We start from the raw sequence: 72,089 nt of genomic DNA on the forward strand, positions 1-72,089 counted from the left end.
TTCAGACTTTCAGGCTATATTTACAAATTTTAAACTGCATTTGGCCTACTAGTTTGGTTGGGCCTACTAACGGTGTCTGCCGCTTTTTGGTGTTCTCCTCTACTGAACAAAGCTGAGCTTCAATCTTCAGGCTTTTGGCCTATATCAGATATTTAACTGCATTTGGCCTACTAGTTTGGTTGGGGCCTATGAACGGTGTCTGCCGCTCTTTGGTGTTCTCCTCCACTGAACAAAGCAGTGCCGCCTGTTTACTCCTGTTACCAATTTTGAACTTCATTTGGCCCACTTTATTATTTGGGCCTACTAACTGTGTCAGCCTCTCATTACAGTTGTCCTTCACTGAACAAAGCAATGCCGCCTTGTTAGTCCTGTTACCAATTTTGAACTGCATTTAGCCTAGTTACTAATTTGGGCCTACTCACTGTGTCAGCCTCTCATTACAGTTGTCCTCCACTGAGCAAAGCAATGCCGCCTGGTTAGTCCTGTTACCAATTTTGAACTGTATTTAGCCTAGTTACTTATTTGGGCCTACTCACTGTGTCAGCCTCTCATTACAGTTGTCCTCCACTGAGCAAAGCAATGCCGCCTGGTTAGTCCTGTTACCAATTTTGAACTGCATTTAGCCCACTTTATTATTTGGGCCTATATCTGTGTTTCCTCCACATCCTGCCCATTGCCCAGCCAGTGCTAGATGAGTCTGCTGGTCCATTGACCCAGACCACTACATTCCCCTTGCACGGTACACAGCCAGAATCTGACCCTGCTGAAAGTCAGGTTCCCCTTCCCACATACTATATCACCTTACACGGGGACAAAGAGGAAGGTGCAGATGAAAGTGCAGGTTCCTTCATCAGGTGGGGGGCATACTCATTGGCGACGTCACTGGCACAGGGCCCCTCATAATACGCAAAAGTGTCGCTGCCGGTGGGAGGCGCCCCCGCCGTGCAAACACACCGCCGTACTTTGAGGGGCCCTGTGCCAGTGCCAATGCGAATGAGTGGGCCCCCCTGCTTGCTCAGGATCACAGCACTTGCAAAGTTGAAATACTTACCTCTCCCTGCTCCACCGCCGTGACGTAGTCCACGTTTCCTGGGCCCACTAAAAACTTGAACCAGCCCTACCCCCCACAACTTTAGCCAAATGACCCCCAATTTCCAATGCCTAACTATTATTATAAAGTAAATTAAGATTGACAAGCTTCAGTAACAAGAATGGATGTTTTTGCCATTAGAATGGGCACTGTAGGTGTTTTCCTGGCCTCCACTCACTGCCGACTATGCTTCCTCATTGACTTGCATTGGGTTTCGTGTTTCGGTCGATCCCCGACTTTTCGCGATAATCGGCTGATTTCACTCGACTCGACTTTTGATAAAGTCGTGTTTCGCGAAACCCGACTCGATCTTAAAAAAGTAAAAGTTGCTCAACCCTAGTAAACCACTCTAAAAAAGCATTGAAACATTTTTCTGATTTGAATTTGACTGTCATCCATACACTTTTGTGCTCCTTCTGTTACATTATGGTGGTATTAAACTCCCAAAAAAGCATTGACTGCTGCAGGTGACCAATTTTTTTCTTCTATTGAAAATAAACTTGTTTTCTAACAAATACAGTTTATATTTGTGTTTCATGAATTCCTCTTGCTCCTCCAAAAAACTTCCACCAGAATGTTAAATAAAGTACAGGCTTTTGATTTTCCGAACACTCATCAGTCAAGGTGAATGATCTGTCAATCCTCTGGGAAGTATTTACCATGCACTGTTTTTCCATAAAACTCACTTTAATGTTCAGAATGGATGTCATTCATGTGAATTGGCTGTATAGAGCTTTTAAAGTTGAAAGGTGTTTTATAGCAGATAACTGTCACCGCCTTATGTTTTCTCTTAATATCTATTCACTTCTAGCTATAATGGTGCTTGCTTTCAGCATCCGCAGCACAGGTGTGTAAATCAGTGAAAGCATCTTTCAAAGAAATTCACTTATGTGGATCCACAGAGAAGCAGACTGAGGATTATTTTCTCCTATTTGAGTGTTCATGTTTTCAAACTTTGAAATAATACAATATCTTCTGTCCACTGTGACCTCTTTCCACCCTCCTTTCAATCATTAGTTTTGTACCTTCTGCTCTGCTTTGCTTCCATTACATATGTTATGGCATTTATGTTTAGTTTGTAATTTTCAATAAAACCATTAAGTGCTTCTTTACCCATTCTTCAATTTAATATAATGATCTTCTTATAGTCTCTAGGATTTTCTTTTCATAGGTTGTCAAGGTTTTTATATTTAAGTCATAGCGACTGATCCAGTTGAATGCCCAAGTTGTTAGCAGGCATGTGTTGGATAAATGGTATTACTGAACACTGAATGATATGATGCTGCTACATACCATTTTCTTTGCTCATTTGCCCTGTGGCGGTGTCAAGTGGGGTTCGTAGTTGTGTGGTTGATGTCACCTTTGTATTGTCCAGTGACATCAAGCCCACGGCTTAGTAATGGAGAGGCGTCTATAAGACACCTATCCATTATGAACCTTATAGTCAAATTGTATAAATAAACCCCCACACACCCAGAATTAAGTCCTTTATTTGAAATAATGACACAGACTCTTTTATTGACTCTAAATTAAGCCATGCTCACGTCATCACCCTGTCCACTCAAACCAATGTCTACTGCAAATTAATTAAAATAATAAACAACCATATTTATCACCTCTCTGAAGTGGAGATAATCCATAATGTCCCATGATGATCAATATGACGCTATAGAGAAGTCACTAATATGACTGCTCTACCCGGCAGCTGGCGACACACTGACAGGAGTGTTTAATCACTCCTGTAGTGCGTAGCACTGAGCTGTGGTGAGAAAGTTTACCAGAGTTCATCAGCTGATGAACGCCGTTGATCTCACTTACGGCACCTCTGCTACGTGAAAACTTTCTTATGCAGCAGTACCATAAGTGAGGTCACTGCGGCTCATCAGCTGATGAACTCTGGTTACCTCACTAACTGCAGCTACATACTGCAGGAATGATTACATGCTCTTGTCAGTGTGTCACCAGATGCCGGGTAGAGCAGTCTCATCAGCTGATGTGACTGCTTTACAAGTGATCTGAATTGTCGGGAGACAGTATGTATTAAGGCGGATAGGTAAGGGATATGGTGGTTTATTATTTTTTCTCTTTTCCAGGTGACATGAGCATGGGGAATAAGGTGTTACGGTGAGTATATGGTGTTTTTTATTTTTTTATTTCTTACAGAAGACAAGAGCTTCAAGGATTAGGTGTGAGGTGAGTATATACTGTTTTCTATTTTTGTTTCAATATTTATTTTTTACTTTAACTTTTTTTTTCTTTACTTTGAGCATAGACGCTGGCTGGTGACATGAGCCACCGCCTGCTTCTGCTATTATCATAGACAGCATGTGTCAGCTGATGGAAATAGTAGCCTCATCAGCCAACACCTGCTGACCTGTAGTAAGCTTTTTACCTCCGGTCACAGTTGCAGAGTCACACTGACATCTGACAGTGTGATCCCGCAGCACTCTGAAGTGACGATCTTACCGACGGTAAGTTACTGCCATTCAAAACCATGGTGCACACATAGCCTGTCAATTTTGAGGAAAATGCTCTGGAATCTGAACAAAATCCGAATGTGCAACGTTTGTGCCGACTTTGAGATTGGTGAACTTTTTCCAAACAAGTTCACTGTTCTCTAATTGCTATGAAGAAAAATGTGCAGTCACTCTATGAGAGTACAGTCTGCCAACTTGTGACAGCTGTGAAAATTCCCCAGTTTGCCCCAGGTGAGCCTGCACATGACTGCAATTATGGAAATTGCATAAATGTGGTCGTGTGCCCTTGCATGTGGATGCAGGGTAATTTTGACCGTGGATACAGAGTAAGTTTGACAGCATGTGCATTAAAAACTGTCATGATTCAGAAGTGTGCAGTCACATAGACATTGTTCCATTGACTGGACTACACCTTTATAGTAATTACAATAATCCTATGTATTTTGCTACAGAAACATTAAAGGGGTTTTCTGGTCTTAAACTACAAGTCACTCTATGTGATTGCAGACTTTTGAATCTTCACACAGCGCACACTGCATGCAGTGAGGACTGGCCGGCATTGGGAACAGCAGTCTTGCGACCATAACTATGCAATATGCATACTTCCAACCACATTCTGAATAGATGGGCATGGATTTGCTCAATGCAAGTGTATTGAGTAAGGCCGGAAACAGTCTAGTCAGAATCTGACCGGGAGTATGCATTTTGCATACTTGCGCTCACATGCCTATCATGCAAGGCGCTGGCACTGAAGACTTCTTACAGCATGCAGTGCGTGCGATGTCAGGATTCACAAGTCTGCAGTCACATAGCGCGACTGCAGACTTGTAGTTTGTCCAATAAAACACTTTAAAGGATGTCCATTAGCCAAGGCTTTTAATGTATATTGACGTATGTGTAAAATCATCTTTTGGAAATGAAAAAAGATGTAAAGGGGACTTATTTGTGTACATTTTAAATGTGAGACTGATCCTGGGCAGTGGTATGCATTGGTATTTATGTAATGACGGGTAGTTGTAGTGTCATTGTAGACTGTTTTATGTCTCGTTATACAGAATGCTTTTGTTGGTTATATTCATCTTTGTTGGTAAAGATATTACAATATTCATGAGTATTCCTTCATAATATTCTTGAAAGAAATGTAGCTGCTCGTTATGTGCTGTATCATCTAAATCATCATCTTCTTCATTTGAAAATCTTGAGGAGAATCCTATTGTAAAGAAAAAAAAGCAGATCTGAAAACAGCAAATTAAAAAGCAATGACACACCATGATTGGAATACAATTTATCCTCATTATCGTTGCTTCTTTGAAGGAAGACAGATCCACACTGCCTGTTATTTACATAGAAAGTCATTACAGACCTCCCAATCCTCTGCTTTCAGAGATGTGTAATGAAGGTGAAATGCTGACTAGTTATTTACTAGTGGAGAATGCCAGTTACACATCTGACTACTCAACCGTTATTGGGCCATTCATACAACTTCTGTGACTATTGCCTATAAATCTCTTGTTCTGTCATGTTTAACTAAAACCCAATACCCATTCAACACTAGATCCATCAATGCTCAGCTGCAAACAATGACAAAGTGCTTGTCTTTTGTCATCAGTGGAAAGCAAATAATTTGGCAGAGTAAAAAGAATACAGGAGAAATTTGTTTTGATGAGCTGTGATTCAAGCATTGTACCCTCATCGTATGGAGGAGTATGCAGGGAAGTTAAAATATGACTATGAATATGTTTAAAAGGAAAGCAGCGAGCTATTAAAACAATTATTTTTCTCAACCAATGATACAAATTTAAGCCAATTCGAATATACTTTCTGTTTGGTGCAAACATCCCTTCTCTGCCATGGAAACATTATATGCTGTATACTAAGATGATCAGTGACATTTCATTTTCTCATCAACCTTGCTTTTGACATTTTTGTAAGGCTATAAGGGAGGTAGGGATGACAATGGATAGGGAGGAATGAAGAAATCATTGGGAAACATAGTTCAGTCTTCTGCTGGCCACTCTGAAGTTGCCGCACCAGTAGACCATTTTAAAAACAAGAACAAGTAAATACCAAGTTTTACAAAAACAATGCAGACACCAACACTTTGCAGTATAAATATTAATGTTAACTTTGTCATACAAAAGCCAAAGAAAAGCCAAAGAAAGGGATCACCTATGAGCGCAAAATATTTTTTGAAATATAAGCCAAAAAATTATAATTAAAAAAAATGAAAAAAACCCAAGGGCTATGAAAAATTGTCCAGACAAGCCCATAATATATTTATAATCTACCCTGTCTAATCAGATACACAAGTAACCAATGGAAAATGTAATAAACACTTTAAGTATGCCTATATTGTAATGTAGCAATTATAAGAATTGGATAGGCAATAAAAAAATAAAATGGCAAAAATGTCAAATGCAAATAAAGACCAACATTAAGTACTGCCAGCGCTACCTGAATACAACCCTAATAAAAGAGAAAAGGCATAGTGATAGAATCTATGTAATGGATATTCCAAAGATCTTGGAGAGAATCTCATGCATATCGCCACTGAAAGTGTTGCTTCCTCAGAGTAAAAGACATGCATTTATCATGCTAGTCAGTGCAATTATGGGAACCACCCTTTGTGTATGGAGTTTGACTCCAGAGTCTATTCTGGACATTAGCATTCAACATATGATATACATGTATGGGAAGGGGTAAGTTATTGCTTTAGGGGGTACTCAAATCCCATGGTGTAATGGCATATCAGTAGAATATGCCATAAATTGATGATTTTTTGGGGTCCCATTCTGATCCTAGGAATAAGAGGTATTTCAACTAATGGAAAGGGTGTTCTCAATTCAATGGCCCTATTGAAGCTCCCTGTACAGACAACTGGGTTTGAGCCTCTCTGTGCAGGGAGAAACAGTAAAGAGGAAACAGAATCATCACTTTTCCCAGAGATTCATCGGTGGTTACAGAGGTTTCTACTTGACCAATCATAAAGTGGTGCCATATGATAGAGGAATGCCATGACTAATTGTGATGGAAATACAGCTTTATTTCAATATAAAGGAATAAGGTAGGACTCGTCCTTAAACAAAATCAATAATAGAAATTAAAATAAAAACAATATTGCAATGACATCTTTTGGTAATTTCCTTGAAACTGGCAACATTGCTGAGTGAGCAGCTTTATGATATTCCTTGCAAGATATCTGTGCAGAAGGGAAAGGCAAAAAAAAATACAATCATAAAGTCCATAATACAAAAATAATATTATCTTTATTAGTCACATGAACAAGCAAAAAGTGACAGGGTTAAAAACAGGTAGGCAGAAAAAAAAAAAAACGCCATGAAGTGTGGAAGGCAGAAATGACCACACATATTCTGTCATAGACACTCAGAATACGTAATTATATTTGCCATTATTCCAGAGATCCATTAGTGAGTATGGACCAGGGTAGATACAATACATATCAAATCAGCAAAAAGGTATAACAAAAGAGTCTAACATATGCTCACAAAAAGAGCCTAATAATAGTGTACTATGCCTTTAGATGCTAAAGTTTGTAGGGTATAGTGTATATATCCTGCTAATTACCTGTCCAGATAGAATAATGAAGTCTCTGGTGGTCCGCCCGCCCGCCCCTACACACGTTTCGGAAAATGCTCCTTCATCAGGGGGCGTGATAGTGTCCCAGATGATTGCATTTAAAATGGATAGAGACTGGAAACAATTCTGGCCCGGAAGACAGGAAGTGGCATAGCGTCGCTATGGCATCCATGACGCCCGCCGACCCGCGTACCACACAGCAGCAGCTGTTTTTAGCATTGTCGGTCTTGGTAATATTTGACCAATGTAAATGGGTCGTATATGGGTTTCCCAGGCATATATTAATGTCCAATCTTTAGAATGGTAATCAATATCAGATTGGTGGGTGTCAGACACCTGAACCCCATCATTTAGCTGTTGTTAATGCCAGGTTTAAACATTGAATGAAGCTGAACAGCACTGCACTGTTCAATGTGTAAGGGCCACTGCTGAGAACTGCAGATAGGAACTGATCCAACATATCAAATGTTCTGTTCAATGTATACATTGCTGCTGCTGGAGCTAAAAACAGCTGATAGTTGGGGGAGCCAGGTGTTGGAAAGCAACAAATAGGTAATCAATATTATATGCCTGGACAATGTCTTTAACTAAGGTACTGTGCATAAAGCAAAAAATGGAAAAGTAATTAGCATATAATTGTATTCTGGTATTCCATCTGTCACATCTTCTGTGGTGTGAGCCATAGATGGTCTTGTACCTAAGCCATGTTGCCATGCTACCACCAATAATTTGGATATTAATGTAGGGTATTGTTATTATTACATGATTGTATTGAATCGTTCATGTCAGGTAAACACAGAATGGTGGAATCGTGCTGTGCTGGAGCTTAGTCAATGGAAAGTTGATTATTGGTGCAATATATGACTGCATAACATTGTTATTTGGACACTGAATAGAAGATTTTATGGGCAACCTATGGTTCTGTTAATTGGACACTATGCTGTATGGCACTTAGAATTAGCTATTGAATTATATGGTTGGTTACCATATGACTCTATGGATCTAAAAACACCAGAAGGAACAGCACTGGATATAATGTAATGTAAGACTGCCAAATATTTTAATGCAATACACTCTCATATCTTATACTATTTACTTTGTAAAGTATGATGTCATCTTCTGCACAAGATGAGCACTTTGCATGTTATTTTACTGAATTATCCCATTTTTGTTTTACTCCATAATTACATTTTCATCTAATTCAGCCCTTAACTAAGGATCTTAGAGAACATATCTTGTTTTCTTATTTTATTGACTACTACTATTCTGAATCAAGTACATGTGATGTAATGCCTTTATATTACTAATCCATGCAGAGGTCATTAGTAAAGTTGCACATTCCATGTGAAGTAGTAGTGCTGTTTTCAAATAAACTGTCAAAAAAACTTGATCTCAAGGTCAAATTTTTCTCCTAGGCATCAAGCCACCCGTCCAAGCTAATCTCCAAGTCACTGACATGAATCTGTTTCATAAAGCATTCTTTACATAGTTTGTCAAGTAAAAAATCCCATGAAAATTCTACCACTTATCTGTACAAACTCATTAGCTCTGATGTGTTGTTTTTGCCATTTTGTTGGTGGCTAAAAATTACTATCATTGTTTAATGTCCCCAACTCACTTCTCACAGTTACACCCAGTGGAAAATACTGTCTCCTCGCAATGTTATCTTGTAACATGATTTGCTTAGTTATATGTAGTGACTTCAATAAAAAACTGTCATTTAAAGGACAGTCCCAAGGTCTTCAATTCATATATCATATATCTTGTGCTTTTTTATGTTTTAATGTATGATCTCATGAGCATTCTTAACAGTTTTTTAGAACCTCAAGATACATTTATCGTATTTTTAGAAATGTTATAGTTGACCTTGTCTATGTTTCCTTTGTTACTTCTCCTTTGTTTTATCATTTTCACCATTCTTATGATTTTGTTGAAAGCTTTGCGTTTGGGCGTCATGGGGTTTTTATTAGTGCTCTATGTCCAAGGTTAAAGAAGGATTTTTATAATTCTAGTTTCAGACGGGAACTTTTGGAGTCTGGTATAGTTACTGAGTAAATAGTTTTGGTGACACTATGGCTACATAATACATTACTTGACTTAGAAAAGGTCAACGCGCATTAAAGGATCAGTGATATGGATGCGTTTTCCAACAACAAATCTGCACAGAAATTTAAGCGGAGTAAGGATCAAGTTGATTTATGCTGCAAATATTTTCTGTGGATTTTAATCTTTACAATGAATAGTGTTAAATCACTGCCCAAATCAGCAAAAAAATCTGTATATATCTGATAAGAATTTTGATTTGAGATCTATGACAGATTTTGCAATGCATCTGCTGCTAAATCCAAATATATTTTTATGAAAATGTATATGTCTTTGTAAAATATAAGGCAAGTGAAGAACATTTTTTAGTGAGTGGCCAGTATGCTAGTTTGGCACAATATGAGTGAGGATTGCTTTTGACTTTGGTCTATATAACATGTGATGCGATGCATAGGATTTGCACTTGCTCTTTACATGCTTATACTGACTCACATTCACTTATAGTCTATAGTGGCCTGGAGTATCACATGGCTACATGCAATTAAATCTAAATGTTCTTATTTTAATTATATTGCTTGAGGATATTGTGACTATAGTATTTCTTTAAAACACCACTCCAGTGTTTGTTTGTTTTTGCTTCAGTGCCAGAGTGGTGCCGCTAATGTAAGTTTCCTGCCTCTTGTATAATAATAACCAGCCATCTTCTTCATCTGTCAATGGTGCTACTCCGATTATCTTCTGCGGGCTGTGACCTGCGGGATCAATCCAGTGTCTGCAGAGGAGGTCAAAAGTCACAACTCAATGTAAGTCTATGAGAGGCAGAAGAAGGCCATAATGAGGATCTCAGACTTGCATTGAGAACTTGTGACAGTTACCTCTTACTTCCGGTTAGTCAGAGGTTGAGTTCAAAATATGGCAGAGTGGTGTCCGGAAGAGCTGACGATGGCAGCTTGTAAGTATAATACTGAAGGAAAGGAACTAAATTAAGGACACCACTCTGGTGCTTAAATAAAAAGATGGATGGAGTGGTGCTTTAATTCATTTGACAGCTGCAATATATTTACAAACATGTGATGGGATGTTTCAGCGATATCCTTGATCATCAAATAATCTAGAAATATTTTTAGCACATCTATCTTACTTTGTAACCCACTACTCTGTTTTGAATTGATCTATGATACACTTGGGATGCCACTAAGTGTCAACATTGCTATTTATGAAATATGTGTTTATCTTTAATTGAGCGTATCACTCATGTAGTTCCCATAATCCACATTAATTCTGGAATTCATGAACTTTATACTGATGTAAAATTTTGGTTAATAAAATTGATATTTTTTATAGGATTTTTGACTATTTTTTCTCCTGCTTTTTGAGTAAGAGGTAGAAAAAATGTTGCAAAGTAAGAATGATTTAAAAATAAACATTTATACAGTTATTTATTTATCAATTAACAAAATGCAATATATATGAACAAAAGATATATCTAAATCAAATCAATATTTGGTGTGACTTCACTTTGCCTTCAAAATATCATCAACTAGTCTAGGTACGCTTGCACAAAGTCCAGGATTTTTTAGGATTATAGTCAGGTGTATGAGTAACCAATTACTAAACATCTTAACATATACTTACCTTGTAATGTCTTCACATCCTGTTCTGTCCAGATTTGTCCGGATCCCAGAATTCCAAGTGGCAGAAGTTCAACAACTGCCATACTGGGACACCCAAGTGATGGGTGTCTCAAAATGGAAACTGCTGGTGGCACCAGCCTCTTTTGCATTTCCACCAGCAGAACACCGTCACACCACACACACACACACACACACACACACACACACACACACACTGTATATGCCATAGGCACCACACACACACACACTGTATATGCGATACGCAGCCACTTGTGTGGTACCACCAGCGGAACACAGTCGCGAACACGCCACCGCCGGGATCAGCCAAATGATTCACTGACCGCCACCATCTTTGTACAGGAGGAGCACATGCACAGTTTTAATGTGACCACTGCTGTCTACACAAAGATGGCAGCAGTCTGATTTACTTCACCTGCACGAATTCTGAGCAGGCACAGTGAATCATTCAGCTGATTTCGGCAGCAGATGTGTGACGTGTCTACAAGCAGAGGAAGCTGGTCACATGAAAGGCGTTTTCCCACAAACGTAAGGTCATTTTAAAAATTTTCTGTGTCTGACCATGTACAGAGCATACCACATCTCCTTGGCAGGGGAGGAAGCAAAAGACAATACTGACATTACAGGAGGGAATCACATATGTTTGTTTGGTCAGGTAAAATATTTTACTGACTGTTTTTAAACAATATTTTACCTCACAAAATGTATCCTCTGCAATCACCTTCTATAATGTCAGTATTGTCTTTTGCTTCCTCCCTGGCCCAGGAGCTGTGGTATGTTCTGTACACGGTCAGACACAGACAATTTTGAAAAAATCAAATATCAATGCCATCATGGCTCCTCCTAAAAAGTACGCCAATGACAATGAAAGGAAAGTGGCAAAGGCACAACATGGAAGACAACAACGGGCAAATGAGACTCTTCAAGAGCAACAGTATCGCTGGGACAAAAACAATGCTAGTAGTACACCATATACTGTTTACGGGGCTATCCCTGAATTTTTCTCATTGTTGACCCAGTAGGTAATTGGGGCAATCTATCATTAAACCAGGATTACTATAGGTTATTTAGGATACACTTCAGCGCAAATAAAAAAACTTTTTTCAATTTTTATTTTTCTGTTCATGGATCTGAGTCAAGGCTTGTTTTTACATAGTTAGCTGATGCTTTTTATTGACATTAATTTGGGATACTTTTTTATTTCATTTTTTTAATGAAGTGAAGTGACTGAAAGAATTGCAATTCTTGCATTTTATTTTTTTCTGTTTATAGTGTTTCACATAGGGGTTAACTATTTCATATTTTGATAGATCTGACTTCTATGGAAAAACATTTTTTTAATTAATTTTTTTTTAGTTTCTTGCTAACCCAGATACTAGTACCTGGGTTGTTTCCTGACTACGCAGCCTGCTGATCCTTTAACTATATTGCTTCTCATGTGTACCAACCCCTTAGCTATTCCTGACTATGCTACCTTCCAGTGCTGACCCTAGTGGTTGCAATGCCACTACTCCAACCCAGGTCAGTTTGTAACATCATCGGTCCCTTGTGATTTCATCATGGTGGGGTTTCTGGGAGTCGATTCGCACTCACAGTGGTGAGGAATGAAGTTAAGGATTGTAAAGCAGTGGTCGGCCATTGAAACTTTGTGCCACATCGTTTTTACATACCTTTCAAATAAGAAGGTGACAGTTCAGCAGTGGATCTTCTCAACTGGCAGCAACCCAGCTACATCCATCTACTATTCAAAGAAATCTGTCCCAAAGTGGTATGCATGGAAACAGTACATCCAAAAAGCCAAATCTTTGTGCACTGTGCACAAACACAAAGCAACAGGGGTGCAGAGAAATTGCAATAGGTGCTGTGGACTAATGAGTCAAAACGTGAACTATTTGGCTGTAACAGAAAGCTGTTTTTTATCCAAACAACTGGATAGCAATACAATAATGTCTTTGCAAGTCTAAGGCTGCCGTCACACTAGCAGTATTTGGTCAGTATTTTACATCAGTATTTGTAAGCCAAAACCAGGAGTGGGTTATAAATGCAGAAGTGGTGCAATGTTTCTATTATACTTTTCCTCTATTTGTTCCACTCCTGGTTTTGGCTTACAAATACTGATGTAAAATACTGACCAAATACTGCTAGTGTGACGGCAGCCTTAGGCTGTATTTCAGCAAATAGAGCTGATGATTTGGCCATGAAGAGACAGAAAAATTTGCACAAACATACGGTTTATCAATAAAACATTTGTGGTCAATTTTCCAAGATGTTTGGAATCATGTCCCTGAGGAGCTCATTCTAAAATTGCATGCAACCGATTAAAGAACTCATGCTTTCTTAAAAGCAAAGAGTAATCACACCAAATATTGATTTGATTTACCGTATATACTCGAGTATAAGCCGAGATTTTCAGCCCAAATTTTTGGGCTGAAAGTGCCCCCTCGGCTTATACTCGAGTCATGATCGGTGGTGGGGTCGGCGGGTGAGCACTGTCATATACTTACCTAGTCCCGGCGATCCTGTCACTCCCCCTGCCCGTCCCACGGTCTCCGGGTGCAGCAGCCTCTTCCCCTGAGCGGTCACGTGGGACCGCTCATTAGAGAAATGAATAGGCTGCTCCACCTCCCATAGGGGCGGAGCCGCCTATTCATTTCTCTAATGAAGCGGTGCCGGTGACCGCTGATAGAGGAAGAGGCTGCGGCACCGAACACAGGCAGGGGGAAGGAGCGGGACGCCGGGAGCAGGTAAGTATGTCATATTCACCTGTCCTGGTTCCACACGCCGGGCGCTGTCTCCATCTTCCCGGCGTCTCTCCGCAGTGTCCGCCGCACTGACTGTGCAGGTCAGAGGGCGCGATGACGCATATAGTGTGCGCGCCGCCCTCTGCCTGATCAGTCAGTGCAGGGAGACGCCGGGAAGATGGCGCCGAGAAGCTGCAAGCAAGACAGGTGAGTATGTGTTTTATTATTTTTATTGCAGCAGCAGCAGCACAGCTATGGGGCAATAATGGACGGTGCAGAGCACTATATGGCACAGCTATGGGGCAATAATGAATGGTGCAGAGCACTATATGGCACAGCTATGGGGCAATAATGGTGCAGAGCACTGTATGGCACAGCTATGGGGCAATAATGGTGCAGAGCACTATATGGCACAGCTATGGGGCAGTAATGGTGCAGAGCACTATATGGCACAGCTATGGGGCAATAATGAATGGTGCAGAGCACTATATGGCACAGCTATGGGGCAATAATGGTGCAGAGCACTGTATGGCACAGCTATGGGGCAGTAATGGTGCAGAGCACTATATGGCACAGCTATGGGGCAGTAATGGTGCAGAGCACTGTATGGCACAGCTATGGGGCAGTAATGGTGCAGAGCACTATATGGCACAGCTATGGGGCAATAATGAATGGTGCAGAGCACTATATGGCACAGCTATGGGGCAATAATGGTGCAGAGCACTGTATGGCACAGCTATGGGGCAGTAATGGTGCAGAGCACTATATGGCACAGCTATGGGGCAGTAATGGTGCAGAGCACTATATGGCACAGCTATGGGGCAGTAATGGTGCAGAGCACTATATGGCACAGCTATGGGGCAGTAATGGTGCAGAGCACTATATGGCACAGCTATGGGGCAGTAATGGTGCAGAGCACTGTATGGCACAGCTATGGGGCAGTAATGGTGCAGAGCACTATATGGCACAGCTATGGGGCAGTAATGGTGCAGAGCACTGTATGGCACATCTATGGGGCAATAATGGTGCAGAGCACTATATGGCACAGCTATGGGGCAGTAATGGTGCAGAGCACTGTATGGCACAGCTATGGGGCAATAATGGTGCAGAGCACTATATGGCACAGCTATGGGGCAATAATGGTGCAGAGCACTATATGGCACAGCTATGGGGCCATAATGAACAGTATGGAGCATCTATTTTTATTTTTGAAATTCACCGGTAGCTGTTGCATTTTCCACCCTAGGCTTATACTCGAGTCAATAAGTTTTCCCAGTTTTTTGTGGCAAAATTAGGGGGGTCGGCTTATACTCGGGTCGGCTTATACTCGAGTATATACGGTATATATTTCTTTTGTTCACTCACTTTTCATTTTAATTAATACATCTAAATTAATAACACTACTATTTTTAAAGCATTTTTACTTTACGGCATTTTGTCCAGTGTAAGAAGATAGACTGGACCAGGGGTGCCTCTCGTGCTGGTTCTGGAACTGTCGGGGCTGTCACCATTGTTGCCGGGGGGGAAAACTTTCCAACCTGGACCAACCTTTGCACTTGACAGCAGGGGGCGTGACGATGATTAAAGGTTCTACAAGCAGGAAAGAGAGGGCAGACTTGGTGGGAAGACAGAGCTTCCACACCTGTCCCGAGAGGACGTCTCCTCAAGGGCAAATGCACACAGTCAGTCACTCTTCAGGCATGTACTAAACATGTAACAGGACAGACAACAGATATAGCAGCACATAAAATAACCAATCCAATATGCCTTTCAAATATCACGTGGATATTCTACGGTTCTTTGCCAAGAAATGGACGGCCGTGTATGCAGATGCTTGGCTATAACATAACTCGGGAGGCCGGCTTGCAGCTTATGAGACAGGTGGAGACACAGAGAGAGAGAGATTGTAATAAGCTAAAGGTTCTTACCGTGTTCCGCGGATTGTCTGTGTGTCCTGGTCTCAGATTCTGCGAGTTGCCGGACTTCCAGATATTGATGATCTGCCGTTAGGCCGCCCGCCCAAAGGGACGCCAAATATGTTGAGGTGGTCTGCAAGTCAGACCCTTCAGGGATATTGGATGGCTTCCAAATGAGTCGATTCTCTCGAGAGTGATGGACACAGACAGATGTGGTATCTGATCAGGCCATGTTTATTCAAAGAAGGACATACAGTTATATACACTTTTAAGTAGGCGTATACCTTATGTCCGAGCGCCAATCAGCTGTTTATTACATATGAAATCATTCTTAAGATATCAGGTCTAATTCCTAATAAGGTCATCTTGCTGGCCAGGTGAGTCTTACATAAGGGGTAACTCAAGTTTGGCCATGCAAGAGGCTAAGGTCCTATGCCTAATCTTTATTAGGCATACCTAACATTAATCAGCAGTCAGCAGTTCTAATTAATGATCACTTTGTCAGCAGGTATGATTTAGCAGAAGTCTTCAGACATGTCAAGACATATTCCTAATAGTCATGTATATGAATTATGAGATTGAAGTAAGGTGGTCCCTGATGTCCCTATCACACGCAACAGGGGAAGGTCAGTGCTCCGTCCTCTGAGCATCGTGTGAGCGCAGGCCTGCACTGTAGATTCCCTGTGTCCAGTTACACTGACTGTGGACAGACTTCTGCTGGGTGCCCTTTGTCCATCATGACCGTAAGTTACAGATCTTCTGGGCTGGCGGTTACTGTGCCACCTAAGACAGACCGGGTGACTCAAACAGAACTGTACAAATAATAGAATGGCGGCTGACAGCACTACCGTGGCAAGTGGCTGCACGTCCTAACTCCACAGGATCCAAAGGGAGAGTTACATACCAATAGTTCAAAGTGAAGGACAGCATCCAATCCAGGTGAAGATCAAGAATATTTTTATTGTGCCATAATGCAACGTTTCAACCCCTAAGGGTCTTTGTCAAGCAAACAGAACTGTGTCATTGCTCACCCGCATACCTCCACCGAGCTTAGCCATGCTCCAGCAGTGTAACAGACTGTGCTGCATCCCGTACAATGAACTGTGGATCTAGGACCCCACTTGAATCAACGAGGACTCATCGTCATCACAGTGAACTGGACCTACAGCTTCTACAGGATGAAAACAGAGTCATCACGCACCAGTTGCGTGGGCACCGCCATTGGAACTCAAAGGCTCTGCACCCATGTAGCTGGCAGACTGATAAGTTAACCCTTTTATGAACAGGTGCTTATTCCACCCCGCATTCATATCCTGCTAATATCAAACCTTATACTCCCTGCTTAACCCATTACCTCCTTGCATGGAGCATATCCCGGTTAATAAACCTGTTAACTCTTGCTCTGCCTCCTGTCCGTTACTGCATCCCGCTACCTGCTCCCACTTGGCATAGTTGGCAAGATGCAGTCCAACAGCACGAGCGCGGCAGACCAAGCAGTTGGGGTAGGCCCTACGTCCAGCATATCCCTGAATTTTACTGGAAACAATACCATGTTATGGAGCTGGACTGAGCATATCAGGGTGATGATGAGGACGCACCCCATGACCGTAGCATTACAGTAGAGGCAGAGGTTACCATGATGGCTTTAGATGGAGAGATGAGGGATTCTGCCATGCTACGACCCCCCCCCCCCGGGAACGAGACACATTTAGCAAAAGGTTAGATATATGGGAGGAAACCCATGGAGACCCCACAGACGTAGGGGACTTATGGTGAACCAGTGTATGAACACACTACAGGAGATTCACATGCCATTACTAGGAAAGATGGGCCTGGGCTTAGGATCTACTGACATAATGTTGTGGGATTAGTTGGTGATGGGCTTGTGCGATGTGCTGTTGAAATAAGCTTTGAGAGAGCATTTGCAGGTAAATCAATATATGACCTTTTCCGAGGTGGGGAGTGAAGCACACACACGAGAGCAGGAACAGGGGGTGACAGTTCCGGAGGGGAAGGTCTGGAGTGGAGAGGTATCTGTGACAATGGCCACCGTACCGAGATGGGGGGAAGAGTTGCGGAAGGAAATTCAGGATATATGAGTAGAGTTGGCAGATTCAAAAAAGAAACCAGCAGTTTCAGCAAATCCGCCGGGAGGCAGAAATTGTCCTGCACCCCATCGTGAGACAAGAATATCCCACCGAGAAGAACTCCCTACATGTTACAACTGCGGTGAAACTGGACATTTGGCAAGAGGGTGTGAACAATGGAGTAGGCCCCTCCAATGCTTTCTTTTAAACTAGGAGGCTCCGAGCCTGGGGGATGCTGCCCGAAGCCTGAACAGTCAAGAAGGAGTAATAGAATCCCACAAATCTAGTTTAGATGTGTCCTTTCCTCTGGGTCGAAATGGATGGTCGGGCTGTACGTTGTCTGGTAGACACTGGCTCGCAGGTTACAACGATGCCTGAAACATACTTTCGATGGCACTTCCCCAAGGCGATGCGGCCTGAATGGGGCCAAGTGATGAAGTTGACGGCTGCCAATCACCTGCCCATCCTGGTCGTAGGAGTGGTCTGGATGCAAATAACCATCTGCAGTAAAGACCTGGGTCAAAAGGGAGTGGTGCTGAGCACTGGGGATGCAAGCAAAGGACATGCTGTCACTCTAGGGATGAACATTCAGAAGGAATTCTGGAGTCTTCTCATCAATGAGTCCCCAGATGTGTTTCTGAAACAGTGGAGCCCTTGCACTCCCCAAAGAGTATTTCAACAGCTAATCCATATGGCCTAAGCCCAAGAGACCTCTAGTGATGGGAAGATGTTGGGAAAAGTGATTGTTCCAGCCTTGGACAATCTTGTTTTGCCACCAAGACAAACCATGCTCACCCTGCCCGTCTAGGCTTGTACCCCTCTGGAAGGAGTCGAAATACAGATAGAGCCAGCGATTATGGAGCAATTACCCCCAGAGCTCCTTATTGTGCAGACGTTAGCCACTGCACATGACAGGCTGATCCCAGTACTATGTGTTAACTTAGGAGAAAGTAATATCACGCTCCCATCCAAGAGTGAAGTAGCGCAAATTCAGGGCATGCTGGAAGAACTGATATCCCCAACCGATACAATCAAGATCAATTTATTTGGCAACAAATCTTTTAAGGAATTAAAGAATATCAACATACTTTACAAGAACTCTCCTCTGTGGAATGATGAGCAAAAGGAGAGGGGGAGTGTAAGAAGATAGACCAGACCAGGGTTACCTCTCTTGCGCCGTTCTGGAACTATCGGGGCTGTCACCATTGTTGCCGATGGAAAGCTTTCCAACCTGCACTGACCTTTGCACTTGACAGCAGGGGGTGTGATGATTCTAAAAGGCTCTATGCATGGAAAAAAGAGGGCGGACTTGGCAGAGCGCACAGCAGGGGAAAGTCGGTACCCCGTACTCTGAGCATAGTGTGACTGCAGGCAGCACTGAAGATTTCCTGTGTCAAGTTACACTGACTGTGGACAGACTTCTGCTGGGTGCCCGTTGTCCCCTGTGACCACAAGTTACAGATGTTCTGGGGTGACGGTTACTGTGCGCATGCCACCTAAGACAGCCGCCTAAGACAGAACTGTGTCATTGCTCACCCGCATACCTCTGTCTAGCTGAGCCACACTCCGGCGGTATAACAGACTGTGTGGCACCCCATGCGACAAACCGTGGATCCAGGAACAACGAGGACTCATCGCCATCAACGGGAACCAGACCTCCAGCTTCTACAGGACGAAACCGGAGTTATAACGTGCCAGTTGCGTAGGCGCCACCGTTGGAACTTAAAGACTCTGCAGCCAGGAAGCCGGCAGAATGATAAGTTAACCCTTTTATGAACAGGTGCTTATTCTGCCCCGCATTCATATCCTGCTAATATCAAACCTTATACTCCCTGCTTAACACATTACCTTCCTGCATGGAGCATATCCCAGTTAATAAACCTTTTAACTTTTGCTCTGCCTCCTGTCCATTACTGCATCCCGCTACCTGCTCACACCACTCCTGAATAAAACTTTTGCATAGTACTGTACTTTTACTTAAAAATAGTTGGCCTTTATGACTCTTTTGAAAAAGACTAAGGCTGCACAATATTTGTTGTTCAACAATGAAATTGCAGTTTCATATTTCAACATCACATCTCATTTATTCCTATGGCTTCAAATTACCCCTTATGCAACAGGATCAAAAATGTTTCCAAAAGAGTTGGATTTTCTTTCTCAAGTTGTAAGAGACATGCAACTAATCGCAACTTTGCTGTTTTATTTTTCTGCAAAATCAGAGCTCTAAAATAGTCATATGATAGCAAGTAACAGACAGGATGCACAAATAGTTTTTGTCTAAGAACATTTCTCGAAAAATGGTGTTGCACAAGAAATTTCACTATGTAGCCCTAGCTTTAACTATAGTTACAGTACTAATGAAAAATTGGTAGCCCCGTAGAAAACAGGAACTGATCTAAACAATAACTGTACAGCTCTAAAAATGTTTAATAGCAACATTAAAAAAATATATTTATTAACTGAAGTTTGATAATGTTTACATCAATGTAAGATTTATTCATCAGAAAATATAATGAAATATAGAGGAAAAAAGGAAATAATGAAACATTTGCTAAAATTTTAACCTGGTGCTATAAGTTATGGATATCTTTTATTCTCAAAAACCCAATATAAGTTATCACTGAAGGTAACTACGCTATCATGCCCTTGACCTCTAACCCACAAGAATGTTATTATTAGGCTATGAATTTTACAACTGAAATGTCCATGATATTATACTAATAAATCATCTTCTCTTTTTCAGTACCATAAATTTGGTGGAATAACTAAGAACTGGTAAACTTTATTATTACATATATCAATATTTCTAGTGGTGCTGCAACTTGCAAATATAATTCACCTGGAAATGAAAATTCACTACAAGAAAGGTCTACAAAACCTATTCCCTAAATAACCTAAAGGGTTTTCTCATAAAGACAAGCCTGCCCATATGCCCTTAGAGCATCTGGTATCATTAATAAAGTCTTAACAGGAGATCACCCTCAATCAGATCTGAGAGTTGTGTATTTACATTATATAGAAGGTTATTGTCTACTACTCCGATGTCCACTCTGTGTCTTACAGCAGGTCATGTGACATTATTATGACACAAGACCACTGCAGCTAATAAGCTGACGCTGATTGTCTTCAGCCTATACTCTTTTGTCAGTGGAGACTTCAGATTTTTATTTTATTTTAGGCTGCACAGTTGAGTTATTCATAAAGAAATTGTCCAATGTGTGACAACTCCTTTAATTTGTGAATAAAATCATATTAATTTGCTCTTTAACAAGCTTTACACTTTCAATATGGCTCTAATACAAGCTAAAAAATTATGATTTCTATGATTGTTGGCATCATCTAAGTCTTATGATTGGTTACATTTTAACATCCCTTTCTGAAGATTCCAATTTTTGTTTTAAAGCATATTCCATTTTAATCTGTCTCAACCATTATGCCATTAAGGACAATTTATTTATTGAGGACAACCAAAAAATAAAGTAGTGCTTAAATTGCTTTGAAATAGTTGCAAATCCCACATAAAATGCCATCACTTTTACCTAATTTAGAACTTCAAATGTGGTGGAAAATTAGGGGCAAATTGGCAGTATTTTATAAAGTGCATAGAGTTAATTTGCTGCCATTTAAAAAACATTTTCCCTAGATTCATGCTTTTTCCACAGTTCCACTCAGTGTTAATTTGCTGTTAGCTTTTATTTAGATGTCACTACAAGAATTCAAATGCTGGTTCAAGACAAACTCTAGAACCTCATATTGTCCTTAATGTGAATGTAGCTAGACCTAGGGCCATATGTGTTAGCAGCTGACTTTGAAAAGCAATGGGGTATTCATAGGATGATCCATATTGAATCTACCCAGCATTACAGTTTCTAATCACTGAATTGGGACTTACTTTTGTCTTGCAGAACAATTTTCGTAGCAATTTACGGCTTTTCAATCACCCATGGAGTTGAAGCTAGCCATCACGTCATTGCATATCTCAACACCAATGTTCTCTGTGGTGCTGCCATTTGCCATTTTGTGACATTTTACAACAGGACAAACATTAATAATAATAAAATGAATGTGTAGGGCAGTTTCTATCTAAACAGAAATCAGATTATATTGTCTCCTGCAATCCAAATGCGAAACAAATTAAGTCTTTCCATCTTCATGGACAAATATGCTCTAAATGTTAAATATCAGCACTAAGTTATTTATGTGGTACTCCTATCATCTGCAGTTTGAGTACATGTAATAGACCCCTATGTCCTTTCCTGTAAAAAAAAAACCCTACAAATCTAACTTACAGCAACATTGGTCAAATCCACAGCATATTGATAAACACTTGTTAAAAACTGTTAAAAATAAGCCTAAGGTGACACCACTGATTTTTTTCTCATGTGAGAAAATCGGTCCAATTATGCTAAACACTCTCTGATCAGACTCTTATCAGAGTTTGATCAAAGTATGATCATAGTGTGATCCAATTTTCTTGGATGTGTAGAAAAAAAAAAAAGTTTCTCCATCTTATACATGCAGTGTGTCCATGAAAATCGGACCACACTGGCATATCATCCAAGTGCCAACCCCTTCCTAGGCTATTAATATAAGCCAGCAGTGGTCTGTCTAGCTTTTGCTGGTTAGATATTTTAGGAGAGCCCTATGTCAATTTTTGTCTGGGGTCCCCCTGTAAACTATCCAGTAAAGGCTAAGCAAACAGCTGTGAGCTGATATTAATAACCTGGGAACCTTTATGGCTATTGGCTCCTTCCCAGAATATTAACATCAGCCCTCAGCCGCCTGATTTCCCTCTGCTGGTTATTAAAATTACACAGGTGCACACACAATTTTTTTTCTTTAAAATTAGCAATTGCTGTATGGTTACAGCCTATGTATGTTCGTTCTTTTAACACTCCTACATAGGCTGGTGACAATGTATGTAGGTTTGTGTGTATTTGTGTGTGTTTGTGCTTACTTATTGGCTTAGTAATGAGGGTGTCAGGCTGACACCCACCTTCTCCTTACTAAGCCTAGGGCTTGGTGTCAATGGCAGCTTCTGACACAAAGCCCAAATCTCATTACCCTGATGCCAAAAAGGTGGTGTTAAACCAAGAAATTACTCAATAATAAAGGTGTCACGTGCACAACCATCAAAATGTAGATACCACGGTGAAGCAGGGTGCTGACAATTGCATGGAAATTATATATACCAGAGCAAAAAAGAGACAGCCCATGCATAAAAATGTGCACACCTGCTAGATAATTATAAAGATACAACACTTTATTATGCCATGATACACAGAAGAAAAAGAGTCATGCTAAATACTAGAGATATAATAACACCTTTTATTGGTTAAATAAATCACACAGAGTATGTTAAAAACTTGGGCTTAAAAGAGCACAAAAATAGCCCAAAATAGAACAGAGCAATAAATACAACAATACAAAAGTATGAACATAAATAAAGCGTCAGAGAATTTCTTGTACATTTAAAGCCACTCGATCATAAGCTTATTAAAACAGGAGAAAAACGAGTCACATTAAGCCTGGATATAATCAAAATATCCTTTATTATAAGACTAGTATCAATTCCATTTAAAACAGATATATAATACGGTACATGAATATGAATAAATTCACTAGGTAGCTAAACGGTGATTATTAAGGTGCAACCCATAAACCGGGACACATGACAGGACATAGGTATTAGGGAGGTTAAAAATTAATACACAAGCGAGTCCAATTCATGCAAACAAAAGTAAAGGCCCAAAATCAGCAGCACATGGCAGAATTAAACGTCCTTGCACGGCCAAAATGCCACAGTATATACCGCCATCATGTGCCACATAATAATGTCCATACTAATTGTGTAAACATAGATAGGTGTATCAATTACCCATTTCTGGTAAGGTGTCCTGAGCTGGGTCCCGGTCCCGTACCCCAACGCGCGTTTCGCGTTTACGTGTGCCGCTTCCTCCCGTGTGCGCGCGTGTCCAGCCTCCCGTGACGTCACGGCTTGTGATTGGTCACGTCGCCCATGTGACCGCGACGCGACCAATCACAAGCCAGAACGTAATTTTAAAATCCTGAAGGACCTAAAATTACGTCACGGCTTGCTGTGATTGGTCGCGTCGCGGCCACATGGGCGGCACGCGACCAATCACAAGCCAGGACTTCACGTAAGGAAGGAAAAGCGCGAATTTTAAGCAAACAACGCTGCCGGTTCCCTTGCTGAGGTCCAGGCTGCGTCGGAGAGGTGAGTATAGCAATATTTTTTATTTTAATTCTTTCTTTTACACATTAATATGGATCCCAGGGCCTGAAGGAGAGTTTCCTCTCCTTCAGACCCTGGGAACCATCAGGAATACCGTCCGATACTTGAGTCCCATTGACTTGTATTGGTATCGGGTATCGGTATCGGATTGGATCCGATACTTTGCCGGTATCGGCCGATACTTTCCGATACCGATACTTTCAAGTATCGGACGGTATCACTCAACACTAATCAGGACGCAATGATGGGTAATATACTGCTCTAATACCGCTTTATGTTGCGCATGTCATATATTTATACATAGGCACCACTGCAGTTGCAGTGTCGGGATAGAGAGAGGAACTCACGTTAGTAGCTACAATTTGCCATACACTCATGATATATTTCCCTCTGATTCCCTCTTTGGGTGATTTTCCCTCTTTTCCTTTGTGCCTCTGCATGGGAATTGTGCAATAGAGAAATTACCACTCACCTATGTGATTGCCCTATATGTCCTGAGACTACACCTGGCTCCTATTTTACCTTGGACTACCAGTCACTCACCTGTCATACTTTTGTATTGTTGTATTTATTGCTCTGTTCTATTTTGGGCTATTTTTGTGCTCTTTTAAGCCCAAGTTTTTAACATACTCTGTGTGATTTATTTAACCAATAAAAGGTGTTATTATATCTCTAGTATTTAGCATGACTCTTTTTCTTCTGTGTATCATGTAATCGTGAGTCGCTTCCTTTCGCAATATGCAATGTAGCATATAAAGGCATATGCATGCAGTACAATACGTATTGAGTAAATATGTTTTGGGGAATATGTGTACAACTTTATTATGCCAATAGCACGGACACACAAAAATATATAAAATCAATTAAAACCATAGGAACAAAACACCCTTCCCCATATAAGGATGTGAAGATAATACTCCTATAAATAAATATAGTTTGGCAATAACTACCATGCATAAAAAATACTATCAATGCAAGGACACAATGTAAAAAGACAATCCAACATAAATTGTAACCAGATGAGGGCGTCCCCAAATCTGTGATACATGAGTAGTCACAGCATATATGTAATACAGCAATGCCCAGGCAAGGTAAAGACCCTGATAGAGCACAGAGAAGTATCCCCATTTTCCCACACTCTTCCCCGCTCCATTTTCAGCCCTGTCATCATTGGAGTTTTCCTTTGGCTCCTGCACCAGTGCTGCCATGCCTTCCCATAGTCCTAACCCCTTCCCCTGGGGGCCACTTTACCCATGATCTAGCCTTCTATGGGGTAGGAGTACTATTATTGATGCTGCACTTGGTAACTATATCGAGCACGTTAATAGCCAATTCTTCATTTCCAGCATTGGAATATATTATTGGGTATACTTCTCTGTGCTCTATCAGGGTCTTTACTTTCCCTGGGCATTGCTGTATTACATATATGCGGTGACTACTCATGTATCACAGATTTGGGGATGCCCTCATCTGGTTATAATTTATGTTGGATTGTCTTTTTACATTGTGTTCTTGCATTGATAGTATTTTTTATGCATGGTAGTTATTGCCAAACTATATTTATAGCCATCATTTGCACAGTTTGCTATGTCCAGGTTCAGTATAGTGCATATAGGAGTATTATCTTCACATCCTTATATGGGGAAGGGTGTTTTGTTCCTATGGTTTTAATTGATTTTATATATTTTTGTATGTCCGTGCTATTGGCATAATAAAGTTTTGTATCTTTATAATTATCTAGCAGGTGTGCACATTTTTATGCATGGGCTGTCTCTTTTTTGCTCTGGAAACCAAGAAATTACATCACAAAACTTTTTTTTTATATATTTGTTTAGCTCAAAAAAGCCTACATTACTGTATAAAAACACAGGAAAAACACATACAAAAAACGCATATAAAAACATGGCACAAACGCATGAAAAACGTGGCAAAACCGTGCATTTTTTGCAGCAGCGTTTTTCCTGCCAAGATATGCACAAACCTTGCTGAAATTTCTGTAAGCAAATACTCAACATAACCTTAAAAGTTATTTATAAATTTAACCCTTTCCTGACATGCGCTGTATTAGTACTGCTCTGCGGGAACTGAGTTCCCGCAAACCGCAGTACTAATACGGCGGCACGATCGCACGGCCTCAAAGTGAGTGCCGCGGTGATCGCGTGCAGGTGTCAGCTGTATATGACAGCTAACTCCCCGCAGCAATTCCCACGATCGGCGCTAGTGCCAATTGTGGGCATTTAACCCCTCTGATGCCACTGTCAATAGTGACAGCAACATAGAGGGGCATCGCGCAGGGATGGGGGCTCCCTGTGCTCTCCCACCAGAACAACGTGATGCGATCGCACTGTTCTGGTGATCCAGAAGGAGTCCCCGGATCAAAGATGGCCGCGGGACTCCTTCCAGGTCATGAAGCAGCCAGCGCCTGCTCAGAGTGTCAGATCAGCGATCTGATCTAATATAGTGATGTTCCACCCTGGGACAATGTTAAAAAGTAAAAAAAAAAATAGAATGTGCAAAAATAAAAACCCCAAATAAAGAAGAAAAAAAAAAAGTTTCCCAATAAATCCATTTATTTATGTAAATAAAAAAACAATAAAAGTACGCATATTTGGTATCGCCATGTCTGATATGACCTGCTCTATAAAACTATCCCAATAGTTAACCCCTTCAGTGAACACCGCAAAAAAATAAATAAAAAACGAGGCAAAAAACAACTCTTTATTATCATACTGGCGAACAAAAAGTGGAATAACATGCGATCAAAAAGACGGATATAAATAATCATGGTACCGCTGAAAGCGTCAACTCGTCCCGCAAAAAACAAGACTTCACAATACTCTGTGGGCCAAAATATGGATAAATTATATCTCTTAAAATGTGGTGATGCAAAAACTATTTTTTGCAATAAAAAGCGCCTTCTAGTGTGTGATGGCTTCCAATCTTAAAAATCTGCCAAAAAAAGCTATAAAAGTAAATCAACCCCCCCTTCATCACCCCCTTAGTTAGGGAAAAATAATAAAATTTTAAAAAATTTATTTATTTCCATTTTCCCATTAGGGTTAGGGTTAGGGCTAGGGTTAGGGTTAGGGTTAGGGTTAGGGCAAGGGTTAGGGTTAGGGTTAGGGCAAGGGTTAGAGTTAGGGTTAGGGTTGGGGTTAGGGTTAGGGTTGGGGCTAAACTTAGGGTTGGGGCTAAAGTTAGGGTTGGGGCTAAATTTAGGGTTGGGCTAAAGTTAGGGTTTGAATTACATTTACGGTTGGTATAAGTGTTGGGATTAGGGTTAGGGGTGTGGTTATGGTTGGGATTAGGGTTAGGGGTGTGTTTGGGTTAGGGTTTCAGTTAGAATTGGGGGGTTTCCACTGTTTAGGCACATCAGGGGCTCTCTGTTATGATCCTTAGTGGCTGAGGATCACAAATAGACCAGCAAGTGAATAAACTAAGGACAAGCTCTAGGGAGATGGTAACTGGACTGATCGCAAATCTGAACCTATCCAAAACAACTAGAGGTAGCCGGTGAACGTGCCAAAAAAATTCTTAGACGTCTCGAGCCAGCCTGAGGAACTAGCTACCCCTAAAGAGAAAGAAAGACCTCGCTTGCCTCCAGAGAAATAATCCCCAAAGATATAGAAGCCCCCAACAAATATTAACGGTGAAGTAAGAAGAAGGCACATACGTAGGGATGAAATCAGATTCAGCAAAAGAGGCCCACTAGTACTAGAAAGCAGAAAATAGAGCAGGGGTCTATGCGATCAATAAAAAACCCTTACAAAATATCCATCCTGAGATTACAAGAACCCACGCACCAACTAATGGTGTGTGGGGAGAAACTCAGTCCACTAGACATCCAGCAAGCGAGGAAATCACATTTTAGCAAGCTGGACAAGAATACATGATAAACACTGCTGATCAAAAAATGAGCAAACAAAACTTAGCTTTGTCCTGGATGGACTGGGAGCAAGGTAGTCAGAAGGAATCTGAGTAGCACTGATTACATCGACAGCCGGCAACAAGAGGAAGTAAAACAGAGCTATATAGGAACCCCCCAGAGGATAACGAACCAGCTGATAGCCAGAGACCAGCAGGATAACAAACAAAGCCACCAGGGGGAGCCTGTTGTGAATTAGACTTTTTTTGCTCCCTCTTGTGGTCACTAGTGATATGACTCTGGGATTATCTTTTCTCAGTTTGGCACCCACCTGGGTCGTTAGTCCAGGGGTGTTGCTATATAAACTTCCTGGATTCTCAGTCCAGTGCCTGGCATTGTTGTAATCAGTCCTTTCTGTTTGCTCCTGTCTGCTGGTCCTGGTTGTTGCAAAATTAAGCTAAGTCCTGCTTCCTTGTTTTTTGGTTATTTGCATTGCTCTTATTTTCTGTCCAGCTTGTACTAAATGTGATTCCTGATTTAGCTGGAAGCTCTAGGGGGCTGGTATTCTCCCCCCGGGCCGTTAGACGGTTCGGGGGTTCTTGAATATCCAGCATGGAAATTTTGATAGGGTTTTTGCTGACCGTATAAGTAATCTTACTATTTTCTGCTATTAGTCAGTGGGCCTCTCTTTGCTAAATACCTAGCTCATTCTTACGTTTGTCTTTTCTTCTTACCTCACCGTTATTATTTGTTGGGGGCTTGTATCCAACTTTTGGGGTCTTTTCTCTGGAGGCAAGAAAGGTCTATCTTTTTCCCTTCTAGGGTTAGTTAGTTCTCCGGCTGGCGCGAGACGTCTAGAACCAACGTAGGCACGTTCCCCGGCTGCTGCTATTTGTGGTGCTAGGATTAGATATACGGTTAGCCCAGTTACCACTGCCCTATGAGCTGGTTTTTTGTGTTTGCAGACTTAGTATTTATTTCTGAGACCCTCTGCCATTGGGGTCATAACAGTATGCCAGGCCCAACATTGAATGTTTAATGCATTGCAGAAGTGGGATAATAAGAAAGAAAATTCTGAGTTTTTTTTTTTTCCCTCTCTTTGTTCCTCCCCTTTACCTCTGAGTGGCTTGTGCTTGCTGCAGACATGAATGTCCAGACCTTGATTACAAGTGTGGACCAGCTTGCTGCTCGTGTGCAGGGCATACAAGATTTTGTTACCAGTAGTCCTATGTCTGAACCTAAAATACCTATTCCTGAACTGTTCTCTGGAGATCGATTTAAGTTTAGGAATTTCAGGAATAATTGTAAATTGTTTCTATCTCTGAAACCCCGTTCATCTGGAGACTCAGCTCAGCAAGTTAAAATTGTTATCTCTTTTTACGGGGCGACCCTCAGGATTGGGCTTTCTCGCTAGCGCCAGGAGATCCGGCATTGGCAAATATTGATGCGTTTTTTCTGGCGCTCGGATTACTTTATGAGGAACCCAATCTTGAAGTTCAGGCAGAAAAAGCCTTGCTGGCTATTTCTCAGGGCCAGGATGAAGCTGAAGTGTATTGCCAAAAATTTCGGAAATGGTCCGTGCTTAGTCAGTGGAATGAGTGTGCTCTGGCCGCAAATTTCAGAAATGGCCTTTCTGAAGCCATTAAGAATGTGATGGTGGGTTTCTCCATTCCTACAAGTCTGAATGATTCCATGGCGCTGGCTATTCAAATTGACCGGCGTTTGCGGGAGCGCAAAGCCGCTAATCCTCTGATGGTGTTGTCTGAACAAACACCTGATTTAATGCAATGTGGTAGAATTCAGACTAGAAATGAACGGAAAAATCATAGATGTCAGAATGGGTTGTGTTTTTACTGTGGTGATTCTACACATGTTATATCAGCATGCTCTAAACGCCTAACAAGGGTTGTTAGTCCTGTCGCCATCGGTAATTTGCAACCTAAATTTATTTTGTCTGTGACTTTAATTTGCTCATTGTCTTCCTACCCTGTTATGGCGTTTGTGGATTCAGGTGCTGCCCTGAGTCTTATGGATCTGTCATTTGCCAAGCGCTGTGTTTTTGTTCTTGAACCGTTGGTAAATCCTATCCCTCTTAGAGGTATTGATGCTACGCCATTGGCGGAAAATAAACCGCAGTTTTGGACGCAGGTAACCATGTGCATGACTCCTGAACATCGTTTTTTTGTTCTGCATAAAATGCATGATTTGGTCGTTTTGGGTCTGCCATGGTTACAGACCCATAATCCAGTCTTGGATTGGAAGGCAATGTCTGTGTCAAGTTGGGGCTGTCAGGGAATTCATGGTGATTCCCCGCCGGTGTCTATTGCTTCCTCTACTCCTTCGGAAGTTCCTGAGTATTTGTCTGATTATCAGGATGTATTCAGCGAGTCCAGCTCCAGTGCTCTTCCTCCTCATAGGGACTGTGACTGCGCCATAGATTTGATTCCAGGTGGTAAATTTCCTAAGGGAAGACTATTTAATCTGTCTGTACCTGAGCATACCGCAATGCGTTCGTATATCAAGGAGTCTCTGGAGAAGGGGCATATCCGTCCATCCTCTTCCCCTCTTGGTGCGGGATTCTTTTTTGTGGCCAAGAAGGACGGATCTTTGAGACCTTGTATTGACTATCGGCTTCTGAATAAAATCACTGTTAAATTTCAGTATCCTTTGCCTCTGTTGTCGGACTTGTTTGCCCGGATTAAAGGTGCCAAGTGGTTCACCAAGATAGATCTTCGTGGTGCGTACAACCTTGTGCGCATTAAGCAAGGAGATGAATGGAAGACTGCATTTAATACGCCTGAAGGTCATTTTGAGTACTTGGTGATGCCTTTTGGGCTCTCTAATGCTCCCTCAGTGTTTCAGTCCTTTATGCATGATATTTTCCGGAAGTATCTGGATAAATTTATGATTGTTTATCTGGATGATATTCTGGTTTTCTCTGATGATTGGGACTCACATGTAAAGCAGGTCAGGATGGTGTTTCAGGTTTTGCGTGAGAATGCTTTGTTTGTTAAGGGCTCAAAGTGTCTCTTTGGAGTACAGAAGGTTCCCTTTTTGGGTTTTATTTTTTCCCCTTCTGCAGTGGAGATGGACCCAGTCAAGGTCCGAGCTATTCATGATTGGACTCAACCCACGTCAGTTAAGAGTCTTCAGAAGTTCTTGGGTTTTGCTAACTTCTACCGTCGTTTTATCGCTAATTTTTCTAGCGTTGTTAAACCTTTGACGGATATGACCAAGAAAGGTTCTGATGTTGCTAACTGGGCTCCTGCAGCCGTGGAAGCTTTCCAAGAGTTGAAGCGCCGGTTTACTTCGGCGCCTGTTTTGTGCCAGCCTGATGTCTCACTTCCCTTTCAGGTTGAAGTGGATGCTTCTGAGATTGGGGCAGGGGCCGTTTTGTCGCAGAGAGGCCTGTTATGACCCCAATGGCAGTGGGTCTCAAAAGTACATACTAAGTCTGCAAACACAAAAACCCAGCTCATAGGTCAGTGGTAACTGGGCTGACCATATATCTAATCCTGGCACCACAAATAGCAGCAGCCGGGGAACGTGCCAACGTTGGTTCTAGACGTCTCGCGCCAGCCGGAGAACTAACTAACCCTAGAAGGGAAAAGATAGACCTTTCTTGCCTCCAGAGAAAAGACCCCAAAAGTTGGATACAAGCCCCCAACAAATAATAACGGTGAGGTAAGGAGAAAAGACAAACGTAAGAATGAACTAGATATTTAGCAAAGAGAGGCCCACTGACTAATAGCAGAATATAGTAAGATGACTTATACGGTCAGCAAAAACCCTATCAAAATTTCCACGCTGGATATTCAAGAACCCCCGAACCGCCTAACGGCCCGGGGGAGAACTCCAGCCCCCTAGAGCTTCCAGCAAAATCAGGAATCACATTTATTACAAGCTGGACAAAAAATAAGAGCAATGCAAATAACCAAAAAACAAGGAAGCAGGACTTAGCTTAATTTTGCAAGATCCAGGACCAGCAGACAGGAGCAAACAGAAAGGAACTGATTACAACGATGCCAGGCACTGGACTGAGAATCCAGGAAGTTTATATAGCAACACCCCTGGACTAACGACCCAGGTGGGTGCCAAACTGAGGAAAGACAATCCCAGAGTAATATCACTAGTGACCACAAGAGGGAGCCAAAAAAGTCTAATTCACAACAGTACCCCCCCTTTAAGGAGGGGTCACCGAACCCTCACCAAGACCACCAGGGCGATCAGGATGAGCAGCGTGAAAGGCACGAACTAAATCGGCCGCATGCACATCAGAGGCAACCACCCAGGAATTATCCTCCTGACCATAGCCCTTCCACTTGACCAGATACTGAAGCCTCCGCCTGGAGAGACGAGAATCCAAGATCTTCTCCACCACGTACTCCAACTCGCCCTCAACCAATACCGGAGCAGGAGGCTCAACAGAAGGAACCACAGGTACAACGTACCGCCGCAACAAAGACCTATGGAACACGTTGTGAATGGCAAATGACACCGAAAGATCCAAGCGAAAGGACACAGGATTAAGGATTTCCAATATCTTGTAAGGATCGATGAAGCGAGGCTTAAATTTAGGAGCGGAGACCTTCATAGGAACAAATCGAGAAGACAGCCATACCAAATCCCCTACATGAAGTCGGGGACCCACACCGCGGCGGCGGTTGGCAAAACGCTGAGCCTTCTCCTGTGACAACTTCAAGTTGTCCACCACATGATTCCAGATCTGCTGCAACCTATCCACCACGGAATCCACCCCAGGACAGTCAGAAGGCTCCACATGTCCCGAGGAAAAACGAGGATGGAAACCAGAGTTGCAAAAAAATGGCAAAACCAAGGTAGCGGAACTAGCCCGATTATTAAGGGCAAACTCAGCCAACGGCAAGAAGGTCACCCAATCATCCTGATCTGCAGAAACAAAACACCTCAAATAAGCCTCCAGAGTCTGATTAGTTCGCTCCGTTTGTCCATTAGTTTGAGGATGAAAGGCAGACAAAAATGACAAATCAATGCCCATCTTAGCACAAAAGGATCGCCAGAACCTGGAAACAAACTAGGATCCTCTGTCAGACACGATATTCTCAGGAATGCCGTGCAAACGAACCACATTCTGAAAGAACAAGGGAACCAGATCGGAAGAGGAAGGCAGTTTAGGCAAAGATACCAAATGGACCATCTTGGAAAAGCGATCACATACCACCCAGATGACAGACATACCTTGAGACACCGGAAGATCTGAAATGAAATCCATGGAAATGTGTGTCCAAGGCCTCTTCGGGACAGGCAAGGGCAAGAGCAAGCCGCTGGCACGAGAACAGCAAGGCTTAGCCCGAGCACAAGTCCCACAGGACTGCACAAATGACCGCACATCCCGTGACAAGGAAGGCCACCAAAAGGACCTAGCCACCAGATCTCTGGTGCCAAAAATTCTCGGATGCCCTGCCAACACCGAGGAATGAACCTCGGAAATGACTCTGCTGGTCCACTTATCAGGAACAAACAGTCTGTCAGGTGGACAAGAGTCAGGTCTACCAGCCTGAAATCTCCGCAACACACGTCGCAAATCCGGAGAAATGGCTGACAAGATTACTCCCTCTTTAAGAATACCAACTGGTTCTGCGACTCCAGGAGAGTCAGGCACAAAGCTCCTTGAAAGAGCATCAGCCTTCACATTCTTTGAACCTGGTAAATACGAGACCACAAAGTCAAAACAGGAGAAAAACAATGACCAACGGGCCTGTCTAGGATTCAGGCGTTTAGCAGACTCGAGATACATCAGATTCTTGTGATCAGTCAAGACCACCACACGATGCTTAGCACCCTCGAGCCAATGACGCCACTCCTCAAATGCCCACTTCATGGCCAGCAACTCCCGATTGCCAACATCATAATTCCGCTCAGCAGGCGAAAACTTCCTAGAGAAGAAAGCACATGGTCACATTACAGAGCAACCAGGGCCTCTCTGCGACAAAACGGCCCCTGCCCCAATCTCAGAAGCATCCACTTCAACCTGAAAGGGAAGTGAGACATCAGGCTGGCACAAAACAGGCGCCGAAGTAAACCGGTAAACCGGCGCTTCAACTCTTGAAAAGCTTCCACGGCTGCAGGAGCCCAGTTAGCAACATCAGAACCTTTCTTGGTCATATCCGTCAAAGGTTTAACAACGCTAGAAAAATTAGCGATAAAACGACGGTAGAAGTTAGCAAAACCCAAGAACTTCTGAAGACTCTTAACTGACGTGGGTTGAGTCCAATCATGAATAGCTCGGACCTTGACTGGGTCCATCTCCACCGCAGAAGGGGAAAAAATAAACCCCAAAAAGGGAACCTTCTGTACTCCAAAGAGACACTTTGAGCCCTTAACAAACAAAGCATTCTCACGCAAAACCTGAAACACCATCCTGACCTGCTCTACATGCGAGTCCCAATCATCAGAAAAAAACAGAATATCATCCAGATAAACAATCATAAATTTATCCAGATACTTCCGGAAAATATCATGCATAAAGGACTGAAACACTGAAGGAGCATTAGAGAGCCCGAAAGGCATCACCAAGTACTCAAAATGACCTTCGGGCGTATTAAATGCAGTTTTCCATTCATCTCCTTGCTTAATGCGCACAAGGTTGTACGCACCACGAAGATCTATCTTGGTGAACCACTTGGCACCTTTAATCCGGGCAAACAAGTCCGACAACAGAGGCAAAGGATACTGAAATTTAACAGTGATTTTATTCAGAAGCCGATAGTCAATACAAGGTCTCAAAGATCCGTCCTTCTTGGCCACAAAAAAGAATCCCGCACCAAGAGGGGAAGAGGATGGACGGATATGCCCCTTCTCCAGAGATTCCTTGATATACGAACGCATTGCGGTATGCTCAGGTACAGACAGATTAAATAATCTTCCCTTAGGAAATTTACTACCTGGAATCAAATCTATAGCGCAGTCACAGTCCCTATGAGGAGGAAGAGCACTGGAGCTGGACTCGCTGAATATATCCTGGTAATCAGACAAATACTCAGGAACTTCCGAAGGAGTAGAGGAAGCAATAGACACCGGCGGGGAATCACCATGAATTCCCTGACAGCCCCAACTTGACACAGACATTGCCTTCCAATCCAAGACTGGATTATGGGTCTGTAACCATGGCAGACCCAAAACAAACAAATCATGCATTTTATGCAGAACAAGAAAACGAATCACCTCCCGATGTTCAGGAGTCATGCACATGGTTACCTGTGTCCAAAACTGCGGTTTATTTTCCGCCAATGGCGTAGCATCAATACCTCTAAGAGGGATAGGATTTACCAACGGCTCAAGAACAAAACCACAGCGCTTGGCAAACAACAGATCCATAAGACTCAGGGCAGCACCAGAATCCACAAACGCCATAACAGGGTAGGAAGACAATGAGCAAATTAAAGTCACAGACAAAATAAATTTAGGTTGCAAATTACCGATGGCGACAGGACTAACAACCCTTGTTAGGCGTTTAGAGCATGCTGATATAACATGTGTAGAATCACCACAGTAAAAACACAACCCATTCTGACGTCTATGATTTTTCCGTTCATTTCTAGTCTGAATTCTACCACATTGCATTAAATCAGGTGTTTGTTCAGACAACACCATCAGAGGATTAGCGGCTTTGCGCTCCCGCAAACGCCGGTCAATTTGAATAGCCAGCGCCATGGAATCATTCAGACTTGTAGGAATGGAGAAACCCACCATCACATTCTTAATGGCTTCAGAAAGGCCATTTCTGAAATTTGCGGCCAGAGCACACTCATTCCACTGACTAAGCACGGACCATTTCCGAAATTTTTGGCAATACACTTCAGCTTCATCCTGCCCCTGAGAAATAGCCAACAAGGCTTTTTCTGCCTGAATTTCAAGATTGGGTTCCTCGTAAAGCAATCCGAGCGCCAAAAAAAACGCATCAATATTTGCCAATGCCGGATCTCCTGGCGCTAGCGAGAAGGCCCAATCCTGAGGGTCGCCCCGTAAGAAAGAGATAACAATTTTTACTTGCTGAGCTGAATCTCCAGATGAACGGGGTCTCAGAGATAGAAACAATTTACAATTATTCCTGAAATTCCTAAACTTAAATCGGTCTCCAGAGAACAGCTCAGGAATAGGTATTTTAGGTTCAGACATTGGACTACTGGTAACAAAATCTTGTATACCCTGCACACGAGCAGCAAGCTGATCCACACTTGTAATCAAAGTCTGGACATTCATGTCTGCAGCAAGCACAAGCCACTCAGAGGTAAAGGGGAGGAAAAAAGAGAGGAAAGAAAAAAAAAAAAAAACTCAGACTTTCCTTTCTTGTAATCCCACTTCTGCAATGCATTAAACATTCAACCTTGGCCTGGCATACTGTTATGACCCTAATGGCAGAGGGTCTCAAAAGTACATACCAAGTCTGCAAACACAAAAAACCAGCTCATAGGGCAGTGGTAACTGGGCTGACCATATATCTAATCCTAGCACCACAAATAGCAGCAGCCGGGGAACGTGCCTACGTTGGTTCTAGACGCCTCGCGCCAGCCGGAGAACTAACTAACCCTAGAAGGGAAAAGATAGACCTTTCTTGCCTCCAGAGAAAAGACCCCAAAAGTTGGATACAAGCCCCCAACAAATAATAACAGTGAGGTAAGGAGAAAAGACAAACGTAAGAATGAACTAGATATTTAGCAAAGAGAGGCCCACTGACTAATAGCAGAATATAGTAAGATGACTTATACGGTCAGCAAAAACCCTATCAAAATTTCCACGCTGGATATTCAAGAACCCCCGAACCGTCTAACGGCCCGGGGGGAGAACACCAGCCCCCTAGAGCTTCCAGCAAAATCAGGAATCACATTTAGTACAAGCTGGACAAAAAATAAGAGCAATGCAAATAACCAAAAAACAAGGAAGCAGGACTTAGCTTAATTTTGCAAGATCCAGGACCAGCAGACAGGAGCAAACAGAAAGGAACTGATTACAACGATGCCAGGCACTGGACTGAGAATCCAGGAAGTTTATATAGCAACACCCCTGGACTAACGACCCAGGTGGGTGCCAAACTGAGGAAAGACAATCCCAGAGTAATATCACTAGTGACCACAAGAGGGAGCCAAAAAAGTCTAATTCACAACAGAGGCCCTGGTTGCTCTACTATGAGACCTTGTGCCTTTTTCTCTAGGAAGTTTTCGCCTGCTGAGCGGAATTATGATGTTGGCAATCGGGAGTTGCTGGCCATGAAGTGGGCATTTGAGGAGTGGCGTCATTGGCTCGAGGGTGCTAAGCATCGTGTGGTGGTCTTGACTGATCACAAGAATCTGATGTATCTCGAGTCTGCTAAACGCCTGAATCCTAGACAGGCCCGTTGGTCATTGTTTTTCTCCCGTTTTGACTTTGTGGTCTCGTATTTACCAGGTTCAAAGAATGTGAAGGCTGATGCTCTTTCAAGGAGCTTTGTGCCTGACTCTCCTGGAGTCACAGAACCAGTTGGTATTCTTAAAGAGGGAGTAATCTTGTCAGCCATTTCTCCGGATTTGCGACGTGTGTTGCAGAGATTTCAGGCTGGTAGACCTGACTCTTGTCCACCTGACAGACTGTTTGTTCCTGATAAGTGGACCAGCAGAGTCATTTCCGAGGTTCATTCCTCGGTGTTGGCAGGGCATCCGGGAATTTTTGGCACCAGAGATCTGGTGGCTAGGTCCTTTTGGTGGCCTTCCTTGTCACGGGATGTGCGGTCATTTGTGCAGTCCTGTGGGACTTGTGCTCGGGCTAAGCCTTGCTGTTCTCGTGCCAGTGGCTTGCTCTTGCCCTTGCCTGTCCCGAAGAGGCCTTGGACACACATTTCCATGGATTTCATTTCAGATCTTCCGGTGTCTCAAGGAATGTCTGTCATCTGGGTGGTATGTGATCGCTTTTCCAAGATGGTCCATTTGGTATCTTTGCCTAAACTGCCTTCCTCTTCCGATCTGGTTCCCTTGTTCTTTCAGAATGTGGTTCGTTTACACGGAATTCCTGAGAATGTCGTGTCTGACAGAGGATCCCAGTTTGTTTCCAGGTTCTGGCGATCCTTTTGTGCTAAGATGGGCATTGATTTGTCGTTTTCGTCTGCCTTTCATCCTCAAACTAATGGACAAACGGAGCGAACTAATCAGACTCTGGAGGCTTATTTGAGGTGTTTTGTTTCTGCAGATCAGGATGATTGGGTGACCTTCTTGCCATTGGCTGAGTTTGCCCTTAATAATCGGGCTAGTTCCGCTACCTTGGTTTCGCCATTTTTTTGCAACTCTGGTTTCCATCCTCGTTTTTTCTCGGGACATGTGGAGTCTTCTGACTGTCCTGGGGTAGATTCCTTGGTAGATAGGTTGCAGCAGATCTGGAATCATGTGGTGGACAACTTAAAGTTGTCACAGGAGAAGGCTCAGCGTTTTGCCAACCGCCGCCGCGGTGTGGGTCCCCGACTTCGTGTTGGGGATTTGGTATGGCTGTCTTCTCGATTTGTTCCTATGAAGGTCTCCTCTCCAAAATTTAAGCCTCGCTTCATCGGTCCTTACAAGATATTGGAAATCCTTAATCCTGTGTCCTTTCGCTTGGATCTTTCGGTGTCATTTGCCATTCACAACGTGTTCCATAGGTCTTTGTTGCGGCGGTACGTTGTACCTGTGGTTCCTTCTGTTGAGCCTCCTGCTCCGGTGTTGGTTGAGGGCGAGTTGGAGTACGTGGTGGAGAAGATCTTGGATTCTCGTCTCTCCAGGCGGAGGCTTCAGTATCTGGTCAAGTGGAAGGGCTATGGTCAGGAGGATAATTCCAGGGTGGTTGCCTCTGATGTGCATGCGGCCGATTTAGTTCATGCCTTTCACGCTGCTCATCCTGATCGCCCTGGTGGTCTTGGTGAGGGTTCGGTGACCCCTCCTTAAAGGGGGGGTACTGTTGTGAATTAGACTTTTTTGGCTCCCTCTTGTGGTCACTAGTGATATGACTCTGGGATTGTCTTTTCTCAGTTTGGCACCCACCTGGGTCGTTAGTCCAGGGGTGTTGCTATATAAACTTCCTGGATTCTCAGTCCAGTGCCTGGCATCGTTGTAATCAGTCCTTTCTGTTTGCTCCTGTCTGCTGGTCCTGGTTCTTGCAAAATTAAGCTAAGTCCTGCTTCCTTGTTTTTTGGTTATTTGCATTGCTCTTATTTTCTGTCCAGCTTGTACTAAATGTGATTCCTGATTTAGCTGGAAGCTCTAGGGGGCTGGTATTCTCCCCCCGGGCCGTTAGACGGTTCGGGGGTTCTTGAATATCCAGCGTGGAAATTTTGATAGGGTTTTTGCTGACCGTATAAGTAATCTTACTATTTTCTGCTATTAGTCAGTGGGCCTCTCTTTGCTAAATACCTAGCTCATTCTTACGTTTGTCTTTTCTTCTTACCTCACCGTTATTATTTGTTGGGGGCTTGTATCCAACTTTTGGGGTCTTTTCTCTGGAGGCAAGAAAGGTCTATCTTTTTCCCTTCTAGGGTTAGTTAGTTCTCCGGCTGGCGCGAGACGTCTAGAACCAACGTAGGCACGTTCCCCGGCTGCTGCTATTTGTGGTGCTAGGATTAGATATACAGTTAGCCCAGTTACCACTGCCCTATGAGCTGGTTTTTTGTGTTTGCAGACTTAGTATTTATTTCTGAGACCCTCTGCCATTGGGGTCATAACAGGAGCCCAAAGCAAAAGTCACACCATACCACCAGTGACCACAAGAGGGAGCCCGAAAACAGAGTTCACAACTCTCTCCAAACGCGACATGGCGTCCGATCTCAATTCCAGCCAATTCTGCATTGAAAAACTACAACAGTGCTCCTTCTCTTCCGAGCTCTCCCGTGCACCCAAACAGGGGTTTACCCCCACATATGGAGTATCAGCATACTCAGGACAAATTGGACCACAAATTTTGGGGTCCAATTTCTCCTGTTACCCTTGCGAAAATACAAAACCGGGGGCTAAAAAATTATTTTTGTGGAAAAAAAAAGATTTTTTTACTTTCATAGCTCAGCGGTATAAACTGTAGTGAAACACTTGGGGGTTCACAGTTCTCACAACACATCTAGATAAGTTCCTTGGGGGGACTAGTTTCCAATATGCGGTCACTTGTAAGGAGTTTCTACTGTTTAGGTACATCAGGGGCTCTGCAAATGCAACGTGATGCCTGCAGACTAATCCATCTAAGTCTGCATTCCAAACGGCGCTCCTTCTCTTCTGAGCTCTGCCATGTACCCAAACAGTGGTTCTCCCCACATATGGGGTATCAGCGTACTGAGGAGAAATTGGACATCAACTTTAGTGGTCCAATTTCTCCTGTTACCCTTGGGAAAAAAATTGCGGGCTAAAAGATCATTTTGTGGAAAGAAAAAGTGATTTTTTAATTTTCACGGCTCTACCTTCTAAACTTTAGTGAAACAATTTGGGGTTAAAAGTGCTCACCACACATCTAGATACGTTCCCATTTTGGAAAGAAGACCCCCTAAGGGTCACTTGTGGGGGTTTCTACTGTTTAAGCACATCAGGGGCTCTGCAAGTGCAACGTGACGCCTGCAGACCAATCCATCTAAGTCTACTGTCATGGTTCTCAACACACAGAGAACATAGTTGAGCATACAAAAAGGACTAGCTCTTGGAAGATGGGAACTCAAGCTGACCGTGAGCTAAACCTATCACAACAACTGAAAGTGGCCGGGTAGCGTGCCTACGTTTTATCCCTAGACGCCCAGCGCCAGCCGGAGAACTGACTGACCCTAGCAGAGGAAAATACAGACCTGGCTCACCTCTAGAGAAATTTTCCCCAAAAGGCGGACAGTAGCCCCCACAAATATTGTCGGTGATATTAGAGGAAATTGACATACGAAGTATGAAAATAGGTTTAGCAAAATTGAGGTCCGCTTACTAGATAGAAGGAAGACAGAAAAGGGGACTTCACGGCCAGCTGAAAACCCTATTCAAAATTCCATCCTGAAATTACTTTAGAACTCTAATATCAACTCATGACACCAGAGTGGCAATTTCAGTTCACAAGAGCTTCCAGTCTCAGAAATATTCAAACACAGAGAACTGGAACAAAAATGCAAACAAACTTAGGACAAAAATCCAACTTAGCTGAAAGTAGTCTAGGAGCAGGAACATGCAACAGAAATGCTTCTGGTAACATTGTTGGCCGGCATAGAAATGACTGAGGAGCAAGGCTAAATAGAAACTCCCACATCCTGATGGAAACAGGTGAACAGAGGAGATGACAAACCCACGTTCAGTACCACCAGTGACCACCGGGGGAGCCCAGAAACCAAATTCACAACAGTACCCCCCCCTCAAGGAGGGGGCACCGAACCCTCACCAGAACCACCAGGGCGATCAGGATGAGCCCTATGAAAGGCACGGACCAAATCGGAGGCATGAACATCAGAGGCTGTCACCCAAGAATTATCCTCCTGACCGTAGCCCTTCCACTTGACCAAATACTGAAGTCTCCGTCTGGAAACACGGGAGTCCAAGATCTTCTCCACAACGTACTCCAACTCACCCTCAACCAACACCGGAGCAGGAGGCTCAACGGAAGGCACAACAGGTACCTCATACCTGCGCAACAATGACCGATGGAAGACATTATGAATAGAAAAAGATGCAGGGAGGTCCAAACGAAAGGACACAGGGTTAAGAATCTCCAATATCTTGTACGGGCCGATGAACCGAGGCTTAAACTTAGGAGAAGAAACCTTCATAGGGACAAACCGAGAAGATAACCACACCAAATCCCCAACACAAAGACGAGGACCAACACGACGACGGCGGTTGGCAAAATGCTGAGTCTTCTCCTGGGACAACTTCAAATTGTCCACCACCTGCCCCCAAATCTGATGCAACCTCTCCACCACAGCATCCACTCCAGGACAATCCGAAGGCTCCACCTGACCGGAAGAGAAACGAGGATGAAACCCCGAATTACAGAAGAAAGGAGAAACCAAAGTGGCAGAACTAGCCCGATTATTGAGGGCAAACTCCGCCAAGGGCAAGAAGGCAACCCAATCATCCTGATCCGCAGAGACAAAACACCTCAAATAAGTCTCCAAGGTCTGATTAGTTAGCTCGGTCTGGCCATTAGTCTGAGGATGGAAAGCAGACGAAAAAGACAAATCAATGCCCATCCTAGCACAGAACGCTCGCCAAAATCTAGACACGAATTGGGTCCCCCTGTCAGAAACGATATTCTCCGGAATACCATGCAAGCGAACCACATTTTGAAAAAACAGAGGAACCAACTCGGATGAGGAAGGCAACTTAGGCAAGGGAACCAAATGGACCATCTTAGAGAAACGGTCACACACCACCCAGATGACAGACATCTTCTGAGAAACAGGGAGATCAGAAATAAAATCCATCGAGATGTGAGTCCAAGGCCTCTTCGGAATAGGCAAGGGCAACAACAATCCACTAGCCCGAGAACAACAAGGCTTGGCCCGAGCACAAACATCACAAGACTGCACAAAACCTCGCACATCTCGTGACAGGGAAGGCCACCAGAAGGACCTAGCCACCAACTCCCTGGTACCAAAGATTCCAGGATGCCCTGCCAACGCAGAAGAATGGACCTCCGAGATGACTCTACTGGTCCAATCATCAGGAACAAACATTCTACCAGGCGGGCAACGATCAGGTCTATCCGCCTGAAACTCCTGCAAGGCCCGTCGCAGGTCTGGGGAAACAGCAGATAAAATCACTCCCTCCTTAAGGATACCCGTAGGTTCAGAATTACCAGGAGAATCAGGCTCAAAACTCCTAGAAAGGGCATCCGCCTTCACATTTTTAGAACCTGGTAGGTATGAAACCACAAAATTAAACCGAGAGAAAAATAACGACCAGCGCGCCTGTCTAGGATTCAGGCGCCTGGCAGACTCAAGATAAATCAAATTCTTGTGGTCGGTCAATACCACCACCTGATGTCTAGCCCCCTCAAGCCAATGACGCCATTCCTCAAAAGCCCACTTCATAGCTAAGAGTTCACGATTACCAATATCATAATTTCGCTCCGCGGGCGAAAATTTACGAGAAAAGAACGCGCAAGGTCTCATCACGGAGCAGTCGGAACTTTTCTGCGACAAAACCGCCCCAGCTCCAATTTCTGAAGCGTCGACCTCAACCTGAAAAGGAAGAGTAACATCAGGCTGACGCAATACAGGGGCGGAAGAAAAGCGGCGCTTAAGCTCCCGAAAGGCCTCCACAGCAGCAGGGGACCAATCAGCAACATCAGCACCCTTCTTAGTCAAATCAGTCAGTGGTTTAGCAACATCAGAAAACCCAGTTATAAATCGACGGTAGAAATTAGCAAAGCCCAAGAATTTCTGAAGGCTCTTAAGAGAAGAGGGTTGCGTCCAATCGCAAATAGCCTGAACCTTGACAGGATCCATCTCAATGGAAGAGGGGGAAAAAATATACCCCAAAAAAGAAATCTTTTGAACCCCAAAAATGCACTTAGAACCCTTTACACACAAGGAATTAGAGCGCAAAACCTGAAAAACCTTCCTGACCTGCTGGACATGAGAGTCCCAGTCATCCGAAAAAATCAAAATATCATCCAAATACACAATCATAAATTTATCCAAATATTCACGGAAAATGTCATGCATAAAGGACTGAAAGACTGAAGGGGCATTTGAAAGACCAAAAGGCATTACTAAATACTCAAAATGACCCTCAGGCGTATTAAATGCGGTTTTCCACTCGTCCCCCTGCTTAATTCGCACTAAATTATACGCCCCACAAAGATCAATCTTAGAGAACCACTTGGCCCCCTTTATGCGAGCAAACAAATCAGTAAGCAATGGCAAAGGGTACTGATATTTAATCGTGATTTTATTCAAAAGCCGATAATCAATACACGGCCTCAAAGAGCCATCCTTTTTAGATACAAAGAAAAAGCCGGCTCCTAAAGGAGATGACGAAGGACGAATATGTCCCTTTTCCAAGGACTCCTTAATATATTCATGCATAGCAGCATGTTCAGGCACAGACAGATTAAATAAACGACCTTTTGGAAACTTACTGCCCGGAATCAGATCTATTGTACAATCGCAATCTCTGTGCGGAGGCAGTGAACCAAGTTTAGGTTCCTCAAAAACGTCACGATAATCAGATAAGAATTCCGGAATCTCAGAGGGAACAGATGACGAAATGGCAACCAAAGGTACGTCCCCATGAGTCCCCTGACATCCCCAGCTTAACACAGACATTGCTTTCCAGTCGAGGACTGGGTTATGAGATTGCAGCCATGGCAATCCAAGCACCAAAACATCATGTAGATTATACAATACAAGAAAGCGAATAATCTCCTGGTGATCCGGATTAATACGCATAGTCACTTGTGTCCAGTATTGTGGTTTATTACTAGCCAAATGGTGCACAGGTTTGCGCTCCCGCAAACGCCGATCAATCTGAATAGCCATTGTCATGGACTCATTCAGACCTGCAGGCACAGGGAACCCCAAAGCTAGAAAAAACGCATCCACATTGAGCAACGCAGGATCCCCTGGTGCCAAAGCAAATGCCCAATCCTGAGGGTCGCCCCGGAGTAAGGAAATTACAATCCTGACCTGCTGTGCAGGATCTCCAGCGGAGCGAGATCTCAGAGACAAAAACAATTTACAATTATGTTTGAAATTCTTAAAGCGAGATCTATCCCCGGAGAAAAATTCAGGTAAAGGGATTCTAGGTTCAGATATTGGAGCATGAATAACAAAATCCTGTAAACTTTGAACCTTATTAGCGAGATTACTCAAACCAGTAGCTAAACTCTGAGGATCCATTTTAATCAGGTGAGATCAGAGCCATTCAAGGATTAGAAGGAGAGAGAGACGAAGGCTGCAGTATAAGCAGAGAAGCAAACTCAGGGGAAAAAAAAAAATAATAATTCTCTGCAGACTTCTAATTCTCTCCTTTCTTCAGCCAATTATTTTAACCCTAGGCCGGCCAAACTGTCATGGTTCTCAACACACAGAGAACATAGTTGAGCATACAAAAAGGACTAGCTCTTGGAAGATGGGAACTCGAGCTGACCGTGAGCTAAACCTATCACAACAACTGAAAGTGGCCGGGTAGCGTGCCTACGTTTTATCCCTAGACGCCCAGCGCCAGCCGGAGAACTGACTGACCCTAGCAGAGGAAAATACAGACCTGGCTCACCTCTAGAGAAATTTTCCCCAAAAGGCGGACAGTAGCCCCCACAAATATTGTCGGTGATATTAGAGGAAATTGACATACGAAGTATGAAAATAGGTTTAGCAAAATTGAGGTCCGCTTACTAGATAGAAGGAAGACAGAAAAGGGGACTTCACGGCCAGCTGAAAACCCTATTCAAAATTCCATCCTGAAATTACTTTAGAACTCTAATATCAACTCATGACACCAGAGTGGCAATTTCAGTTCACAAGAGCTTCCAGTCTCAGAAATATTCAAACACAGAGAACTGGAACAAAAATGCAAACAAACTTAGGACAAAAATCCAACTTAGCTGAAAGTAGTCTAGGAGCAGGAACATGCAACAGAAATGCTTCTGGTAACATTGTTGGCCGGCATAGAAATGACTGAGGAGCAAGGCTAAATAGAAACTCCCACATCCTGATGGAAACAGGTGAACAGAGGAGATGACAAACCCACGTTCAGTACCACCAGTGACCACCGGGGAAGCCCAGAAACCAAATTCACAACAGTTTTCTAACTACTATAGGAAGTTTATCAAAGATTTTTCTATCATTGCTAAACCGCTAACTGACATGACTAAAAAGGGTACCAATTTCTCCGTTTGGCCTGAGGCTGCTGTGCGCGCATTTGATTTTCTTAAGAACAGTTTTGTTTCGGCCCCCATTCTTGTGCAGCCAGATGTATCAAAACCTGTTGTTGTGGAAGTCAATGCGTCTGAGGTTGAAGTGGGGGCGGTGCTGTCACAAGGCTCATCCTTGAGCGGTTTGCGTCCATGCGCCTATTTTTCCAAGAAACTGTCGCCCGCCGAATGTAACTACGATATCGGCAACAGGGAGTTGTTGGCAATCAAATTGGCTTTTGAGGAATGGCGTCACTTCTTGGAGGGGTCGGTTCATCAGGTTACTGTTATTACCGACCATAAGAATTTGCTTTATTTGGAGTCTGCCAAGCGTCTGTCTCCCAGGCAGGCTCGCTGGGCATTGTTTTTCACGCAGTTAAACTTTGTTGTCACTTACAGACCTGGGTCTAAAAACACTAAGGCGGATGCTCTGTCCAGGTGTTTTCAGGAGAGAGAACCTTGGGAAGATCCAGTACCCATACTCCGAAAGGGTGTTGTGGTTTTGACTCTCACTACCGAGGTTGAGGCTGAGATTGCCGAGGCCCAGGAAGAGGTACCATCTGAGCTTCCCATCAACAAAACGTTTGTACCGCTTCATCTCCGCTTAAAGGTTTTGGCGGAGCATCATGATGCTGTCCTGGCTGGCCACCCAGGGGTTAGGGGTACCTTGGAGTTGGTGTCACGTCGGTTTTGGTGGCCCAAGATCCAAAAGGACGTGGTCTCATACGTGTCAGCTTGCACCACGTGCACTAGGGCTAAGACGCCCCGCTCCCATCCTGTTGGCACACTACTTACTCTCAAGGTACCTAGTAAGCCACGGATGGAAATCTCCATGGATTTTATCACTGACTTGCCCTCCTCAGCTGGGAACACGGTCATCTTGGTGATTGTTGATCGGTTCTCAAAAATGTCGCACTTTGTGTCTTTGCCTTCATTGCCTAACGCTAAGACTCTGGCTCAGGTATTTGTGCAGGAGGTGGTCAGACTTCATGGGGTTCCGTCTGACATCGTTTCTGATAGGGGGTCTCAGTTTGTGGCAAAATTTTGGAAAGCATTTTGCTCACGGCTGGGGATCAAGTTGTCTCATTCTTCGGCGTTTCATCCTCAGTCAAATGGTCAGACCGAGCGTATGAACCAAAATTTGGAACAGTACTTACGTTGCTTTGTTTCTGATAACCAGGAGGAGTGGTCGACGTTCCTTCCTTTGGCTGAGTTTGCCATCAATAATCACCACCAGGAGTCGTCTGGGGAGTCTCCATTTTTTTGTGTTTACCGGCTACATTCTCAATTTTGTACTTTGAGTCAGGGGGGCTCTTCCGGCGTCCCGGAGGAAGACCAGTTAGGAGCACAATTATCATCAGTCTGGAGGAGAGTTAAACAGTGCCTGTTGAGTGTGGGTGCCAGGTACAAACATGTGGCTGACAGTAGGCGTGTGCCAGGTCTGGACCTGAGTGTGGATGACTGGGTTTGGTTATCCACAAAAAACATAAGACTCAAAATACCATCCCTTAAATTGGGTCCTAGGTTTATTGGTCCATTTAGGGTCGCCATCGTCATTAACCCAGTAGCGTACCGGTTGGAGCTACGGTGTATAAGATACACAACGTGTTCCACAGATCGTTGCTAAAAAAGGTGGTGGGTCTTGTGGACGCGACACCAATGCCTGCTCCAGTCTTGGTGGATGGTAATTTGGAATTTGAATTCTCCAAGGTGGTTGACTCTCGTGTAGTGCGCCGCACTTTACAGTACTTGGTACACTGGCGTGGTTATGGGCCTGAGGAAAGGTCCTGGGTAGCAGCCTCGGACGTTCATGCGGATCGGCTGGTCAGTATGTTTCACTTCCGCCATCCAGACAAGCCGGGTCCTATAAGCCGTGAGGGCCCTGGGGTCCCTCGTAGAAGGCGGGGTACTGTCATGTCGGACGCTGTTCATACCAGTGTGTTCGACAGACAGCGGTAATTCCGCTTTTGTCCACTATGTGCTCAGTGGCATCGGCTAGATTTTAGCTAGCTGGTCCGGGGTTAATTTAGCTGGTGCTCGGATTGGAAGCTGGGCCACGCCCACTGTCTTTAAATAGTTCTTCTGAACATTGGGCATCGCCGATTATAGCTTCTGTCTTGTGCTTGGTTATCTCGGCCTGGAGTGGTGAGCTAGGAGTTGGAGTATCGTTGCTGGTGGTGTATTTCCCTTTGTCTTATTTTCTCATTCCTATATTTGTATTTGTTTTGCCCTGTTCACTTATAGTGAATTCCTGAGTGACTGCGGCGTGGTGCATATTTTTCCGTTATCCTTGTCTGTGCTAACTGTGGGTATTGGTGTGTGGTCTCTTCACTGGGTGGTGGGTGGAAGTTTCAGCCTAGGGTTGAAACAGGAGACAGGGTGAGGGTGGAGGCCCAGACATGCACACCATCAGTGTAAACTCTGGGAGAGGGTCAGTCAGGGTTTCCCTAGTCTGAGGGAAATCGCAGGGGCCTAGATTATTAGCTCTTGCCTACCTAGGTCTCCCGTGACACTTTTTGTAGCTATCATTATGGGGCGTGGTATTTTTGGACCTTTTTAATTATGTGGGCTCCCCTTGTTTATCATGTGGGGTCACTCATGTTTTCCCCATTATATTTGCCTCATGAGGCAGAAGGTCTAAAATTGGGATCTTTTTTGCATATTTTTGCACATTGAGCATTGTATTATTCCATCTGAGTGGTTATGGTTTTATCTTTGGTTTTAATTATGTTTTAATTAAAATTTGTGGTGTGCCTATAAAATACATTTTTCAATATTACTATTTATACCTTTTGTGGTGTGCATAATTGCTCTTAAAAACTTTACATTTGGCCGGCCTCAGGCACTCCCACTCACTAAACAGGAGCTTCCTTCGGCCTATCCTTTCCTTCGGTGTGGCTGAAGGACCTGCGGTGATGTATGCCTGACACGCCTCTCCCCAGGTCTCAAGGTTGGATCACATGACCACATTCACTAATCCTGCATGGCATGAGAATTGCCTTCAATCCATCTTCCCCCTAATGCGGCTGGAGTACCTGCAGTGACACACGTCCAGTGATGCCTCACTCCGTGTCACGTGGTAGGGCCCTTCACTATTGCGCTCCCTGTTTCTATTTATTCTGCATCTTTGCTAGACTGGTTTGGCGGGCGAGAGGGCCCCTAAGCACTTTGGGCCCCATTGCAGCTGCAACCGCTGCAACTGCGGTAGTTATGCCCCTGACTGAACCCATAAATATGTTTGGAGTAGTCAGGATTTGGACCCACCGGTCACCTGAGCCCCATAGATATGTTGGTAATAGTCATGATTGGAACCCACTGGACACCAGGCTCCATGGAGATGTTTGTGGAAGCCAGGTTGTGACCCTCCGGACACCTGCCCATGTTCCTCAATGGACTGTCAGCTTCCTATGCTTGTTGTTATCTTCTCTCTGTGCATGCCACAGATGGGGATAGTCGGCCCTGGGAGCTCTGAAGTCACAGCTGCTCCTATCCTGGTGACTCAGAGGAAGGTTGAGACTCTGTAATTTTGCACCATCTTTGGTATTTTGCTGGGACTGTTCTATGTGTTATTTGCCAGTTTTTTTGCTCAATAAAGTATAGCAACACTATTTTACTCTCACCCAGTGTTGTCTGAGTAGTATTACTCCCAAGGTAAAAGGAGAGCAGACGTTCAGTGATCCCTAATCCATGCGGTTTCAGGCTAGTGGACTTTAGCACCCTCTGACCCTCAGGTCTCGACAAACATTTATTAGCCCTGTGTGTGGGATATGTCTGAATGCTGTGAATGACAGACAGCATTCATCGAATGTTTGCATGTGATCCAAATCTGGAAGCTTTAGAAATTTTTTAATATAACTTTCCATTGTAATCTCACTGTAACCCCACCGAGAATTTTTTTATGATAATTCTGATTGATACTTTATAATTAGTGTTTCAGTAGAAAACATCTTTACATTTATCTACCATATCTAAGTAACCGCTTTAAGGTAACAATGTGTACTGATTATAGTCTGGAAGTTTGTGATTTCAACCGCTTAGTATGATTTATTAAGGCCCTTGTCTCCAATTATAAAATAATGTAATTTCATCGAATTCTTGATGTTTCTCTGTTTCTGGCCAGAATCCACCAGTCAATACTCTTCTAGAAAAGAAATAGCTCATGTATTAGTTACATGTGATTTTAACCAAAGTTTTGTAATCCAATAACCATAGACATTAAATTGATGATGTAATTATTGTTGATTATATTTCACTCTTTACAGAAAGGCAATGATGGAGCATTGACATCCTATGTTAATAAAATAATCAATTGACCATTACTGCTCTGCTAAGCACAAGCTACATATTGTAATTAAATGGGTGGAATTGACTAAGAGCTGAAGTTTCTTTGTAGGTTTGAGGGCCAGAAATTATAGTTTACAGCCAAGAATTTATTTTATGCAAAGTAGTATTGGATTTTTCTGCATTACCCAAAGTTTGTACTGACAGAAGATTCAATCAGACTTTACATTTAGTCTCAATTCACAGGCTGATTTATGAAGCTTAATTACTCAAGCTTTTAACATTTTTGACTTATTCCAAAGCTACTCATCCAATTTAACTATATATCCTTTTCTATAGCAAAAAAATCGTAAATACACATTTTCAGTAATACACTGACTTACAAGTTTGATTAGTTGCGTAACCAAGCTCTTAACTTAATTTACTCAAATATCAAATAAAATTTCCACCTTAAAATGATAGGTATTTTTAACCCCTTCACCCCTGAGCCTGTTTTAACCTTCATGACTGGGACAAATTTAACAATTCTGACTATTGTCATTTGATGAGGTAATAACTCTGGAGTGTTTCGACAGTCCTAACTGTTTCTAAGACATATTGCACTTCATGATAGTGGTAAAATTTCTTCTATATGACTTGTGTTTATTTGTGAAAAAAATTGAAATTTGATGAAAATTTGGAAAATTTTGCAATTTAAAAATTTTGAATTCCTATGCCCTTAGACAGGAGAGTTAGGTCACACAAAATAGCTAATAAATAACAATAATTACCACATGTCTACTTTACATCAGCACAATTTCTGAAAGAACATTTTTTGCTAGGAAGTTATAAGGGTTAAAAGTTTACCAGTGATTTCTAATTTTTCAACCAAATTTAGAAAACCATTTTTCTAGGGACCACATCACATTTGAAGTGACTTTGAGGGGCCTATATGACAGAAAATATCCCCAAAAGTGAACCAACTTTGGAAACTAGACCCCCCCAAGGAACTTATCTTGATGTGTGGTGAGCACTTTGAACCCACAGGTGCTTCACAGAAGTTTATAACGTAGAGCCGTGAACATAAAAAATCCCATTTTTTCCACAAAATTGAACTTTTAGTTCCAATATTTTTTTTCCCAAGGGCAAGTGGAGAAATTGGCCAACAAAAGTTATTGTAAAAGTTCTCCAGAATACGCTGATACCCCATATGTGGGAGAAAACCACTGTTTGAGCACACAGCACTGCTCGGAAAAGGAGCACAATTTCACTTTTTAATCTCAAAATTGTCTGGAATTGAGAGCCAATGCGATGTGGTGTTTAGAGAGTCCCTGATTTGCTTAAACAGTGGAAACCCCCCACAAGTTGCCGCATTTTGGAAACTAGACTCCCACGGGAGTTATGTAGATGTGTGGTAAGCACTTTGAACCCCTATGTGCTTCACTGAAAAATATAATGATGAGTTGTAAAAATGAAAAAAAAAATACATTTTTTCCATAAAAATTATCTTTTACCCCAAAATTATTTTTATTTTCACAAGGGTAACAGGAGAAAATAGACCCCTAATGTGTTGTGCAATTTCTACAGAGCATGCTGATACCCCAGATGTGGAGGAAAACCACTATTTGGGCACATGTCAGGGCTCGGCAGGGAAGAAGTAACATTTTGGAATGTAGACTTTGATGGAATTGTGTGCAGGCATCAAGTTGCATTTGGTGAGCCCCTGAGGTGTCTAAACAGTGGAAACGCCCTTACTAGTTGGCATACGTGAGAAGTGTAGATTGCTTCAGAGTTGTTTAGTGTATGTTGGGTTGGCATACGTGAGTTGTGTATGTGAGTTGTGTATGTCAGAAATAAATGTGTTAGTCCATGGATAAGTGGCAGACTCTGAAACAGTCTTTCATACACAGACCAGGTTTGCCAGGGTAGGTGTCACACTGATAAATGGTGTCCTTTTGTGTACCCCTTCTGCAACACACTTTGCACAATTTTTGCATTCTTCCTCTCTTTGCAGTTTGATGGACTTCACCGGGTAAATGTTGTCGTGGTACAACATGGGCACTTTAAGTATTGGGCCCGCTCCTCCCTGACTGTCTAATTTTAAGGCCTTGATCACTATTTCCTGGAACTGAAGAAAGGTCCTGGTCTGGCCTGCATGAAAGTGTTGTACATTGCCATCTATATGATGTGCACAGCTAGTTTCTTGTACCATACCTTGCCTTTTCTCATGGCAGTGTACAGCTGGAGGACTTGATCAGAAAGATCAACTCCTCCCATGCTCTTGTTGTGCCCCTGTACACAGTGTGGTTTTGTGGACCTGTGTAAAGGTACCTTGTACAGTGCTGGAGGTGCTACCATCACCATGTACAGTACAGACCAAAAGTTTGAACACATCTTCTCATTTAAAGATTTTTCTGTATTTTCATGACTATGAAAATTGTACATTCACACTGAAGGCATCAAAACTATGAATTAACACATGTGGAATTATATACTTATCAAAAAAGTGTGAAACAGCTGAAATTATGTCTTATATTCTAAGTTGTTCAAAGTAGCCACCTTTTGCCTTTATGACAGCTTTACACACTCTTGGCATTCTCTTGATGAGCTTTAAGAGGTAGTCACCGGGAATGGTTTTCACTTCACAGGTATGCCCTGTCAGGATTAATAAGTGGGATTTCTTGCCTTATAAATGGGGTTGGGACCATCAGTTGTGTTGTGCAAAAGTCTGGTGGATACACAGCTGATAGTCCTACTGAATAGTCTGTAAGAATTTGTATTATGGCAAGAAAAAAGCAGCTAAGTAAAGAAAAACGAGTGGCCATCATTACTTTAAGAAATTAAGGTCAGTCAGTCTGAAAAATTGGGAAAACTTTGAAAGAGTCCCCAAGTGCAGTGGCAAAAACCATCAAGCGCTACAAAGAAACTGGCTCACATGAAGACCGCCCTAGGAAAGGAAGACCAAGAGTCATCTCCGCTTCTGAGCATAAGTTATCTGAGTCACCAGCCTCAGAAATCGCAGCTCAGATTAGAGGTCAATGCCACACAGAGTTACAGCAGCAGACACACCTCTACAACAACTGTTAAGAGGCGACTGTGCAGCAGGCCTTCATGGTAAAATAGCTTCTAGGAAACAACTGCTAAGGACAGACAACAAGCAAAAGAGACTTGTTTGGGCTAAAGAACACAAGGAATGGACATTAGACCAGTGGAAACCTGTGCTTTGGTCTGATGAGTCCAAATTTGAGATCTTTGGTTCCAACTACCGTGTCTTTGTGCGACGCAGAAAAGGTGAACGGATGGACTCTACATGCCTGGTTCCCACCGTGAAGCATAGAGGAGGTGTGATGATGTGGGGGTGCTTTGCTGGTGACACTGTTGGGGATTTATTCAAAATTGAAGGCATACTGAACCAGCATGGCTACCAAAGCATCTTGCAGCGGCATGCTATTCCATCCGGTTTGCGTTTAGTTGGACCATCATTTATTTTTCAACAGGACAATGACCCCAAACACACCTCCAGGCTGTGTAAGGGCTATTTGACCAAGAAAGAGAGTGATGGGGTGCTACGCCAGATGACCTGGCCTCCACAGTCACCAGACCTGAACCCAATTGAGATGGTTTGGGGTGAGCTGGACCGCAGAGTGAAGGCAAAAGGGCCAACAAGTGCTATACATCTCTGGGAACTCCTTCACTCCTTCAAGATTGTTGGAAGACCATTCCCGGTGACTACCTCTTGAAGCTCATTGAGAGAATGCCAAGAGTGTGCAAAGCAGTCATCAAAGCAAAAGGTGGCTACTTTGAAGAACCCAGAATATAAGACATATTTTCAGTTGTTTCACACTTTTTTGTTATAATTCCACATGTGTTACTTCATTGTTTTGATGCCTTCAGTGTGAATGTACAATTATCATAGTCATGAAAATACAGAAAAATCTTTAAATGAGAAGGTGTGTCCAAACTTTTGGTCTGTACTGTATGGTGGTCAAGAAAAATGGCATCCCTGTTGTCATTGTACTTGACCACCAGCATATTGTCACTACATTGAGCTCTGCTCTCTCCCTTTTTGAGCAGCTGCCCAGTTATCATCCTAGGGAGGCCTCTCTGATTTGAGAAACAAAGGGCAATCATGCAATCACCCCACAATTAGTCTTGGTGGTCGCATGATTAACATGACATATACATACTGCATCAGTCGGGAATCCTTCCCGACCATGACATATATACTACAAATATTGGGAAGGGGTTAAATAAGAAAAAAATACTTTATTTATGACAAATACAGTAATGTACAGTATGAAAAAATATTAAACATGTAATAAACTATTATGCTGTACTTTAAAAAAAATATATATACAGTATATATATATATACCGTATTTTCCGGCGTATAAGACGACTGGGCGTATAAGACGACCCCCCAACTTTACCAGTTAAAATATAAAATCTTCTTAAAAGTCGGGGGTCTTCTTATACACCCTATGTCGTCTTATAGGGCCGGTGAATATGTGCCTTTTGGGGGGGGGGGGGAGTGATCCTGATGACGAGGGGGCGTCTCACAGGAAAGTGAGTATCCCCCATTACCTTATCGTAGCGGTGCAGTGTGGGGGTCTCAGTGCTGGGAGTGGCGGCGGCGGCTGCTGTGCTCTGGTGCGGCGGCTGCTGTGCTCTGGTGCGGCGGCTGCTGTGCTCTGGTGCGGCGGCTCCTCTTCTGTGTGGGGCCTCTGTGCTGTGCGGTGGCGGTGGCGGTGGCGGCGGCATATCTTTATCCAGTTGGGGCTCCTCCGGCATCTCCTTAGCCCTGGAGGCCCCGCCGCAACTCCATGAGTGCAATGCAGCGGCCATTTTCCCGGAGGCAGCTCAATAGGTGCGATGCGGTGGCCTCCGGGAAAATGGCCGCTGCTCAGATTCAGATCTCGTCCCGAAATCTCGGGACACGAGATCTGAATCTGAGCAGCGGCCATTTTCCCGGAGGCCACCACATTGCACCGATGGAGTTGCGGCGGGGCCTCCAGGGCTAAGGAGATGCCGGAGGAGCCCCAACTGGATAAAGATACGCCGCTGCCGCCGCCACCTCACAGCACAGAGGCCCCACACAGAAGAGGAGCCGCCGCACCAGAACACAGCAGCCGCCGCCGCTCCCAGCACTGACACCCCCACGCTGCACCGCTAGGATAAGGTAATGGGGATTACTCACTTTCCTGTGAGACGCCCCCTCGTCATCAGGATCACTCCCCCTCCCCACCCACCATATACACCGGCGTACAAGTCGATTCCCGGCGTATAAGACGACCCCCGACTTTTAAGAAGATTTTCGGGGGTTAAAAAGTCGTCTTATACGCCGGAAAATACGGGTATATATTTATTTTTTATTTTCATTTTTTATTCTTGTTAATGCAGTAACTTCATTTAATCGTTGTCACTAAATCATCTTTGTAACTGACTTTTGCTTTTTTCACCATACCTTCCTTGCTTTGGTTTATATAAAGATATTTACATATGGAGTCAGCACTAAAAATCAGATAATAATGTGCTCATAAATAAATAAAGCAAGTAAGTAAAGGGCCACATATAAATATAGCAAATATTGAACCCTAAAGCCAACACTCCAAAGAGTCAGAGAGTGCACATAATAATGCAGTATACTGTATCTTGCTGCTCATAAGAAATAATGTATTGCCACAGAAAAATTATCAGAAGCATAAACCCAAAAATGCCCATTATCCTATGGACGTCTCTATGTCAAATGCACGCACCATGTAGTGTGAAAAATAGAGTCCACCCCAGGAAAATGATCATCAGAAATGGTCAAAAGTGCAACTGACAGGGTGAGTGGCGTGAGCTCACTTGCTGGTAACTCAGATCTTGGCCCGCATCATAAAAAAACAAGTCAACAGAGCGACAGGTCGTATCTCGGGAAAATTTGTAAGCAGAAGCACTTGTTAGTCAAGGTATTGGGCCAGAGTCACACTACTGTATAATACGGACGAGTGCTATGCTGTAAAAAATCGCATAGCACTCAGTCCAATGTTAATCTATGGGGCAGCTCCCACGATCCTTTTTCTTCTCGGCCATATTATACGTGAAAGTGAAATCTCAGAGACTCACCAACAGAAGTCTATGGGTGCAAGGAAAACTCGCACACTACAAGGACCATCAGTGTGACTTGCGTGAAATACGCACTGGTGTCCTTTTGAAAAGCTGGCAATTCAGGGCACTGTAATGTAAAATCATACTGACAGGTTAAAATAGAATAGATAAAATAAATGTATACACATAGTATAAATGTGGTTTTATTTCAAACCCACATGCCAAAGCTTATGGGTTTGAAATAAAACCACATTTTTTCACCTTCAAACTATGCGTGCGGCCTGCATTTTTTCCTATGTCTGGATTGAGGCAAGTCTTGGATATTTTGTTTGGGAGGCGTGCATCCACCTATTGGTAAAGTGCTGTTCAAATTTTCTATGTTTACACACAGTATAGGTATATATATATATATATATATATATATATATATATAAAGGGAACACTTTGCCCCTTAATGACGCCTTTTAACTGACCTGAGATATAAGAGAATATCATCCCCATACAGGGGACAATCCAGCAGCTGTCGGCTGTACACTATAGCTGACAACCTGCTGCATTAGCCACGATCATTGCTTGCACAGTCCAAATCTGTTTAACCCCTTAGATTCTGCTGTCAATAGTGACTACATCATATAAGTGGTTAACAGAGTAGGGGCTTCCTCTTTATCCCCATCGGCACTCTGAGATCATGATTGTGAGGTCCTAATGTTTGTCTTGGCAATTCACGGCCAAATAGAGGCCTTAGTGTCTGATGGCTGTTGTAACCTGTTCAGAAGTCAGCAACATTTAGGTGATAAGAATACATTTTTTCATTTCTGCCATGCCACTTTGCATTAGTTCCTGAAAATCACCTGAAGGGTTAATAAACTATTTGATAGAAGTTTTCAATATGACAGGGGGTGCTGTTTTTAAAATGGTATAACTTTTGGGGGTTTACCAATATATGGGACCCTTAAAGTCACTTCGAACATGGATAGGTCCCTAAAAAAATAAATTTTGAAAATTTCATTGAAAAAATGAAAAATTACTGATACATTTTTAAACCTCCTAAAATGATAACAAAATAACAGAACATTTTACAAATGGTGCTGATGTAAAGCCGACATGATAGAAATGTTATGTATTAATGTTTTGCTGTGGTATGACTATATGAATTAAAGGGATAATCATTCAAAGTTTGAAGATTGCTAATTTTTTAACATTTTCTCAAATTTCTAATATTTTTTTATAAATAAACACAAAACACATTGACCTAGATTTACCATTATCATGAAGTATAATGTCTCACGAAAAAACATTCTCAAAATCACTGGGATTTGTTGAAGCGTTCTAGAGTTATTACTACATAAAGGGACACTGGTCAGATTTCAAAAATTTGGCTCCGTCACTACAACAGAATATTACTCCAAGTAAATCAAACTTCTGTGAAATCAAACTTAGGAAGCCACACTATTTGGCAATCAATTTCACATGCTGTTGTGCAAATGGAATAGACAACAGATGGCAATTATCAATACACACTCAATAAAGAAGTGATTCTGCAGGTGAGGACCACATACTACAGCTCAGTACCAATGCTTTCTGGCTGATGTTTTGGTCACTTTTGAATGTTGGTTGTGCTTTCACACTCATGGTAGCATGAGACAGACTCAACAACCCACACAAGTGGTTCAGGTAGTGCAGCTAATCCAGAATGGCACATCAGTGCGAGCTGTGGCAAGAAGGTTTGCTGTGTCTGTCAGCATAGTGTCCAGAGGCTGGAGGTGCTACCAGGAGACAGACCAGTACACAGAAGATGTGGAGGGGGCCATAGGGGGCAACAACCCAGCAGTAGGACCTCTAACTCAGCCTTTGTGCATGGAGGAATAGGAGGAGCACTGCCAGAGCCCTGCAAAATGACCTCCAGCAGGCCACAAAATGTGCATGTGTCTGCACAAATGGTTAGAAACTGACTCCATGAGGATGGTCTGAGTGCCCGACGTCCACAGATGGTGATTGTGCTCACGTCACAGCCCAACACTGTGCAGGACGCTTGGCATTTGCCACAGAACACCAGAATTGGCAAATTCACCACTGGCGCCCTGTGCTCTTCACAGATGAAAGCAGGATCACACTGAGCACATGTGACAGACGTGACAGAGTCTGGAGACGCCATTGAGAGCGATCTGCTGCCTGCAACATCCTTCAGCATGACCGGTTTTGCAGTGTGTCAGTAATGGTGTGGGGTGGCATTTCTTTGGAGGGCTGCAAAGCCCTCCATGTGCTCACCAGAGGTAGCCTGACTGCCATTAGGTACCTAGATGAGATCCTCAGACCCTTGTGGGACCATATGCTGGTGCCGTTGGCCCTGGGTTCCTCCTAATGCAGTACAATGCCAGACCTCATGTGGCTGGAGTGTGTCAGCAGTTCCTGCAAGATGAAGGCATTGAAGCTATGGACTGGGCCACCCATTCCCCAGAGCCAAATCTGATTGAACACATCTGGTACATCATGTCTCGCACCATCCACCAACGTCACTTTGCACCACAGACTGTACAATTTTTTTCGCTTGTAGGATGGAACTTGTGGAGCAAATAAATAGGCTTCCACATTATTTATTCATGATTTTCTGGATCCATTATATGTCCATTTTGCAAGTTGGCGAGAAAATCTCGCCATACGGATGCCATACAGATGCCACACCGATGCTTAGATGCGAGAAAATTGCATCCTCGCATTGCACACGGATGACATATGGATCACCCTATGGAGAACATTTGTGCGATTCTCGGCAGACAAAATCAGACCGATTTTTATATGTTGTGTCTGACTCCGACCTTACTGTAATTAAAGATCAGGAGATCGATTCTCAGAACTCTATTCCCCCATTCCTGTGTCTAGATCAGTGGCACCTGAAGTCAAAACAGGAGGCCCGCAAACCTCTTACCTTCCATTGTTCCAAGAGCGACAGTTGATTTGGTTTGTTAGAGCTGGTGTGACATCAACTTTGCATCACCCTGGCTAATCAAAAGTCATGCCAAGGATTCCTGAAGGTAAGAGATTCACAAGCTTTCCATCTAGCCATCAGGTGCCACTGACATGAACACTAAACTGGAGTCCCGTGAATTGATCTGCTCATCTCTATATATAATGTATAGACACAAATACAGAACTATATTATAAACTACCTCATAGCCTCGTGTAAAAAAAAGTCTTCATTGTAAGCTAAACATTAACGGGCCACTGTCACCCCCCTCCAGCCGTTATAAACTAAAAGAGCCACCTTGTGCAGCAGTAATGCTGCACTCTAACAAGGTGGCTCTTTTAGTTTTTGATTCATTTATTACCTCAATAAAGCGTTTTAAAAATTGGCCACACATACCAGATATTGTACCAGGAGGTGGTCCGAAGCGTCCTGTATGAATCCCCCAACTGCCGTCACTCTTCTCTTCAGGGCCGATGGTACCCGCCCCCTTCGCGTTGTTTCTTCTTAAATCCGGTGCCTGCGCTGTGCGTGCCTGCCTGGGGCCTGCGCAGTGTTCTTTGTCAGTCACATCTCAGATGCCGGGTGCCTGACTGCGCCCTGTTACTGAATCCCCGCCCCGCACTGTGTTATTCATTATGCACAGTGCGGGGCTGGGGTTCCTGGGAAGGCGGGGGAGCGTCAGAGATGGGAGAGCGTCCGAGATGGGGGAGCGCCTGAACAGCGCAGTGCGCATGCCCAGGAATGCCAGCCCCGCACTGTGCATAATGAATAACACAGTGCGGGGCGGGGATTCAGTAACAGGGCGGCTGCACTGCCCGAACAGGCGCAGTCAGGCACCCGGCATCTGAGATGTGACTGACAAAGAACACTGCGCAGGCCCCAGGCAGGCACGCACAGCACAGGCGCCGGATTTAAGAAGCAACAACGTGAAGGGGGCGGGTACCATCGGCCCTGAAGAGAAGAGTGACGGCAGTTGGGGGATTCATACAGGACGCTTCGGACCGCCTCCTGGTACAATATCTGGTATGTGTGGCCAATTTTTAAAACGCTTTATTGAGGTAATAAATGAATCAAAAACTAAAAGAGCCACCTTGTTAGAGTGCAGCATTACTGCTGCACAAGGTGGCTCTTTTAGTTTATAACGGCTGGAGGGGGGTGACAGTGGCCCTTTAATATGATATTACGTGGCAGTAAATATAAATGGTGATTTCAATAAATACCACCAGGTATTAGAGCAACATCAGGTATGTGTTACAAGCTCGTTTAGTTTTTGTTTTATCTGCCAGTCATATGTGAATCTTCCTATAATCACTATGCCAGAGTATTGTTAGGGTATTTTTTTAATATATTGAAGCACTAAGCACAAAAAAGTATTTAGCCTGTGCTTCAAATCTCTCAGTGGAGATTACTAAATCTCCTCCAACTAACCCATACACCCAAGCACTTGACTGTGAACGTCCATGTGTTTTCAATGGAGTGAGTAGAGAATGCCGCTTCCACATGTATTCTCCAAGGAGAACTAAAGGATGAAGCATTTAAATTACAACTGATTGATTCTTTTCTCTTTGGATATCGACTATTGAGAGAGAGTCAGTGGCTCATACACTTTTGATTGTTCAGCGGTTTTGTTGAAATTGACAGGTTCGGCGACCTTAATAATAATAATTTTTATTTTTTACAGCGCCAATGTATTCCTTTACAATTTATAGGGGACTTGTACAGACATTAAAGACATTACAGAATAACACAACTCAGATATCAAAAGGAGTGAGGGCCCTGCTCGCAAACTTACAATCAATGAGGAGACACAAAAAGTAATTGGTAAAATATGCTTATATTGCACAATTCAGCCATAATATATTTAGAAGGGTATGCACATAACGCTGCATGAACCGGTCGCCAGCCAGCATGTGTACAGTACAGACACAGAGGAATATTAAGTGCGTGGAGGGTGTGAACAAATGCTACCAGGGTCATGATTTTGAAGAAAATTTTTATGGGGCGAGATGTGGTGATATGCCAGTCTAAAAAAATGCGTTTAAAGCTGCACTTAAAACTGTAGGTATAGGGAACTGTCCTGAGTAGTCCATTTCAAATAATTGTCGCAGCAAGCAAGAAGTCTCGCAGATGGGAGTGGGAGGTTGTGATTATTGAGGATTTTAGATTTAAGTCAATAGCAGAATGGAGGGCATTGGTTGGGTGGTAGACTGAGATGAGGGAGGAGATGTGGAGGAAGCTGAACTGTGGAGGGCTTTGCGGGTGAGAGTAATAAGTCTATATTGAACTCTGCATTGGATGGGCAACCAGTGGCAAGGAATATGATCCTGGATGCTGCATTCAGTACAAATTTGAGAGGGGACAGTTTAGAAAGAGGGAGACCCATCTAACCTAATGTGAATAATGCCTTAACATGTTAAGTGTCAATTTTCTACCATCGCACATTTTCTGTAATGTTACATTGCAGTAAATCACTGGCCGTAACTGTGTACCAACAAGGCCAATGATTGGCTGCAGCAGTTACAAAAGCTATACAGGATGTGAATGCTGGGGCAGTGATAACACAAAACCTGTGGGAATAATTAAGGATGTGTTTCTGGGACAGCAGAGTTTAAACAAAAGAATAAACTTAAGTTGTTGTTTTAATCCTTTTTTTATTTTGGGCAAATTTTTAAATATCTAAGAAATCCCTTTAATGTTTCATTGCAGCTGGTTACAGAATCTATGTAAGGGTGAAACACAATATACTTCCTGCATTAAGCTACTGAAAGACTTAGGCTATATTCACATGTTGCTTTTTGCAGCTTTTTTATCGGCAGCCAAAACCTTTTTTTGCTGCATTTTTTGTAGCATTTTTCAGGATCCAAAAATGTATATTTGCTTTAATGTTTCAAGCATGAGCAATACATGATGTTAGGGGGAAAAGCTTTTTTGTTTGGAAAAATAGTGACTATTATGAAGAAAAAAGCATGATTGATGTATGAAGAGCAGCCATAAACTAAGGTTACATGAATTCATGATGAATTCATGAAAAAATCCACAATTACATTGTTTACTTTGACATATTGGTAGGGCATTGAGTTGGTAGGGCATTGCTTACTTTGACATATTGGTAGGAAATACCAAGAGATGCCCTTAATCTGGTAGACTGGGACAATATCCTCAGAAATAAGAATACAGATAATAAATGGAAAATGTTTAAGAACATCCTAAATAGGCACTGTAAGCGGTTTATACCTTGTGGGAATAAAAGGACTAGAAATAGGAAAAACCCAATGTGGCTAAACAAAGAAGTAAGACAGGCAATTAACAGTAAAAAGAAAGCATTTGCACTACTAAAGCAGGATGGCACCATTGAAGCTCTAAAAAACTATAGGGAGAAAAATACTTTATCTAAAAAACTAATTAAAGCTGCCAAAAAGCAAACAGAGAAGCACATTGCTAAGGAGAGTAAAACTAATCCCAAACTGTTCTTCAACTATATCAATAGTAAAAGAATAAAAACTGAAAATGTAGGCCCCTTAAAAAACAGTGAGGAAAGAATGGTTGTAGATGACGAGGAAAAGGCTAACATATTAAACACCTTCTTCTCCACGGTATTCACGGTGGAAAATGAAATGCTAGGTGAAATCCCAAGAAACAATGAAAACCCTATATTAAGGGTCACCAATCTAACCCAAGAAGAGGTGCGAAACCAGCTAAATAAGATTAAAATAGATAAATCTCCGGGTCCGGATGGCATACACCCACGAGTACTAAGAGAACTAAGTAATGTAATAGATAAACCATTATTTCTTATTTTTAGGGACTCTATAGCGACGGGGTCTGTTCCGCAGGACTGGCGCATAGCAAATGTGGTGCCAATATTCAAAAAGGGCTCTAAAAGTGAACCTGGAAATTATAGGCCAGTAAGTCTAACCTCTACTGTTGGTAAAATATTTGAAGGGTTTCTGAAGGATGTTATTCTGGATTATCTCAATGAGAATAACTGTTTAACTCCATATCAGCATGGGTTTATGAGAAATCGCTCATGTCAAACCAATCTAATCAGTTTTTATGAAGAGGTAAGCTATAGGCTAGACCACGGTGAGTCATTGGACGTGGGATATCTCGATTTTTCCAAAGCGTTTGATACCGTGCCGCACAAGAGGTTGGTACACAAAATGAGAATGCTTGGTCTGGGGGAAAATGTGTGTAAATGGGTTAGTAACTGGCTTAGTGATAGAAAGCAGAGGGTGGTTATAAATGGTATAGTCTCTGGGTCACTGTGACCAGTGGGGTACCGCAGGGGTCGGTATTGGGACCTGTTCTCTTCAACATATTCATTAATGATCTGGTAGAAGGTTTACACAGTAAAATATTGATATTTGCAGATGATACAAAACTATGTAAAGCAGTTAATACAAGAGAAGATAGTATTCTGCTACAGATGGATCTGGATAAGTTGGAAACTTGGGCTGAAAGGTGGCAGATGAGGTTTAACAATAATAAATGTAAGGTTATACACATGGGAAGAAGGAATCAATATCACCATTACACACTGAACGGGAAACCACTGGGTAAATCTGACAGGGAGAAGGACTTGGGGATCCTAGTTAATGATAAACTTACCTGGAGCAGCCAGTGCCAGGCAGCAGCTGCCAAGGCAAACAGGATCATGGGGTGCATTAAAAGAGGTCTGGATACACATGATGAGAGCATTATACTGCCTCTGTACAAATCCCTAGTTAGACCGCACATGGAGTACTGTGTCCAGTTTTGGGCACCGGTGCTCAGGAAGGATATAATGGAACTAGAGAGAGTACAAAGGAGGGCAACAAAGTTAATAAAGGGGATGGGAGAACTACAATACCCAGATAGATTAGCGAAATTAGGATTATTTAGTCTAGAAAAAAGACGACTGAGGGGCGATCTAATAACCATGTATAAGTATATAAGGGGACAATACAAATATCTCGCTGAGGATCTGTTTATACCAAGGAAGGTGACGGGCACAAGGGGGCATTCTTTGCGTCTGGAGGAGAGAAGGTTTTTCCACCAACATAGAAGAGGATTCTTTACTGTTAGGGCAGTGAGAATCTGGAATTGCTTGCCTGAGGAGGTGGTGATGGCGAACTCAGTCGAGGGGTTCAAGAGAGGCCTGGATGTCTTCCTGGAGCAGAACAATATTGTATCATACAATTATTAGGTTCTGTAGAAGGATATAGATCTGAGGATTTATTATGATGGAATATAGGAATATAGGCTGAACTGGATGGACAAATGTCTTTTTTTGGCCTTACTAACTATGTTAAATACAATTGGTTGGACATTGCTTACTTTAACACATATCACAAGTTTTATTAAAGTTTAATAATGCTAATATCTATGCTCATGTGATGATATCAAGACATTATAATTTACATTTTGGGAAATCCCCCAAAATAAATGCGTTTCACATCACACATCACATATGCTTTTTTTACAAAAACCGCTACAAAAACTGATGCCAGTGTTTATGCTGCTTTTTTGCATTTATTCACTGTCCTCTCTTTGGCTGAAAAACACTGAAAGAATTAACATGTTGCAGTTTTCAAAAACACAACAGTTTTCCAATTCAGTCAGGAAAAAGTGGTTAAATGGGTGGTCGTCCTGCTTAAAATGACAAGTCTGCAGTTTCTCCATGTGACTGCAGACTTGTGAATCCTCACACAGCATGGACTGTGTGCTGTGAGGATTCTCAAGTGTCTACGTCGGGAATAATGGTTCTGTGTCCGCAAATATTTTCCAGTCTTGTGCAATATATTTGCATTGAGTGCACCAGAAACAGTCTAGTTAGGTTCTGGCAGGAAACATGCATATCTCATACTTGCGGTCACATGACCGCTGTTCCCGGCACTGACACCAGGGAATCCTCACAGAGCATAGTGCACATAGAGTGACTGCAGACTTGTAATTTTAAACAGCACAACCCCTTAAAATTATTAGCACAACTCCAGCGCTGAAATAAAAATAAAAGATTGGAGTGGTGCTTTATCTTGTATCTAAACCTGTAATATGCAAAATTGCAATATATGTTAGTTCAAAATAAGCAATCGTAAAAACACATAAACCTATAGACGTTCATGATGCTAAAAGTATTCATTTATTGTCTACTCTTTTTAAGAAATGTATGTGACAAATGCCTCTTAGGGTATGTTTCCACGTTCAGGAAACGCTGCGTTTTTGACGCTGCGTTTTTACGCAGCGTCAAAAACGCAGCGTCCAGATGTTACAGCATAGTGGAGGGGATTTCATGAAATTCCAACTCCACTATGCGTTAAAAAACGCATGCGTTTTTGCCGCGAAAACGCATGCGCGGTGCGTTTTTTCAAAACGCAGCATGTTGCTACAATGAGCAAAACACGCAGGTACACCGCAGGTGACCTGCCAGTGACCTCAGGTGCAGTTTTGGTCAGGATTTTACTTGCATAAAATCCTGACCAAAGCCTGAAGCAAGCCTGAACGTGGACACATACCCTTAGAGATAAATAAAATTTAACTGCATCCTATATATACAGAGGGGGAAATAAGTATTTGATCCCTTGCTGATTTTGTAAGTTTGCCCACTGACAAAGACATGAACAGTCTATAATTTTAAGGGTAGGTTGATTTTAAGATTGAGAGATAGAATATCAAAAATAAAATCCAGAAAATCACATTGTATAAGTTATATAAATTTAATTGCACTTTGCAGTGAGAAATAAGTATTTGATCCCCTACCAACCATTAAGAGTTCTGGCTCCTACAGACCAGTTAGATGCTCCTAATCAACTAGTTACCTGCAATAAAGACAGCTGTCTTACATAGTCACCTTTATAAAAGACTCCTGTCCACAGACTCAATTAATCAGTCAGACTCTAACCTCTACAAAATGGGTAAGACCAAAGAGCTTTTTAAGGATGTCAGGGAAAAGATCATAGACCTGCACGAAACTAGAATGGGCTACAAAACCATAAGTAAGACACTGCGTGAGAAGGAGACAACTGTTGGTGCAATAATAAGAAAATGGAAGAAATACAAAATGACTGTCAATCGACATTGATATGGAGCACCATGCAAAATCTCACCTCGTGTTGTATCCTTGATCATGAGGAAGGTGAGAGATCAGTCTAAAACTACACTGGGGGAACTTGTTCAGAAAAAAATTGGCATTCAAAACTTGGAAAAAGTAATTTTGTGTTCATTTATTGTGCATCCAGGCAATAAGTAGTTAAACATTTTTGGCCCACCACTGGGCCTTCATCAGAACATACTGGCTCAGTAGTGTAGGTTTTCCTACAGTTATATTATCTCAGAGGAAGTATAATGGTGCCTGGATGGTAATAGTCCAAAGTCGCCAAGGTTATATGCTGATTAGGGAGCCAGCGTTGCTGTGGCTTGCATGCTGTGATGCTAAGGAAAGGCGCAACCAGTGGCAAAGAATATGATCGCCTTTCCTCAGTGTCGCAGGGCACAGGCCACAGCAGCGCTGGCTCCCTAATGCATTACCATCCAGGCACCATTATACTTCCTCTGAGATAATATAAGTGGAGGAATACCTACACTACAGTACCTGTTTGTTCTCATGAAGGCCCAGTGGTGGGCCGAAAACGTCTAACTACTTATTGCCTGGATGCACAATAAATGAACACAAAATTACTTTTTCTGTTTTGAGTGCTGGATAAAAAATCAACCTTTATTTCAACTACTAATAAAAACGGTAAATATCACAACACACAAATACAAAAAGTGCAAGGTGCAGAAGACAGATGACACTAAAGATTTATGTTGGGTACGCACTATAACAATGGGGTAAGTGAGTCCCCAAAAAGAACCGTTCCTGAGGTCTAAAGCCCCTTCTTGCCCATTAACACTGTGACTCACTGGTATGGGGTATAGAAAATCACTTCATGGAACCAAATAACAAGGTAATGTCCATCCAGGATCATGCCACTTAGGTGCAACCTCCACAAATTAGAGTAGTCAAACTCCTGTACTTAATACATCAAAACTCAATAAGACCTGAGTCTACAGTATATTAGTACCCCAATAGGAGTGACCTCCATACACATAAGGGCCCTATAACCACACTTGGGTCAAAATATCGTCCACCAACAAGACCTTCATCAATAGACCCAAATATTGTCCCTTGGGGTCAGAACAGATGATAAGGTCAATATCAGTTGTGTCAACAACTGTGGAGTCACCTAATAATGCGGCTTACTAACAAAACAGGTGCATACTACAAGGTTTATTATCACCATTTACTCCATAAACCTATTAAGAGATTGACACTATTAAGACAGTAGGCATATAACAAAAACTGGAAGGATCTCACCTGCATTCATGCCACTCGGGACACAAAATTCATCAGAGAACATGTGGTGGATCCTATCAAACCCCCTTGGGGACAGAGTGCCATGTTTTTTCTATATGACATACACTGGGGGAACTTGTTAATGATCTCAAGGCAGCTGGGACCACAGTCACCAAGAAAACCATTGGTATCACATTACATCATAAAGGTTTAAAATACTGCAGTGCCGCAAGGTCCCCCTGCTCAAGAAGGCACATGTATATAAGCCCATCTGAAGTTTGCCAATGAACACCTGGATGATTCTGTGAGTGATTGGAGAAGGTGCTGTGGTCAGATGAGACAAAAATTGAGATCTTTGGCATTAACTCAACTTGCCATGTTTGGAGGAAGAGAAATGCTGCCTATGACCCTGAGAACACTGTCCCCACTGTCAAGCATGGAAGTGGAAACATTATGCTTTAGGGGTGTTTCTCTGCTAAGGGCACAGGACTATTTCACTGCATCAATGGAAGAATGGATGGAGCCATGTATCATAAAATCCTGAGTGACAATCAACTTCCCTCTGCCAGGACAATAAAAATGGGTCGTGGCTGGATCTTCCAGTAAGACAATGACCCAAAACATACAGCCAAGGCAACAAAGTCGTGACTCAAAAAGAAGCACATTAAGGTCATGGAGTGGCATAGCCAGTAGTGTTGAGCGATACCGTCCGATACTTGAAAGTATCGGTATCGGATAGTATCGGCCGATACCCGAAAAGTATCGGATATCGCCGATACCGATACCCGATACCAATACAAGTCAATGGGACACCAAGTATCGGAAGGTATCCTGATGGTTCCCAGGGTCTGAAGGAGAGGAAACTCTCCTTCAGGCCCTGGGATCCATATTAATGTGTAAAATAAAGAATTAAAATAAAAAATATTGATATACTCACCTCTCCGGAGGCCCCTGCACCTCACCGCTGTTAACCGGCAGCCTTCTTTGCTTAAAATGAGCGCATTTAGGGCCTTCCATGACGTCACGGCTTCTGATTGGTTGCGTGCCGCTCATGTGACTGCCAGGCGACCAATCACAAGCTGTGACGTCATTCTCAGGTCCTAAATTCCTAGAATTAGGAATTTAGGACCTGAGAATGACGTCACGGCTTGTGATTGGTCGCGTGGCGGTCACATGAGCGGCATGCGACCAATCAGAAGCCGTGACGTCATGGAAGGTGCTGAACGCGCTCATTTTAAGCAAAGCAGGCTGCCGGTTACTACCAGGGCGCGTCAGAGGGTGAGTATATCCCTATTTTTTATTTTATTTCTTTATTTTTTACATGGATATGGATCCCAGGGCCTGAAGGAGAGTTTGCTCTGCTTCAGACCCTGGGAACCATACACTGGGAACTTCCGATTCCGATTCCCGATACCACAAGTATCGGATCTCGGTATCAGAATTCCGATACCGCAAGTATTGGCCGATACCCGATACTTGCGGTATTGGAATGCTCAACACTAATAGCCAGTCTTCAGACCTTAATTCCATTGAAAACTTACTTATGGAGGGAGTTGAAGCTCTGAGTTGCCAAGTGACAGCCTCAAAATCTTAATGATTTAGAGATGATCTGCAAAGAGGAGTGGACCAAAATTCCTCCTGACATGTGCGCAAACCTCATCATCAACTACAAAAAAATGTCTGACTGTTGTGCTTACCAACAAGGGTTTTACCGCCAAGTATTAAGTCTTGTTTGCCAGAAGGATCAAATTCTTATTTCTCACTGTAAAATGTGAATTGTTGTGAATTCTGCTCTTGGGCTCCCTCCGGTGGTTATAAGTTTTAGCGCTGCTGTCTTTGGATCGCAGCATTCATCAGGTGTGTCCACTTATTGCAATTCTGACTGGGCTATTTAGTCTTGCTTGACCCTTTAGTTAGTGCCAGTTGTCCATTGTTTCCTGGAGGATTCACTTCCCTGCCTGGTCTCTCTTGCTTTCTGTTCATTTCAACAAAGATAAGTTCTGGCTTTGTTTTTTGCAGTCCACATGCTGTGGGCCTGATCGTTCAAGTTATTTTCCATGTTTTGTCTTGTCCAGCTTGGTCTGTATAAGGATTTGTTCAGCCAAGCTGGTATCTCTGGAGATGCAGATATACCCTCCATGTCTTTAGTTAGATGTGGAGATTTTGTATTTTCTGTGGTGAATATTTTCTAGTGTTTTAATACTGACCGCATAGTACTCTGTCCTATCCTTTCTATTTAGCTAGAAGTGGCCTCCTTTGCTAAATTCTGATTTCAGTCTGCATATGTTATTTCCCTCTCCTCTCACAGTCAATATTTGTTGGGGGCTGTCTATCCTTTGGGGATTTTCTCTGAGGCAAGATAGTTTTCCCTTTTCTATCTCTAGGGGTAATTAGTCCTCCGGCTGTGTCAAGATGTCTAAGAAGTGTTAGGTACATTCCACGGCTACTTCTAGTTGCGGTGTTAAGTTCAGGGTCTGCGGTCAGTACAGGTACCACCTTCTCCAGAGTACTTCTCATGCTGCTCCTGGGCCACCAGATCATAACAGTGAATACATTTATACAGTATAATTTATATATTGTGATTTTCTGGATTTTATTTTTGATATTCTACTTTGCAATGTTAAAATTAACCTACCCTTAAAATAATAGACTGTTCATGTCTTTGTCAGTGGGCAAAACTTAAAAAATCAGCAAGGGATCTAAAACTTATTTCCCCCACTGTAGATGTGTACATTCAAAGGATTTTAAAATATTAGTTTATGGCTGACAGATAACTATTGTTAATTACATCATTAAACAAAGTTGTCTGGCCTCAAACTACAAGTCTGCAGTCATTCTACGTTTATGCAGACTTTTGTATTCTAACAGGGGGCGCATTGCACCCTGTGGGGATTTCCTGGTGCAGACACTGAGAGCGGGCGGTTACTTGACTGCAATTATGTGATTTGCATACTTTAAGCCACATTCCAAATAAATGCGTGAAAATACTCACATTGAGTGAGGCAGTGAATATCTAGTAGGCATATGACTGTATTTATGTAAATCGCATACTTGCGGTCACGCCCCAGCCACTGGTAACCAGTGCATGCACAGTGAGGATTCACAAGTCTATGGTAACATACATCTAAAAAAAAACTGACTGGCACTTCCAAACAGCAAAAAACAAGTGTGAACATGTGCAAGCTAAGAGAGCCACTTTGTATATCTAGCATATCACAAGCTGTACCCTGAAACACTGTAAGGCCTCTTTCACACTTCTGTTTTTTACAATTAGTCACAATCCATCAAAATGTTGAAAAGACGGATCCTGGCTGATTGTAAAAAACGGATGCACTTTTTGATGGTTCCAGTGCATCCTAGAAGGCTATGTACACACGTTGTGTATGCGTCTTCGCCGTGGTTTTTCGCTGTGAAAACACATACACAACACAACTCATGATAAAAATAATACAAAAATAAAAAAATTGTGATATTCTTACCTTCCAGCGTCCCACGCAGCCCCTGCAGCCTTCCCAATGCTCGCGATGCTCTGTTCCCAGTGATGCATAGTGAGACAATGACCTGTGATGATGTAGTGGTCTTGCGAGACTGCTACATCATCGGGTCATTTCGCTATGCATCACTGGGAACCGGAGCTGCTGGCAGCATCACGAGCATTGGGGGGGCCGCGGGAAGGCTGCGGGGGACGCCGGAAGGTAAGAATATCACAATTTTTTTCATTATTTTTAATATTATATATTTTTACTAGTGATGCCGCATAGGCAGCATCAATAGTAAAAAGAGAGAGAGAGAATTTCCCTGACGGGAAATTCTTCCGCGCATGCTCAGTTTGAAAAGATAGCATCCGTCGCTGGATTCCTGCTTTTCACAGTCAGTGACGCTGAGCGATTTACTGACATAGAGAAAATATGTTCCTCTGTGCGTTGTCTCCGCCCGACGGACAGCAATTTTAAGACGGATCCAGTGCACGATGGATGAAACATGTGGCCATCCGTCACAATCCGTCGCTAATACAAGTCTATGAGAAAAAAACGGATCCAGCAGCACCATTTGCTGGATCCGTTTTTTTCACAAAACGATGGATTGTGATGGAAAAAGAAATACAGAAGTGTGAAAGAGGCATAATGTGTAATCATTGAATATATGAAATTGGAACTGCCTATAATCATGAAAGTCACAATAGTTGTTTTACCTGTTTTGTGCTGAAGGGCGCAATACTGAATTGTTGGCACCAAAGTCTTTTCGTGATTTTTTTTTATAAATTGTTAAGCAGATTATCAAATAGCATTATGCATAGATGTGCCTTTTAGTCAGTTTATGGTGGTATTTACTACTATAGGAATAGAATATTTTTTTGTATAATTGTACAGCGATGGCAGCATTGTAGAGCTTTATTAACTCTATAATGATGATGTTTTCTGACAAATATATGGCAACACATAGAAACGTTTTGTCATCAAAAACTTTTTACTAATGAATTGACAAACTTTAAAAGCTTAGAAAATACAATAAAATACCTTCATTCTGTATTTTTAATAATACTGTACTATGTTCAGTGAATGTCATTGTATGATTTCTGAGAAATCAGTCTTAATCAGGGTTGGTATGCCAGGTGTATCTAGCATATGAACCTTCTTACCATTGTGGGGCAGCTGTACAGCAACACTTCTACATTATAACCCTGGATGTAGTCCTAATAAATGGAGCACATTAAATCCAGCTCTTACTACTGGTCGCTCTTGATCCTTCACTATCTTGTTTATCCAAGTCCAATAACTACCTCTCCGTGCATCAATCAATGTGATCCAGGGAATGATGACAAAAGACTTCCAATTCTCCTGCTTAACAACTTATTCAACACCCATTGCCTCCTGAGACCTTTTAATATCTACCTGT

This window comes from Ranitomeya variabilis, chromosome 5 (assembly GCF_051348905.1).
Source record: "Ranitomeya variabilis isolate aRanVar5 chromosome 5, aRanVar5.hap1, whole genome shotgun sequence".
NCBI lineage: Eukaryota > Metazoa > Chordata > Amphibia > Anura > Dendrobatidae > Ranitomeya > Ranitomeya variabilis.